We start from the raw sequence: 71,846 nt of genomic DNA, 5'->3' as shown, positions 1-71,846 counted from the left end.
GATGCCAGTGTAGACACAGCCATCTAGTTTAATCCTGAAACCAGATAGATCTTTTGCCCCTACTACTTCCCTTGAAAGGCTATTCCAGAACTTCACTCCTCTAATGGTTAGAAACCTTCATCTAATCTCAAGTCTAAACTTCCTACTAGCCCCTTATATCCATTTGTTCTTGTGTCCACATTGGTATTAAGCTTAAATAATTCCTCTCCCTCCCTGGTATTTATCCCTCTAATATATTTAAAGAGTGCAATCATGTTCCCCCTCAGCCTTCTTTTGGTTAAGGTAAACAAGCCAAGCTCCTTAAGTCTCCTTTCATAAGACAGGTTTTCCATTCCTCAGATCATCCTAGTGGCCCTTCTTTGTACCTGTTCCAGTTTGAATTCATCCTTCTTAAACATGGGAGACCAGAACTGCACACAGTATTCCAAATGGGGTCTCACCAATGCCTTGTATAATGGCATTAACACCTCCTTATCTCTACTGGAAATACCTCGCCTAGTACATCCCAAGACCGTATTAGCCTTTTTCACGGCCATGTCACAATGGCGGCTCATAGTCATTCTATAATCAACCAGGACTCCAAGGTCCTTCTCCTCCTCCATTACTTCCAACTGATGTGTCCCCAGCTTATAACTAAAATTCTTGTTATTAATCCCTAAATGCATAACCTTACACTTCTCACTATTACATTTCATCCTATTGCTATCACTCCAATTTACAAGATCATCCAGATCTTCCTGTATGATATCCCGCTCCCAACTTTGTGTCATCCGCAAATTTTATCAGGACACTTTCACTTTTGGTGCCAGGGTCAGCGATAAAAAGATTAAATAAAATTGGCCCCAAAACTGATCCCTAAGGAAGTCCGCTAGTAACCTTCCTCCAACCTGACAGTTCACCTTTCAATATAACCCGCTGTAGTCTCCCCTTTAACCAGTTGCTTATCCACCTCTCAACTTTCATATTAATCCCTATCTATTCCAATTTAACCAATAATTCCTCATGTGGTACTGTATCAAATGCCTTACTAAAGTCGAGGTAGATTAGATCCATTGCATTTCCTTTATCTAAAAAATCTGTTGCTTTCTCAAAAAAGGAGACCAGGTTGGTTTGGCACGATCTACCTTTTGTAAAACCATGTTGTAATTTGTCCCAATTGCCATTAGCCTCAATGTCTCTAACTACTTTCTCCTTCAAAATTTTTTCCAAGATCTTGTATACCAAGGTCTTGACTACAGATGTCAAACTAACAGGCCTATAGTTACCCGGGTCGCTTTTTTTCCCTTTCTTAAAAATAGGAACTATATTTGCAATTCTCCAGTCAAATGGTACAACCCCTGAGTTTAGAGATTTATTAAAAAATTTTGCTAATGGACTTGCAAGTTCATGTGCCAGTTCCTTTAACATTCTTGGATGAAGATTATCTGGGCCCCCCGATTTACTCCCATTAAGCTGTTCAAGTTTGGCTTTTATCTCAGATATGGTAATATCTACCTCCACATCCTTAGTCCCATTTGTTATGTTGCCATTATCCCTAAGCTCTTCATTAGCTTCATTAAAGACTGAAGCAAAGTATTTGTTTAGATATTGGGCCATTCCTAGATTATCCTTAACCTCCACTCCATCCTTAGTAATTAGTGGTCCTCCTACTTCTTTTTTTGTTTTTTTCCTATTTATATGACTATAAAACCTTTTACTATTGGTTTTAATTCCCTTTGCAAGGTCCAACTCTACCTGACTTTTAGCCTTTCTCACTTTGTTCCTACATGCTCTAACCTCAATAAGGTAGCTTTCTTTACTGATCCCTCCCATTTTCCATTCCTTATATGCTTTCTGCTTTTTCTTAATCACCTCTCTGAGATGCTTGCTCATCCAGCTTGGTCTAACACACCTGGCTATAAATTTTTTCCCTTTTCTTGGGATACAGGCTTCTGACAGCTTCTGCAATTTTAACTTAAAATAATTCCAGGCCTCCTCCACCTCAAGATCCATAATTTCTTTAGTCCAATCAACTTCCCTAACTAATTTCCTTAATTTATTAAAGTTAGCCCTTTTGAAATCAAAAACCCTAGTCTCAGATTTATTTTTGTTTATCCTATGCACTCTGTTAAACTGGTGCCCCTATACCCAATGGGATGATGATATTTTTAGAGATGTGATTTTATAATCTTCAGCCACACCCTAATGAAATATTTGTAAAACAAATTTTAAACTAAGCTCCTGGGGTGTGTCTAGACTACATGCCTCCTTCGACGGAGGCATGTAGATTAGCCAGATCGGAAGAGGGAAATGAAGCCGCGATTAAAATAATCGCGGCTTCATTTAAATTTAAATGGCTGCCCCGATCTGCCGATCAGCTGTTTGTCGGCAGATCGGGGGAGTCTGGACGCGATGCCCCGACAAAGAAGCCTTTCTTCATCGACACAGGTAAGCCTGGTTTCACGAGGCTTACCTGTGTCGATGAAGAAAGGCTTCTTTGTCGGGGCATCGCGTCCAGACTCCCCCGATCTGCCGACAAACAGCTGATCGGCAGATCGGGGCAGCCATTTAAATTTAAATGAAGCCGCGATTATTTTAATCGCGGCTTCATTTCCCTCTTCCGATCTGGCTAATCTACATGCCTCCGTCGAAGGAGGCATGTAGTCTAGACACACCCCTGTTGACTAACACAGTACATTCAGAAATGACAGTCTATATCGGGTTGGCAAATGCCTGTTAAATGGCTTCATTACCACTTGAATGGCTCTTTCACAAGTTGAATGTTCTGCTGCTAGGTCTGTCAGGCTTTTGCACTTTTAAGTTAACTAGATCCTCTCCAAAGGAAGCAGAGCCACAGAACAAAAGGTGGGTGGGTGGACAAGATGACCCAGTAGTGCCCCAAATTTTCTGGTGCCCTGCACAACTGCATATTCAAATCTAGCCTGTAGACTAGTGCCCCGGCCTTCGGAGATGGAGGACAACTTTTAACCTCTGGGCAAAGCCCACACTCTCTCACCAGCAACTCCAGTTACACCACAGATCGTTCTCAGAGCCAGGGCCTCTTGGGAGGAGGGGAGCAAGGGGACAGCTACAGTACCAACAATTACAGAAAAACAAAACTGGGTATTTGTTGCTTCATGTCTCTTTATCCAGTACAAAATTTCTCAACATGGAACCCACATACCCTTGGGCTATGTCTACATTGCAGGCTTTTTGCACATTCTTGTGCAAAAACTTGCGGAGTGTCTACACTGCACATGCATTCTTGCGCGAGTAAATTTACAGTAAAGCATCAGAAGAGAGGGCTTCTTGTGCAAGAGTTATTCCTCTTCCCACGAGGAATAAGCCTTTTTGCACAAGAGCTCTTTCGCAAGAAGGCAGTGTGGACGGGCAACAGGGGTTTCTTGGTCAAGTCTGGCTAAAATGGCCATCAGAGCTTTCTTGTGCAAGAGAGTGTCCACACTGCCATGGCCGCTCTTGCGCAAAAGCACATCTCTTGTGCAAAAGCACATGGCAGTGTAGACTTGTTCTTGCACAAAACCTTTTGTGCAAGAAATCTTGCGCAAAAGTTCTTGAGCAAAAAGCCTGCAGTGTAGATGTAGCCTTGGGGTATGCAGAGGTCTTCAAGGTGTATGCCAACTCATCTAGATTGGGGTGGCCAACCCGCAGCTTGTGAGCCACATGTGGCTCTTAAAGTGGCAGCCTTTTTTCTTTGTTCAATAACTTTCCAGCCGACAGAAGCCTGCTTGGGCCACACGCCGCTGTTAAAGGGGCAGCGTGTGGGGTTTTGGGGTTTTTTTTGCTCAACAACTTTTTTCCCTCAGTTCTTTGCCCTGTAACCACCACTATTTTGGCTTTTTCTGTAACAGGTTGGCCACCCCTGATCTAGATATTTGCCTAGTTTTCCAGTAGGCTACATGAAAAGCACTACAGAACAACACGTGTTGTCCTATTATTTTGATGAAGTTGAAACACTAATCACTTTGATCAGTATTAGTGCACAAGTCAATTGACCTGAGTACACACTAGCATGGACCTGGTCTGCCAGTGTCACGCCTGTAATTGAACTTCTTACTCCAACCCTTGAGTTCTGACTTCGCTCTCAGAGGCAGTACCTGGACTCCTGCAAAACATGACACGTTCCAATGTCTGTAGTGTAAACAAAGCTGGGGGGATCCTCAAGTTACCCAGAACAGGTTTGTGTCTGCTCTAATAATACTTACAGGCCTCATGATCTCTCCTGATTCTCAGGATAAGGTCATATAAATCCAGGGCCGCCCCAAGGAATGCAGGGCCCAGGACAAATCAGCCCTCACCTGTTTGCATTCTGCCACTCTCACTCTGCATTGGTGGTTAGGCTGACAGGACTGATCCAGCCTGGTGCAGAGCCGTCTGCTGCTGCTGGCATTTGCTGGCATCTACTGGGGGCTCTTGTTGGCCATAGAACCATGGCGACTCAGGGCTCCAGCTGAGGCAGGGAACTCGCTGCACCAAAATGCGTGCAGTCCCATGGGGAGCTACCTCTGTTAACTGCCAACAAGATGGCAGGCCCTGTAGAAGTAATAAGTTTGTCTTCCAGGACCAACCATGCTGGCCAATCGCACCAGATCACAGGGCCCTGCAATGCATGGGGCTCAGAGCAGTTGCCCTGATTGGCCCAAACCACGGGACAGCTCTGTATAAGACAGGACATTTTGCAATCAGTATTTCCAGAGCTGTAAAACATTTCAGGCAGTAATGTAATTCAGAGACAAAATTCCCATGAACAGTATTACAAACACAGTGCCCTGAGATTATGGTTAGCTGACAATATGGATACAAATCTACCCATTGATCAAAGTACCTCCCATATTTAGACGTTCCCAATAGTCATTTAAAGAGGGATTTCATTCATCTTTGCTTTCGGGTGCTATTATACGCGTAGGGCACGACAACAACAGGAATACCCAAAAGGTTAGTGCAGGTGGGTACAACACACATTCAAGGGCCTACTTGAGAAATGCTGAGTGTACATGCATCCAGCTCTTAGTGCTTTCAATGGAGCTTCTATCTGCTGAAAAGCAAGGCGGAGTTTGACCTCAAATGTACAATGATCACTACACTAAGTTTTAAAAAAAAATACCATGATACTTGGGCAATATTATCATACTAAGGATAAATGTGTTGTGTAAGATCCATAAGCAGAAAAGATAGCCATATTTCAGGAAGCAATAGAGATGTTGAGTGGCCTTGTTAATGCATAAGCTATAGACTAACTGAACTGATGAGAGCAAACGTTCTTCTCATGCTTGCAGAAGGGATAGGCATTATGTCACACTTCTTTCTACACTGGGCTCGCATAACATGTCTGATCACGCAGCAGGTTAGGAACTCAGCTGCAGATGCTTTTCATGGTGATTATTACCAACCAGCATTTCTCTTAAGATTGGCGTCTTTCACTTGTCTGGATTGCTAAGCCATCAGATTTTTCTCAGTGTGACTGGAATTAGACTTTATGGTGGGATTTTCAAAAACACCTAGCACTGGCCATGCTCTACAGCCATTGGGCCAGTTTTTCTTTTACTCCAGGGCCCTTCTTGGTATGTTCCCACTGCTGCTGGGAGTGAGCCTTGCAGCCCAGGTAGACAGACTAGTGCTAGTGGGGCTTAAACTAGCATGTTAAAAATAACAGCATGGATGTTATGTTTTGGGCTGCATCTCGGGTTTCAAGCCCACCTGGCCCCTAGGATCAAGGGCCTTTGTGTTCTGGCTCAAGACCTGCTCTTGTGAATCTGTCTACTCACGCTAGGAGTCTTGCTCCCAGCTGCAATGTAGATATACGTCTATGCACCTTTCCACTGCGAGGTCTGTCTAAGAGCATGTCTACACCACAAGAAAGGTGTGTTCCTAACTCAGGTTATCTTACCCACATTAACTGATCAAAGTAGCAGTGAAGATGCAGTAATGCAGCTTTTAACTCAGGTTAGTAGCTCAAGTTTGAACCTATCTGGCAGCCTGGGTTTGAAATCGAGCTGTCTTTGGAGTGAGATTCAAGTTAGAGGTAGTTACCTCATTTTCATTGCTAATGTGGGTTAGCTAACTGGGTTATGAACCCACGTGTTTTTTCAGGTATAGACATACCTTAAATGGACCTCAGTGTAAAACTCCTGTTGCTTTCAGTGGGAGCAGATTTAAGTCAATGCTGAGCAATTTTCAAAATATCACCCTATACTCCGGTCTTATTGTGAGCCAATTTTGTGACTGCTTCTCATCACATATCAGGACTTGCCACTGCAAACCTAGTAGTGTCAAGGTTCACAAAGGGTTAACTTAAATATTGAAAATCATCAGGAAGTACTAAAGGAGAACTTGGCAAACACCTCAAATATCCTAGTTCAAAGTAGCATGGAATAGTTTCACTTCTGCTCACGTAGCAGCCTGCCTGCATCAACAATCTTCTTTATGACCTTATGTCTGTAGAGAAAACACACTACATCACAATGCTCATTGTTCTACTAATTCACTTATGTAAGTCTCAAGATGACATCCCTTTGTTGCCGTTGTTCTTTGGGTTTTGGTTGTTTTTCCCTTTTTCTGATTCGTGAGTTGGCTTTAAAACTGGGGGGCTGTGATTAAAAATAGTGCTTCCTAATGCAACACGCAGACAAAGCCGATTTGAGGTTTTGGGGGGTTTTTTTGGTCTTTTCTCCCTCCGTGATTCTTTAAAGGGAGTGAGGTGAGGCAGCTTATCCCTAATGGAAACACTGAAGTGGAGATAAATCTGGTGTTATAGCATCATCAGACCACAGCAAGAGAGCCTATGTTCTTCTGACGAAGCAGCACAGAGGGGTATTCATTCCAATAATGAGTGGTGTATTCTCCACAGGACACAAGAGGACAAGGGTCATATGCTGGGGTGGGAAATTGGCAAGAGTATTTACACATTTCAGAAAGGTCAGGGAGAAGGAAATGTCTGAGTGGAAAACTAGACATTTCCTTGGCCATCCATGTAGCCCAGCCAGAGTGGGACAAATTCCACTGCTGCCACTGTCACTAAAGTTATAGCCCCTGTCATGAGTCAAGCAGGCGAAGCCAGGTACGGAGATTAAAAACGAGCCAGAGTGTGAATAGTGAATTCTCAGAGAAAGTACCCTGTAAATTTCTCCTGTCACGTCGCTTCAGCCTCATGATGCAGACTTATAGGAAATGAAAGTAGGAAAAATATCATGGCAATGTTCAAACTGCAGATCCACTGCCCTTCTCACCACCAGTGCTTACATTCAATGCTATGGAGACTGACCTTAGACATGCCTAAGATGGACGGACACAGAAGCACCTGAGGCAGAAGAATCTAGATAGCACAACAGCAAAAACTCCAGGTTGTTGGTTTTTTAAACCACTATTGCTATCTATAACTCCTCGAGAACCCTCAGCATATTTTTGTTAGTCTAAGGTATGTCTACATTACGGGACAAAGTTGAATTAAGATACGCAACTTCAGCTACACAATTAACGTCGTTGAAGTAGCTTAACTCGGCTTTTGGCGCTGTCTACACAGCAAGAAGAACATGCTTCCTTGACTTCCCTTGCTCCTTGTGAAAGGAGGGTTACTGGCATTGGCCAGAGTGCCCTCTCACTTCAAATTTGCTACTTTAGCTAGACCACTAATTCGAACCCTGGAAGATTGACAGCAGCAGCTTTGATCTTCCTCTGTAATGTAAACATACCCTAAGGCAGCGGTGGATATAGGGCAGGGTGAGCGGGGAGGCTGCCCCGGGCCCCGCACTGCAATAGGCCCCGCGCAAGCTGCTGCGCGGGGCCCAAACGGCCGCTTCAGCCACTTGCTTCTGCCTGGCTGGGGGGCGGGGCAGTGATGGACATGGCCAATGGGCAGGAGGCCAAGGGCATGACAGAGGCTCCAGGTCCTGCCCCCTGGCCATGTACATCACTGCCCCTCTCCCCTTTGCCTCCCGCTGTGGTGCTCGGTTGAATTCTGCGTCGCTCAGCAGGGACACCGTGTGGGGCCCAAACAGCTGTTTGAGCTGCACAAGTGAGAGGCAGGAGGGGGAGGACTAAGGAGAAGAGAGAGAGAGAGAGCAGGAGGAGAAGGAGGAGGAGGAGAGAAAGAGAGAGTGAGGCAGGAGGGGGAGGAGACTTAAATACAAATGAAAATTTTTAATTATTAATGCAGAATTTTGTTTAAGAATGACTTACAATATCATTAAAATAAAAATTATCCAACTAAATTAAGTTTCTATCAAATTTACCCAATTCACATTTAATATGAAAATAGCCTTCAATTTGCGCATTTGACACTTTTTTTCTATTTTTTCTCCAAAGGGGGGCCCCGCGAAATTGTGCTGCCCTGGGCCCCGCAAAACTCTCATCCGCTCCTTCCCTAAGGTGCCACTGGACTACTCAGTGTCCTGTAAGCAGATTCTCTGCTGTGCCTCGTTTCTGCTTGGTACAGCAGAGCTGCAGGGAGTGGGGGGCGGAGGTGGCAACCTGATTCTCAAAGCAGAGCTGCACTGTTCTGGGCCTGAGCATACGAGCCTCGAGGCTGCTCTAAATGATGCCAGCTATCAGTGTGGTTCCTCATGTACTGTCTGTTACCTGACATAGCCAAAGCACGGCACTCTCTAATCAAACACCTGTCCCAATGTGTCCCCAGGCCTGAGAGTGGGATGCAGATCTGGCATAGGAAGCCCCTGAGCTGAGAGCTCTTTCATGCTTCGGAAAGACTTTAGCTTGTGCTGGCCAGCTCTTTCCAGCACTAAGGGGCCAGAACACAGCTGAGAATCTGGCCCAGTGAGTTTAATTAATAACATCCCTGTGCTGTTAAACTAATCGGCTCACTGTGAGCAGTAACAACTCTGAGACAAGTACAGATTCAAACCCCTAGGCTCAAGAAACTAAGCATAGGAACAAACCATTTGCAGCTATATCTAAAATGAATCCATTTGTTGTAATGCTCAAAAGCATCTTTTACATCTCATGTCTTAGCCTGATGATTTACGGTGCAAGAATGGAAAGAGATCTCTGCATCTCAAGACAGCGTGCTTACCGGGGAAAGGGAGTGTGGGGGGAGAAAGAAGGGGGGGGGGGAATCACAGAAGCCCTCAGTTCAGTGTACAGCAAGAGTAAAAGAAATAATGAGAGGCAAGAGGAAAGAACACAAACCAAGAGGTAATGCTCACTTTATAGGACAATCTGGCAGTGCTCAGATTCCCATCTGAAACTGTGTACAGCAGAGCTCACTAATGCTAGGGAAGGTGAGGCAGGGGCCAAGGATCAAAATCAATGAAGAACTGACTGGGCAATTGGAGCTCACTCTCCTGGCCAAACAGATGCCTCTGGATGACTATGAACAGTAGTGATGGTAAAGCCACTCCTGAGATACTAATACACTTTGCCCTGCTTCTACAGAACCTATACCTGCCAGGCATGGGGCAAAGGACCTTCAGCTGAGACTCACCATAGGCAGCTACCAGAGGCTATGTTCTTTGTAACAGTCTCTTTTAAAACTTACAGCAGGAAGGGGGGGAGGGGAGATTTTGCCACAAACAAATCTATACAGAAAAAACAATCAATCAAATATCCACCTCTGAATGACATACCTGGTCTGTTTAAGGGGCGAGTCCACTCTCCCAATATTCAAGGGTTGCCCAGGTCTGTGAGGAGGACAGAGTGCAAAGTGTGGATTTCAAAGTCCAGCCTCCTCTAAAATACACGTCTGAAAAATAAAGCAGGGTGTTCGAAAGAATGACAGTCTCTTCAAAGTAATGATAGGAAAGGTTTGTCACGGGTAGTCCACGTTAGCACCTATGCAGAGTTATTCCATACATGACATTATATATATCTGCTGTGTAGATGTACCCTTAGGTGCTACAAGATTACTCATTGCTTTTTTAAAGTTACAGACTAACGTGGCTACCCCTCTGGGACTTCTAATTTGATCCTGTTACTCCTAGTTCTAAACTACTGATTACCACCTTATATACTTTGTCTTCTTTACAGGCATTCATATCCTTCAAAAATGTGCAGATGGCTATTGTATTCCCCAATGTCTGCACCCACACAGAGAGGTCAGCTAATGTTTAGCCAAGCAATATATATTCCTTATAGCGACTTTAATTATTCCTTGGGTCTTATACATCAGGAGTAGGAAATCTTTTTTGGGTCAAGGGCAGAGCCAGCCCAAGCTACGGGCTGACCGGGCTACTGCCCAGGGTGCCCCATTGTAGGGGGCGCCCCGCGGGGCTGCCGGACCAGACGGGGGCAGGGCCGCACATGCGCCGGGTGCCCAGGGGCAGGGCCGCGCATGTGCCACACTCCCAGGAGCAGTGCCACACTCCCGGCGCCCCGGACGCACAAATGGCTCTGGCCGGCCCTGTTCAAGGGCCAGTGACCTACAGAAAAATCAGTCAGGGGCCACACAGAAGAGAAAGCAAAAGCAAACAAACAAACAAACCTTCACTGACTTGGCCCCTGACTGAGAAGGGAAAGACACCCCCTGCATTCCGTCCGCATCCAGCCCCCAGGCCTGAGGTTCCCCACTCCTGTTATAAATCGATTGCTGTTGCTCCTCTTTCAGTGCCAACAGGTTTTTGCATGTGTGGCTTTCTAACAATATCAGTGGCCAGCTCTAATAGGTTTATAAAGGTTAGATTTTTTTACTCCATAAGATACTGAAGTTTTTCAATTTCCACTGCAACATATGGATGTTTTTTTTAAAGCTCTATGCAAATGTGTTTTCTTCTGCGCAAAATGAAACTATAAAAGTAGATTGTAGGCTCAGTTAAATGCAAAGGTGCTGCTAAAGCAAATTAGCAAAGAATGTACACGTACTCTCAGGTTTTGCATTAGGGATGTTAGCTATTGGTTATTTTACTAGTCGAGTAGTTGATGGAATTTCCATCGACACTTGACTAGTCAATAGGACTTCCGCATTCCTCCTTTGAAATGTGCTAGAGCCCCCAATGGGGCTCTGGTACATTTCAAAGAAGGAATGCAGAACTCGGGGCTGAATGCTGGTGTGCCAGCTTTGAAATGTACAAGAGTCCCCACCAGGGGCTCTTGTGCATTTCAAAGCGGAAGTGTAGTATGGAACCTGGAGTCAGCAGGGGACTGAGTCCCGCTGACCTGGGCTCCATGCTGCGCTGACGATTTGAAATGCCACACGGAGCCCGAGGTCAGCTGGGGACTCCCCAGCTGATCCTGGGTTTCACAGAAATGCCATGCAGAGACCAGGATCAGCTGAGGAGTCCCCAGCTGACCCCAGGGTCCATGCAGCACTGCCACCTTGAAGCGCTTCCTCGGCGTTTCAAAGGGGCAGAACCATACAGCTGAGCCCAGGATCAGCTGCGCAGTGCTGTCACTTTGAAGTACCCTCTCTTCCCCTCCCTCTATCTGATAGAGGCAGCAAGGGGGGGGGAAATCAACTAGTCCTTAATGTCGCTATTTTGCATAGCTCATCTCACACTTCTCAGTTGCTTCCATCCCTACACGTTCATGAGTTCTGCATCATTTGTCCTATATTTATTAACAGGACATGGCTGTCTGCAGACTTGCTGTAATCCACCAGAGGGAGAGTCTGCCAAGCAAGGCATGATGAGTTCTTCCTCCTGTTACATGATACTGGCAGAAATTAAAAGAGTATTCATTAGTAATCTCACATTTCTCTCCAAAAGGATACCAATTATGTCATCTCATGTATCGCAAGATTAGATAGCTCTGGAGGAGTCATACTACATCAGAATACTACACGATTAGATGACAATAAACTTCTTTAATGCTGGGTGTAATATACAGCAATCAACATGGGTTTCACACAAATGGGTGATAGTGGTCACAAACCTTTATTTACAAAGACATTACAACAGGAATATATATGCAAACACAGAAGGTTTTTTTTCCAGCCTGTTCTCCTGCCTGGTGTAAGACATACTCACATTTTTAAGCCCAGACCATGCCCTTCATTGACCTGTGCAGTATATGGTGCTGAAGAAGTGCTCAGTGGTCCTAAGATGACCATACTCTGGAGACCATTTTCAAATTTCTGAGGCCTTGCAAGAGCCATGGTGAGGAACTCAGTCAGATCAGAACTCAACATTGCTACAGGACAATCATTCAGTGCCAGCTTTATCTTAACTCCATCTTGGGTGCATATGTTAGGGTATGTCTACACTACCCCCCTAGTACGAACTAGGGGGGGTAATGTAGTCATACGGAGTTGCAAATGAAGCCCGGGATTTGAATTTCCCGGGCTTCATTTGCATAAAGCTGGCCAGCACCATTTTTAAATGCCGGCTAGGTTGGACCCCGTGCCGCGCGGCTACATGCGGCACAGACTAGCTAGTTCGGATTAGGCTCGTTCCACGAGGCATACAGTTAGTTCGGATAGGAAGCCTAATCCGAACTAGCTAGTCCGTGCCGCGTGTAGCCGCGCGGCATGGGGTCTGACCTAGCCGGCATTTAAAAATGGCGCCGGCCAGCTTTATGCAAATGAAGCCCGGGAAATTCAAATCCCGGGCTTCATTTGCAACTCCGTATGACTACATTACCCCCCCTAGTTCGAACTAGGGGGGTAGTGTAGACATACCCTTAGATGGACAAACTCTTCCTCTTCACTAGGTTTGGGAAGGGAGACAGTCCTATATTTAAGGTTGGATGCAACAAATGAGGAAAAAGGCTTCATCAGCTCCTTCTTCATGCTACAGCCTTGTCCTAGCCTGGGACATTTTGGATAAACCCTACACACAGGACCCGGATTTCACTGTACTGCTCCAGCAATGTAAAGCAGCCATAACTTGGTTTAGCCAGCCAGCAAAGCAGCCTGAAGCACACTACTCAGTATAAGCTATGCTTTAGCAGTGTGATCAAGTCAATAGCGCATTGGCTAGTGACTTAGAATAAATGGGCTCTGACATACTGCATGTCCTTTGGCAAGTTACTTCAACTCTCTGTCCCTCAGTTTTCCCATCTGTAAAATGGGTTATGATATTGCCCTCATTTGTAAAATGCTTTCAGATCTCCTGGGGAAAAGTGCTAGATAAGACTTAGGTGATATCTCTTACATTCAGAAAATGCATGAAATTAATTCTTATTTTCCTTGGATCAAATTCACTCCCCTGATTTCAAGGGAATTGCAGATGAAATTGGCCTCTTGTTCTTTGGACCTGGTCCTCAAGGAGACTGCATTTGTTTCCAAGCTAAACTGTGCTCTTAGCTACACCAGTGTAAATCCTAGAGCAACCCCACCTGAATGTAGTTAACCCAGATATGGAACTGTAGTTGGGAGAAGTCTTTGGCCCCTGCTGTTGACGGAAAAGGAGGGGTCCATATGTATCAGTCAGAGATGTTTGAACAATGTGCTCCATGTTCCTCCTTTGTTTCAGGAGAGTGTCCGGGAAAATTCATTGTTTCAGGCAGCACTCGAGCTCAACGCCATAAGGGTTTGCACTCTGCATGATGCTCCTCACCAGCATTACAGGTTTGGGATCTTTTCCAGCAAAGCATGAGAGCCAGGTACAGATCAGCATGGCTGCAGCTGCCCCACCTCCCATGCAGTAATATGCCCAGCCAAGCCTGCAGGTTCCTGCAGGGAGAGAAAGAAGAGAAATCAGGAACCCAGTACATGCTGTGTCAGTCATGCTACAGCCCTGTGTTATCTCGGCACCTCCCCAGCCTAGTGGGAGAAAGACAATGGTTACAGCCTGGTGCACAGGGTACATGCATAAACTTTTACTGAAATCATCTTTACATTCAAGGCCCTTCAATCCTACCCATCATCTCTCAGACACTGTGGTGATGCTCAGGGCCATCCTTACCCATAGGCAAAATAGCAGCTGCATAGGACACCTGAAAATTTGGGGCACCACTGGGTCTTAATGTCCACCCACCCACCTCTTAATATCCCTGTGCCATGGCTCTTTTCCCCATAAGGGATCTAGTTAACTTAAAAGTGAAAGAGCCTGCCAGAGCTATTAGCATGGGGATCTCATACACCTGGCCATGGACCATCCCCGGCTGAAGTGACTGAACAATGTGAAATGAGTGAATTCGCCCCGGGTGCCCCATTTCCACTGTGCATCCTGCTGCTGTGGGGAGTGTAACCACTGCCACCATGCAGCACCACACCTTCTGGTGATCCCCAAAGCGGTGTCTTCATGGATGGGCTGCTATGGGTGGAGAGGACGGGTCATCGGCAGGAAAAGGCAGGGATTGGGGGCTGGTAATGACAGTCCCCTCCCACCCACTGGGAGTCCCAGACTGGATTGTGCAACTCACGCGGATTTGAAACCCTGTCTTAGCATAACATTGAACCTGTAAAAGAGTCATTCAAGTGGCAATGAAGCTATTTAACAGGCAGTTGCCAACCCTAGGTATGTACTGTCAATTCCTGAATTTCCCATATTAGTCTAGAAGACATTCATTAAAATTTGCTTTAAAATATTTCACGAGTGTGTGGCTGAAGATTATAAAATCACATCTCAAAAAAATCATCCCTCCCAAACTGCCATTGGGCACAGGAACACCAGTTCAATAGTACTGCATCAGGCCCCATAAAGCCTAAAGACATTCCTGGCAATGCTGGTTCCTTCCATCCTTCACTTCCCACTCCTTAAATTTTCGAACAAGTCCCTTTGTGCTTTCTTCCTTGCTGCTTCTCTACACCCTGTAAACCAGCATTTTTGAAGGTGTTATGCAGAACCACTCAAACAAAATGAACTGGCCTCCCCGGTTTGTTTACTTACTGGTGCCGTGGCCACGGGGCCTCACAGCTCCCATTGGCTCTGTTTGGGTACATCTACACTACAGCGCTAGTTCGAACTAACTTAGTTCGAATTAGTTAATTCAAACTAAGCTAATTCGAACTAACGCGTCTAGAACTAAAAACTAGTTCGAATTAGCGTTTTGCTAATTCGAACTAGCAAGTCCACATTGAGTGGACTCTGAACAGGGCTTAAGGATGGCCGGAAGCAGTGCCGGCAGGGCATAAGAGGAGGACTTAGAGCGTGGAGATGCTGTCTCAGGCTAGCCTAGGGCTGCGCTTAAAGGGTCCCGACCCCCATCCCGGACACACAGTTCTCAGGGGTGCCCCGCTTGCAAAGAAGTTCTGGCTTGGAGTGCCCGGAGTACCCACACTGGGCACATCACACCACTCGGCCATCAGCCCGGCTGCACTTGCCGCAGGCTGCCATCTGGGGAGAGGGGGCAATTGGGGGGCTGCAGGAGAGCTTCCACCCCCAGAAGCCCGCAGAGCCAGCCCAGTCCTCCCCATCGGGGGCTCGTACCCCATTCCTCCCTCACCTCCTTCCACTTAGCCTTCCCTAGCCCCCCTTCTTATTGATGTACAAAATAAAGATAACGTTTCTTCCAACATTGACTCTGTCTTTATTGAACAAAACTGGGGGAGACTGGGAAAAGGAGGTGGGGAGAGGGGAAGAGAAAGGCTGGGAGAGGGGAGGGCAACTAACATGATCAGGGGTTGGGAACAGGTCCCAGATGAAGAGAGGCTACAGAGACTGGGACTGTTCAGCTTAGACAAGAGGAGACGGAGGGGGGACAGGATAGAGGTCTCTAAAAGCAGGGGTTGGGTGGAGAGGGTGCATTCAGAAAAGTTCTTCATTAGTTCCCATAAAGAAGGACTAGAGGACACCAAAGGAAAGGAATGGGTAGCAGGCTTCAAACTAGTAAGAGAAAGTTGTTCTTCACAAAGCAAAGAGTCAACCTGCGGAACTCCTTGCTGCAGGAGGCTGTGAAGGCTACAACTAGAACAGAGTTTAAAGGGAAGTGAGATCAAGTCATGGAGGTTGGGTCCATGGAGTAGTCTTAGCCAGGGGGTAGGAGTGGTATACCTGCCCAAAGTTTGTGGAAGGCTGGAGAGGGATGGCATGAGACAAATGGCTTGGTCACTGTCTTCGGTCCATCCCCTCCATGGTTCCTAGGGTTGGCCGCTGTCGGCAGACAGGCTACTGGGCTAGATGGACCTTTGGTCTGACCCAGGACGGCCATTGTAAGCTCAGGGCTCAGGGTCGGGGGTCTCAGTGGACCCCCTTGATTTTCATGCACACCTGGTCCTGGGTGGCCAGGCTGGCAGCTCTCCTGCCCTAGACGGCCACTTTCCTGTGCCTAGTGCGGAGATCATGGACGAGGTCCACGATGTCCGCACTAGCCCAGGCAGGTGCCCGCCTCTTGCGGTCCAGGGCAAGCTCCCGGGAGCTGCCAGCCTGGTCCCGGGAAGAGAGGGTGGGCTGGGGGACATCGGGTGGGTGGCTCGAGCCGTGCCAGGTGCAGGGTCTGCTGGCTGGGTGCTGGCAGGCTTGCACCTGGCACGGGCACCGTAGCCAGTCCGTGCCCCTTTAAGGGGTCCGGGGCCGGGAAGGGGGCATAGAGTTTCCCTGGTGTTGGCCAGAGTGGCCACCAGGGAAACCTGGGGAGGGCTAGCCTCCCACTAGTTCGAATTAAGGGGCTACACACCCCTTAATTCGAACTAGCTAGTTCGAACTAGGCTTAATCCTCGTAAAATGAGGTTTACCTAGTTCGAACTAAGCGCTCCGCTAGTTCGATTCAAATTCGAACTAGCAGAGCGCTAGTGTAGCGCCTATTAAAGTTAGTTCGAACTAACGTCCGTTAGTTCGAACTAACTTTGTAGTGTAGACATACCCTTTCACTCTTTGCACCAAGCGGAGCAGCAGGAAGCGGTGGCCCGGCCCACGCCGCTTCCCACAGCTCCCCTTGGCTGCAAAGGACAAAACGGAGCCAATAGGCTCCGTGGCCACGGCTCTGGTAAATAAACAAACTGGGGCAGCTGGTTAATTTGTTTCTCATAGTGATTCCATGGAACACTTTCAGAAACACTGCTGTAAACACCTGCAAATCCACTGCAGTGTACCCCTCCAAATCCATCCTTGAAATCCTCCTCAGAAAAACAAAACAAAACTCAGCAATGGTTTGCTCAGACTGCTACCTACCATGCTGGCCATGCTAGTCCAGTCTTATGCTTACTCCTCATATTATTAGTATTATTTATTTTTGTTGCAGAAGCAGCTAGAGCTCGCTAGGCTGGGCTCTGTGTGCACATACAACAACAAAAGAGACACTACTTCCAAAGGCTATGTCTAGACTGGCATGATTTTCTGGAAATGCTTTTAACGGAAAAGTTTTCTGTTAAAAGCATTTTCGGAAAAGAGCATTTAGATTGGCACGGATGCTTTTCTGCAAAAGAACATTTTGTGGAAAAGCATCCGTGGCCAATCTAGACACGCTTTTCCGTAAAAAAGCCCCGATCGCCATTTTTGCAATCGGGGCTTTTTTGCGGAAAACAAATCTCAGCTGTCTACACTGGCCCTTTTGCGCAAAAATTTTGCGTAAAAGGGACTTTTGCCCGAACAGGAGCAGCATAGTATTTCCGCAAAAAGCATTGATTTCTTACAGTAGGAAGCCAGTGCTTTTGCGGAAACTCAAGCGGCCAGTGTAGACAGCTGGCATGTTTTTCCGGAAAAGCGGCTGATTTTCCGGAAAAACTGGCCAGTCTAGACACAGCCAAAGAGTTTACAATCTAAGGTGAGACCAGTAGACTTACAAGAGAGTAAAGCTGAGGTCATACAGTGTTTAATCTTGTCCCTTTTTTTTATGCAACTTTTTGTTTTGTTAAAACTTTACTATTCTATACTTATCAAATCATTGACAGAGCCAGCACTACTTCTCCAATGGAAACCATGGCATCTGGTTGCCTTTCAGCTGGTGATACACTGAGGGCAAAAATCACACCATGGCATCTGGTCACTTTGAGCGGGTGAGACATGCTTCAGGCTAAAGTTACACAGCAGCCCGGAAGAAAATCCAGGTCATTAACATAGGCAGTGGAGGTCTAAGGGGAAGCTTCTCTTTGCAGATGCTCATGGCAGATTCCTATATCCTGCTTTGGTTTCTGCATGAGTGGATAGAGAGGAGTAGCCAAGTCAAGATCTGCTACGTAGGTCTGAGTTGAAAATTTTGCCCTGAAAGCAGAACAAATTCTAAGAGGAGAAAATAAATCATCCAGCAGCGATGCTCTACTTTGAAGTAGGAATAAGAGATCCTCCGGAAAAGGGCTTTATTCCGGAGGATCGCGCCAGTCTAGACGGTTTTTTCCGGCTTTTCCCCAAGCCGGAAAAAAAGCTACGGCCATGTTTATTTAAATCCCGTGGGGGATATTTAAATCCCCCGCGGATTTCCCTATTCTGAAGTTGGAAATTAACATGCCTCTTCCGGAGAAGGGGCCAATGTAGACGTAGCCATTTTGAAATAATAACTCCTAAAATAACTATTTCAAAATAGCCCTGTCCACCCTACAGGAAGCCTCGAAATTAGTTCAAGGCAGGCTCCCTTAATGTGGATGTGCTGTCTTGACTTAGAGCCCCAGGAAGCACTGGGGAGTAATTACTTTAAATGACTCTGCGGAGAAGTTATTTTGCAATAGCAACAGTGGAGCGTCCACACTGCTGCTATTTCAAAATAACTATTTTGAAATAAGTGTTATTCCTCATGGAAAGCATAATAACCAGCCTGTTTTCATATATAGTAGCCCATTGTCTGTGCGTGGTAACGCTGACGCACACGGCCATGCCCCCTGACTGTGTACGTCAGCGCCCCGCCCCCCTTCCCCTCCCTCCGTGGCGGTTCGGCGCAGCGCTGTGCTGGGCCCCGGCGGGGGAGCAAGCGGTGGCAAGTGGCCCTTTGGGGTCCACGCTGCCAACGCATGGGAAGCGTGGACCCCAAACGGCCGCTTGCCGCCATGGGCCCAGCTGAGTGGCAAAGGGCCGCTTGCCTCCACTTGCTCCCCCGCCGGGGCCAGGTGGGAGCACCGCTCAGCTGAGCAGTGCAGCACGCCATGGGGGGAGGGGAAGAGGGGTGAAGCGCCACTCAGGGAGGGGAAGGGGGCAGGGCTGGCCAGAAGGGGGGTGGGAAGCAGAGCTGGCAGGGGATCAGGAGCTGTGGGGATTGAGGGGAGGATGGGGGGGCCCAGAGGAAGGGGGGAGGGAAGCAGCGCTGGCGGGGGGTGTCCGGGGGGCCATGGGGCTGGCCGGTAGGAAGAGGGACTGGGAAGCAGCGCTGGCGGAGGGGAGGAGAGGGGTGTCCGGGGGGCCATGGGGCTGACCGGCAGGTAGAGGGGACGGGAAGCAGAGCTGGGGGGAGATCGGGGGCTGTGGGGCTGGATGGGAGGAGGGGGGCAGGAAGCCATGGAGGGTGCGGAAGGGGAAGGGGAAAGGGGGTGGGGAGAGACGGAGGGGAGAGAGAGGCAGGAGGAGGAGGAGAAGATAGTGAGAGGCAGGAGGGGGAGAAGAGAAAGAAAGAGACAGAGAGAGAGGCAGGAGGCGGAGGAGAGCTGAGAGAGAGACAGAGGGAGGCAGTAGGAGGAGAGAGAGACAGAGAGAGAGGCAGAGCGAGAGAGCTCAGGAGAGAAGACCTGAAAATCCCGTCTTATGACGGGCTAATTGGCTAGTTTAAAAATAATGGGCTTGGTAGTGTGGACATTCCACTTGTTATTATAAAATAAGGGGAGTTATTTCAAAAGAACTCCCCAGTGTAGACCAGGGCCTAGGGTCAGTGCTTTTGTACAACATGAGAGCTGCCCTGACTGCAAACTGCCAGCTGAAATTTCATGTCAGAAAATTAGAGCATCAGCAACTGTGAGCCAAAGCTAAGTTGCATGAAACGTTGGCCAGGGGAATAATTTTCCTATTGAGAGAGTTATGGCCTAGCCATTAAAAAGTCTTCACCATGCGCATGTATGTGGCCAGATTAGTCTTGATGCAGAGGGATGGGGTATAGGTGAGCCCTGGCAGCTTTTTCCCTTTTGATAGCTCCCTGTACACCAATTCACGCTACTGCAAAGGGACCTAGTTGTGGTGAAGATAATTTTTTTCATTCGGCCATCTCCAAAATTTAGCATATTAAGAAATATGGTCAGACACGTTCACTTATAACGTGCACCAAATTATTGCCATGGCCTGTAATACTATAAATGTCCAGGTTCATGCCTTAATTTCAAATTAGGTAGTAATAGTCATCTGGCCCTTCACTGACCAATCAATATCCATGAGTGCTGAGGTTAGACTGACAATCAGAAAGCTGGGAGCAAAGGAATGTTCTTTGGAACTGCTCCAAGAATGGAGAGAACAGATATCAGGATGGCATAGATCATTTTGTGCTTAACCCAGCAACACCTTCTTGTAATTTCAATAACTACTGGGGCAGTCCACTGGAAGCAATAGCAACTAACACCCAGCCCTGTTAACTCTCAGTAGCATTCCACTAGGTCTTTTTAATGCTGAGAGGAACTCATGTCTATACTGCAGACTGCAGTGCTGGCTCCAATGATCATATAAGTGTGTGGGACTGTAGTTCACGCTGAGGGAACATTTAGAGCAGGTGACAATTGTATTTTAGGAAAAAAGATTTTGCACATTATAGAGTCAAAGCATTGCACAAATAGGCCTTGGTTGGACACGCCAGCTGAAGCTAAATCCCATGAAATTATACAATGTTGTCCAATGGCAACCCTCACTTCAAGGGACCCCTTTTTCAGTCCTGTGCACTGCAAGTACACTAGAGTTTTCCTGTGTCATGAGGTCTTGTAGTCCTGAGGCCCAGTCACATGGAGGACTTGGGCGAGCCAAGGAGAAAGGAGGCTCAGTAGTCACACACACAATGCCCTCATTTAAGACACAGATCTGATCTGGATTATTCCCACCTGTCCAAAAGGCTGTTGCATTGCTTTGGGGGGGATTATTTTTCCCATCAGGCAGTGAGAAAGCTTTGAAGCAAGTAAAGCAGACTCTGCAGAGACCCCGGAATAGGGAGGAGTGAGCATTGGACAGATGAGCTGAAAATGAGATCCTCCACTGCACGATTTGCGTCCTGCACCACTTTTCAAATCCTTCAAAGTGCGGGGAAGTTCAGAGCTGAAGTTTGTGCCATTTTCTCATTTAAGGGCATCTGCCAGCTGTCCTTCTGCTCAGCAGGCATCCAGTCAGTAAAGATGGCAAATATAAGAGTAACATCTCTCCTAAACTGTTACCCTCTGCTTGTAAGCTTCTTGTTATTATTTGATTAATTCAGGCCCTCTGCCTTTAGATATCCTAGTAAAAAAAAATCCACTGCAAAATATTATAATGAAAACAAAGTGATAAAAAAGAGGCCTTCAAACACAGCCCTCGCAAATGTACATCCCTATGTTTCAAGGGACAGATGTGCAGATCTTTGTGGGATTCTATGGATAATTTGCATAGACAAAGGAAAGTGCTGGCTTCTCTGCTGGAAAACAGCAAGCATTCAATAGATGTCATCCTTTTAAGTTGGATTGTATTATTGGCAAAAGCAGATCTATAAATACCTCCTTGCACATATTTTAATGTCCTTGGAGCTGGCCTCTGAACAAGGCAAGTAATGTGCCAGTCAGCTTTGTTGATTTGATCGTTTAGCATAGGCAAACTGTGCTGCCATTTGACTATTCTTTGTTTAACTCAGGACTACATAAGGTTTGTTCAAAGCCTACAGGAAGGACTGCTACCCAGAATGATTGAAGCATCTGTGCTTGTATAAACTCACTACAGCAAGCACAAGATTGGTTACAGTTTCCCTTTCTCTTTTAGCATAAAGAAATGAACGGGGGGGGGGGGGGGGGGAAGAGAGGAGGAGGTGCACCAAAACAATGAGAATCCAGCCTAAGTTAAACTAAGCTTAGTTGTGGGAGTGGTCTGGGCTTATAAAAGGATGAGCAAAAGTCTACTTCTTGGCTGTATCTAGACTGGCCAGTTTTTCCAGAAAATCAGCCGCTTTTCCGGAAAAACTAGCCAACTGTCTACACTGGCCGCTTGAATTTCCGCAAAAGCACTGATTTCCCACAGTAAGAAATCAGTGCTTCTTGTGGAAATACTATTCTGCTCCCGTTCAGGCAAAAGTCCCTTTTGCGCAAAGCTTTTGCACAAGGGCCAGTGTAGACAGCTCAGCTTTGTTTTCCGCAAAAAAGCCCCAATCGTGAAAATGGTGATCGGGGCTTTTTTGTGGAAAAGCGCGTCTAGATTGGCACTGACGCTTTTCCGCAAAAGGTGCTTTTGCGGAAAAGCGTCTGTGCCAATCTAAACGCTCTGTTCCGAAAATGCTTTTAACAGAAAACTTTTCCGTTAAAAGCATTTCCGGAAAATCATGCCAATCTAGACGCAGCCCTTTTGTTCTAACTGCTGTCAGATGATGCAGACACGCTGAGCCAAGCAAGCACAGCCAGGGTGTGCAGCACAGATGAGAGATGCTGATGTAACTAGCCATGCAGGTTTCCCAGACGGGCGTACACAACAGGTGGTAAAATAAAGCACAGTGACACTCCCTTGATTAGCTCTGGACAAACATGACAAACAATGTCTGCAAATTTTGTTTTGCATTTTGAAATGAATTCCCCTTTGGCTGTGTCCTGTCTTGCCAGGAATATTCCAGGGTTAGGGAGTGGGAGCTGTTGGGGGGGAGGGGATTTTGGAGTGATGTTTATGGAGATGGTGAAATTTAAACGTTTCAAATTCATAATCACAAGTATTCACACTGGCAACCTGTTTCAAAAAAGTTACATTCCTCCATTATGGATCAAAATCACACCATGGGGCCTACCAGAGATGTACAATCAGAACAGCTTGCATGTGCCCTTGAGCACAGGGGAAAAACACAACTCATATGTGTGAGGAAGTGGGGAGTTTTGGGGAGGAGGAGGTCAAAGGGGCATTGCCCCAGGATGTTACTGGTTAAATGTGACAAGGGAGTTTGTTGTTTCAGAGAACAGCACAGAACTGGAGCCCCAGCAACTGATGCCTGGTGCCTGGGAGACCCCACTCAGAGGACACAACTGGTTCCAGTCAGACAAAAGACAATGGGCTGCAGAGGGGAGACCTCGGTGACAGACCCAGCTGGTTCCAGCAAGGAGAGAACATTGGACAGAGGAGAGGCAGAGAAGAGTGGGATCCAGGTGACCCTGAGTACCTGGAGAGAAGACCATGGACAGGGCTGGGGCTGTTGCTGGGAGATGTTGGAGGCTCTGCTGGAAGACCTTCTTCTGCTCTGGACAGAGAGCAGAGCAGGCGGGGCTCACCCAGCTGCAGGGAAGTCTGACATGCTGGGCGGGCGGGGGAGGCCTATAGGCCTGAGACATACTTTGCTGCGTTCAAAGCTCAATACACCTTCCTGTTTTGTGCTGGCTGAGAGTCTCTCTGGTCTGGAGAACAGGGTTGCACTGTTCCCTCTGGGAGTGGAGGCCCCAGGAGTCCAGAGGGAGTGGACCACCCCAGGTGCTCACAGCAGAGGCAGGCATGCTGAAGGTTCTGAGAGGCACTGTTCCAGAGGGGTGGATCCCCAGGTGAGAGGGCGCCCCAAGAGATGGTTGCTGCACTGGAGTGGACTCCGTGAGAAAGGGCTGTCTCGCTGCCACTCTACTGGAGTGGGCTCCCCAAGAAAGGGCTGCCGCCCTGGAGAGAGGGATCCCACCCGGGGACAGAGGGGCCAAGTGACCTAGGAGCCATGACAATATCCCGTAATTTATGTGACAGGAGTTATTTGTCCACCTCCAGTGAAGCTCTTATCACTAGCAGAGGCAACAAAAACCGCATGTCCCAATCTCAGACAGTCCTGATGTCACATGGACATTGACATGGAGGTGGCATTCACAGTTGTAGATCCTTCCCCCTCCCCCACCCAAAGAAGATACACTTTAAGGAGCTACAGAGTATGCATAGACTGCCCAAGTCTTTACCTCACGGATGTGTGCCTGTTCCACCGATGTGTGTCAGTGTGTGCCTGGTGATAGAACGACTTACTAACCACGCTCACAGCTACACTGTCCTGAGCTGTCACTCAAGACAGACAAGTTCAACCTTCATCAACCCAGAGATTAGCCCCAGTGTTGTGAATAGTGTGGGATGTGACTGTATAAAACCTACAGGAAGTAGCTTTAAACTGGGCACCTGTGTTTACCTCCTGAGATGACAGGAGGGATAAAAGATTTTCCCCCTCTTTCTAACAGACCACCACTGTGTGTGACTCCCCCCATATAAACTGTTCTCAGACTGTACACCCACTCACAGCTCATGCCAGGAACACAGGGATCCGTGTACCCAGTTGTAATGGGGTTCACTCACCAGTAGGGTTGCCAGATGGTTGAAACAAAAATGCCAAACCCCCTCCCCCCCAAAAAAAAAACCAGGAAAAAATTCTGTTGAAGGAGGAAAAAAAAGGACTCCAAGGACTTAAGCCAAAAACAAATTAAAATAAAACAGCATTAAAACAGCATGTCCCCTTTAAGTGCAGGGATAGGAACAGGGGAGCAGTTGAACACTAAGACTTATGCTTACCTGGGTCCCGTAGGTCTTTTGGCCAGCAGCCATTTTGTGCCAGCAGCCTTGGGGAACCAGGTAAGCATGGGGACTGGGGTTGTTAGGGGCCAGAGGAGGCTTCGGGGAGGGGGGAGAGAGGAGGCCAGGCACTGAGTGTTTGTAGGGTTGCCAGGTGCCAGGCATTTTCGCCTCCTGGCTGGGGAAAAAATCAGAAAATACCAGACATTGTAGGTGTCCGGTATTCTCTGAATTTTTTACCGGACAGGAGCTGAAAATACTGGACTGTCTGGGTGAATACCGGACACCTGGCAACCCTATTCACCAGCACAGCACCTTCTGCTGGTCTCTCCAGGAATTAGCTCTTCTTCAGCTCTGGAGTGCCCCCTGTTGACCAGTATCTCACTCTGTTACCTGTTGTCTACACTACTTCAGGCCCCGTGTCTCTTCCAGCCCATAGTGCCCTTTCATTACAGTACTGCCCTGTGGCAGTGTCCCCATACTCTGGTGTCCTTCACTCCCTGGGAACCCCAATTCTCTATCTTCACCTTGCCTTGGTGACCCACTGCCAGTCCTCATCTAGTCACTGCCTCAGGAGCAAACTCTGAAATGGCTACTCATCATGGGCAAGGGGGTGTGGCCCTGCTGCCTTCTCCTGCCCTGGCTGCCTCCCTGAAGCCCCAGTATCCCTCAGGCCCCTGTATCAAGCCTGCAGCCTGAGAGTTGGGTCAGGCTAGAGCTCCCCAGCACTGCTCTGTCTCAGGTAACCTCTGCAGCTTCCCAGACAGCCAGGTCCTTCTTGTTCTACAGCTGCAGCAAGAGGGTGAGTACCTCTAAGCCCTTACAGCCTTTTATAGGCCCATTCTGGCCCTGGTTGGCTGACTGCTTCACGCTCTAATTGGCCACGATTGCACAAGCCTTCTCTATCTTGTCTGTAACCCTTTCTCTGCTGGAGTGGGCTATAGCATGCACCACTACACCAGCATACTTCACCTTCTGTTTACTCTAGGCCCTGTTTCCCTGATGCACATTGCAATGATCAATTAGTCCCTGAAATATTTTAAGCTACAGGAGAGGAGGAGAGGAGTTGTAAGAGGAAAGGTTCCCACAATAAGTAAGCTTTTAAGCTAAGTGAGGAAGGGGTAAAAAGCTCACCTTGTTCCTCTTTGGTATGTATCATTGCTAATAGGCTCTCCCTGAGTCACGCCATTCGTGTGTTGAGATTTGCTGTGACAGGTTCACTCATAAAAGTTATTAAATCATCACTCAGAGATGGACCTGACATTTCAACCAGAGTCTTTGCTTTTATTCCAAGTTGCAAATCTCATTGGTTTGGAACGCAGCTAGACTTCCTTAGCTTCAGAAGTTCATTAGATTACATTGTTAACATTAAGCGAACCAAGCCACTTACTGGCATTTTAATCTCTCTCTCGTCTCTGGTTTTTATAAAAGCCCTATCAGCCTGGTATCTAAGCACCATTCAGAATCAAGGAGTGAAAGCGCAAATCACAGAAGTGTTTTCTTCTATCCTTTCCACTCTGAACTGTCCAGTGCTTAATATATTGCTGTTCCCAACAGGATTTAAATGGGATTAAAAGAAAGCCATGATCACCATCAAACTTAGCCTTTAGACCAGGGCTACTCAACTTTGGAAGGCCCAGGGGCCACAATGATACTCACAGCCAGGGGCGGCCTGTGGATGTAGACAACCTCAGCAGTTGCCTAGGGCACCACGTTTAACGAGGCACCCAATGATGACGTCACGGCATTGAGGGCTACAGAGGCGGGGGCGCCGATAGCGCATTCCACCTAGGGCGCCAGTTGCCGGCAGCTCTCCTCGAGCCGCTCCTGCTCACAGCAGATGCCAAGGGCCACAACTTAAGTGTGGTTGCATATACATGCAAATATATATTCAAATAGCTTCTTTCACACTGATGGCATGAATACAAAGATTAAGGCAAGACTACACAGCACACAGGCCCCCATCTACGGAAATGCATATCACCAGAAGATCATTATATTTACTACTTTTTTTATTTGACTCCCACCCAGGGGCCACATGTTGAGTCTCATGTAAATCCAAACCGCACCGGGGGCCACAAACAAACGTGTGTTGAGTAGCCCTGCTTTAGACCAAGCCTCAACCACCTCACACGTTCAAATGAGATGCCACTTCCAGTAGGTTGCGCAGATCTTTATAATATGACCCCATCCTTCCTCTTTCTTGCATGCTTGTTCAGCAGAAATAATTAACAATGTCAATTTAAATCATTGTCATTTGGCATTGTTGCCAACCCTCCATTGAGATGGGCTGGGGCAAAGCTGTTGGTTCAGAGTGTCTCCAGATCCAAACACTTTTCACAGCTTTGCAGTCAGACCCCACTGCAAATTTTCTTTGTAGCCATAAGGGCTAGAAAGAATTATTTTTAATTAATTATTAGAGTCTGGAGAGCAAGGCAGGAGGCGTCAAAGCATCAGTTCACAGAGCCATGACAAATCAGCCCTGTTCGTGGCCTACATAGTCTATGTGTGGTTTTTCTGATAGCGGTAGTTGTTAAATATCACTCTCACGAACAGCTTTACTAATAAGGCCTGTGTTTAAGCAGAGGCGATGCATGGAGGGGACACAATGGGTCAAGGGGGGCAAGAAGCGAGCCAGCCGTTGGGAGAGGGACTAGTGGGGGGTTGGCACGCACACAGGGTCCATACCCACTCTGCACTCACCAGCAGGAAGCAGAGCAATGCAGTCGGGAGAGCAGAGCAAGCTGGGGCCACATTGCTCTGCTTCCCTTGCCACTGCCAGTGAGTGCAGGGGAGTAGACCCTTACTGCCAGAACTGCCCCCACAGACCCACTATTCCCCCCAGACTGCCTCAGTTAGGGGAAGAGGTGGGGCAGGGTTGGAGCAAGGGTGGGGAAGAGGCAGGGAGAGGGTAGCGCAGGGGTGGGGAGGAGCAGAGTAAGGAAAGGGAAAGGCATGGCCTGGGGCAGGGGGGAGTGGTCCTGGCCCTCCCCTGGGCAAGGGAGTTCACATTGCCAGTGTCCCCTCCCCCCTCCCGAGGTCTCCCGTCACCAGTCACCCCTCTCTTTAACTTGGATCTGCTCAACCCTAAGGTGACAGCATTGTGCCACGGGTTGAATGGGAGGAGTCTTAGGACCACATGGGAATAGTGGGTAGGAAACTGCAGTGCCACATGGGTATAGGAGATGGGGGAGCAGGGACATACAGGAACAGGAGCAAATGTGCCCGAATGAATGGGAGATGCTAGGGGGTCGGTCAGGGTAGCATGGGGGAGGCTCCCCAACTCCTTAACAATCCCTCCCTCACCCCAAAAAACTGCTTCCTACTCCTCCCACCCACATCAAACAAGCCTCCAGGTTTACTCCCAGAGCCCTTTCCTCTCCTTCAGCACCTCCAGCACCCCTGACTCCCCCGAGCCTTTGCCCTGAGGGATACAAGAAATCAGGGTTATCCCAAGGCAGGCTGCCGGCAGCTGGTGCCCCAGGCGGAATGCGCGATCGGCGCCCCAGGCGAAATGCGTAATCAGTGCTCCCTCCTCCACAGCCCTCAATGGCGTGACACCATCATTGGGTGCCCCGTTTAACGCGGTGCCCTAGGCGACGGCCGGGTCGGCCTATACGCACAGGCCACCCCTGCAGGAAATACATTTCTGTATTGTAGTGTAAATGAATTTCTCAAAGTTCTGTATTAATTTGCCTAATCAGGCATTTATTTTTCAAAAACATTTCCTGTATCTTTTTTTTTTTTTTGTCTGTATTATTAGGGCAGGGGCCGGAAGGGCCAGGAGGGCTGGGGCAGGGGCTGGGGGGCCGGAGCTCTGGGCTCACGCATCTAGACCCGGCCGGCGGCAGAGACGCGCTGAGCCCGCCCGCGAGCAGGAGGCTGACTCGAGTATAAGCCGAGGGGGGCATTTTTCAGCACAAAAACTGTGCTGAAAAACTCGGCTTATACTCGAGTATATACGGTACTCACTGACAGACATTTTGAAATAAATTACCAAAAGAAATGAAATTGGTGTACTTACATTGTGTTATGCTGACAAATAAAGAATGCAGAATTTTAAAATATTTTTTGCAGAATTTTTAAGTTTTTGGTGCAGAATTTCCCCAAAGTAATTGGGCAGATTCACCCACTATAGCGCACATCAATTTGGTAGTTTCAGGGGGTAGCCAAGTTAGTCTGTACAGAATAAACTTAAAAAATAACAAATAGTCTGGTAGCACTTTAAAGACTAACAAAACATGTAGATGGCATCACCAGCTTTCGTGGGCACAGACCACTTCTTCAGATGACCAGATGATCAATTTGGTAGTATCCCTTCAAGTTTAAATAGTTTGGGTGCCATCTAGTGGGCCTCCCTGTTTTCTATAGCAGAAGCCACCAGAGCCAAATGGAGCAATGATTTACTGGTGACGCAAGGCAATTTCTGAGTGCTATGTTGGGCCAAATTAAGCTATGTCCTTTGATGATGTTATACCCGAAGAGAAGCCCTGTTTGTTAGAACTGCACATTCTCTCCCTCTGCTGAGAAAAGCTTCCTTCCTACCAGACCTACGTCAGTGTGAGCCTGTTCCCAAGCCAGACCTGATTCTAAAGCATTTCCATCATACTGTGCAGCTGCGGTCTGGCATGCAGGTGATTCAGCTTGTCTCAAGGCAGCTCCCTTCGGCGCTGGGAGTTCTGATTTCATGACATGACACACAAATGCATTTTGCATTAGCAGTAGCAGCGGGGCTCAAAGGAGGCTGAAGGTCCCATCTGTTCAGAAAAGTGACTGCTGAATAAGTGCCTCAGCATGTGCTACAGTTAAAACATATTTTTCTACGCAGCCGAGTTCAATGATGGTAGGGCTAAGGAAGCTCTCTCCCGACACCACTCAAGAACTAGCAATTCTAAAATGAAAAGCCTATGGCCTTGGGAGGAGCGACTGCCAGAAAACACAGCAGACTGGCAATCAATGGATGAGGGCAAGGGAACAGGCGTATTTTGCTGGGAGCCTGGATAATACAGTGATCGGCACATTCCAAGCACTTGGCCAAACAGCAAAGCTTCCTTCCCTCCTCTCCCCAGAGACTAGAGGGCACTTCAGAGGGAGAGTGGGTTAAAAAGACAAAAGAAGAATTTGTAGAGAGGTTTGAAGTTTTCAAAGGGAACCAACTTGTTGGGAGCTTAGTTCAAGGTTCACCTCCCCCTCCCCTTTTATTTTTTTCATTTTCATTTTGCTGCTGGAAAAAAAGGAGAGAGTCAGAGAACGGATTTTTAAAACAAACATTGTTGGTTTTGAACAAAAGGCCATTTTTTCAAGTAAAATAGGGTTTTTTTCTTCTTTGAAAAAATGGTGAGCAGCTCCCTTCAGGAGCATTTATAGGAGTTTGAACTCACTGAGGAGAGTCTAAAAGCTCTCAAAGGGACTTTGCATTTGATGCCGGTCTTTGGTGCATGCAGATTGAAATCCTGTCTTCAGCAATCGTAATATATAATGCTTCAGTGAAAGATACACCCAACCAATGGCTTATGAGCGTATAGGGAAGATGGGCAGATGGTATGTCTTTGGGATTCAATCTACACTCAGTCATCTGACAGGCTAACGCATGAAACGTGATCCCTTTATTATCATCATATCTTGTAATTCTACAAATGCTATTAAAGGATATTAATTCTCCATCTCATTACTGAAATCTACAGCATTCCCTTAATAGAAATTATCCTACCTGTCTCACTTTCACTCCAGTGGGGATTGTTTTGTTGAATGGGCAAAATCATTCCACTAATTAAATGCTCTGTAATTATATAATGTGCTTTGAGGCTCATGGAAAGTGCAATATAACCAGTAAGAACAACACGCTGCTATAAAACACAGGCAGAACAGCGAGAATTACATTAGCCTAACCAGGAAGACTGCTTGAAAAATGCCCGTGTCTTTGACAGAAAATGGGTGGTACTTTTAATGTGAAGTGTTGGCTTTCCATAGAAAATTTCAACTTGTCATTGAAAAAATGAATATCCAAAATCTGAAAATGTTGATTGGAAATGTTGCTGCCTTATGGGTTACCCATCTGGACTTCACCACCCGGGATACACCAGGATGGCTCAGAAAGAGCATGGTACACGATGCATTGTGTTGGATATAGCCTGGCCAAGGAGGACAGCCTATAGCAGAGGTGGGCAAAGGGCCTGCCAAACCAGTGGATCTGGCCCACAGTAACCCTGCCACTCCCCCACCCTCAGGCAGCAGCTAGAGAGACACGCTGGCAGTTTTAAAACAGCCATGTTTATCTCTAGCTGCCACACACCTTTGCTGGTGGTGGGGGGGGGGACTTTGCGCACTCCCTGACCCTGGGCCAATTGAGGCCTGGGGGCAGAGAACATGCAGTCTCTCATGTCCTGTCCCCTCCCTGCCAGGGGCATGCAGCGGCTAGAGAGACATGCCAGCTGTTTTAAAACTGTCTCTCTGGCTGCCGCGTGTTCCTCCACCCCCAGGCCTTCATTGGCTTGGGGGTGGGGGAATGGCAGGGCAGCCATGGGCCGGATCCACCGGCTTGGCAGCTGGATCCAGCCCACAGAGGGCCCTTTGCCCAACCTGGGCTAGAGAGACACGCCGACTGTTTTAAAAGCGCCGGCCAGTCTCTCTAGCCGCCGCATGCTCTTGCAGGGGCAAGGAGACTTCATGTGCTCCCTCACTCCCAGGATTGGCCTGGGAGCAGGGAAAGCGCACAAGGTCTCCTTCTGTTAGGCGCCTAGAGGGAACCACCAACTGTTTTAAAACAGCGGGGTTTCTCACTAGGATGTGGGGCCGGGAGGAGGGGAGACTTCTCATACTCCCCCACTCCAGGCCAATCAGGGTGGGGGGAAGCAAAGAAGTCTCCTGGCCCCATCCCTTCCCCCCGAGGTCCTGCCCCGCCACACCCATGTTCCACCCTGAGGCCTCTCCTGCGTGCCGCTACTTGGCCCCAACCCGGGCAGGCTGCTTCTCTTCTGGTAAGCTGGCTGGGGCTGGGATGAGGGCAACTAGGACTTGGCGTGGCTACAGTCCTCTAGCATTGGGGGAGCACCCACTGCTCGTCTGTGCCACTCAGTGCTCGAGGGTTCTTGGGAGGGGCACTTACCACCCATACAGTGCTCCAGGACTGGGGGCAGGACTGCATGCTGCCCAGTGCTCTGGGGTAGGGGACATGCACCACTTCCCCACCCAGTACTCCGGGGCTGGGAGAGCACTTTGGGACTGGAGGTGTTTAGGCAGCCTGGAGCTGGGGATGGGGGAAAGGACTGGCAGCCATGGAGGGGAGTGTCTCTGGATTTCTATATAGAAGGTTGTGGGAGGGATAGGGCCTCAGGCAGAAGGGGTGGGCCAGAGGCTAGCTTCCCTGAGCCTGTGGTTCACCCACTGCCCACACTGTCTTCACCCAATGACAGTTAGGAGCCAAAGAGGCTGAGATTTGCAGGCAGGAGCAGCACTGGAGTCTGCATGGCTTTCCTGTTAAGCCAGGGGTGCTGTTTTCATCCCCCCCTCCTCTGTCCAGGGTGTGTGTATGTGCTGTTTTCATCACCACCGCCACCATCCTCCACAGGGAGAGGGACTCACTATTTTCACCCCCATCCTGCTAGCCAGGACAGGGACTAGCTGGCTCTGCCTGAGAAGAAGCTGCCTGCAAGGAAGCCACTCAGCTGCCTCTGGAACCTGGCTCGGAATTCGAACTGCTGGAGTTGGAGCTGGAGCTGGAGCTGGAGCTAGAGCTGTGCTTTATTCAGAGTTATGAACATTTCAGAGTTTTGGACAACCACCATTCCCAAGGTGTCCGTAACTCTGCAGCGCTACTGTAGGTGTCTGTACTCAGCAAGGCCCATGGGTGGAAGAATTGATCCAACAAGCAGAAGAAAAGCCTGATGGTTCTGGCTTCCCCTAAACTCCATTTCTTAGAGACAGCAAAATAAGTGTCTCAAGTCTTTGCTCCTATGGAAAAGGCTTTAGAGAGCCCTTTGGATAGCCACAGCCTTGTTGGATAGATAAGAACTGAAGAGCAGTAACACTCAGAACCAGATTAGGTCCAGGTGGAACCCAGAATTCCCCTGGAAAAACATGGATACCTTCTGACTAGCTCACCATTCAAAATATGACACTGATCAAGACAGCTCCTTTCCCATCCCCCACTGCTTGCAGAGTAAAGTAAGGTCTCACTAGTGCTTTCCTAGTCGGGCAGGCCAAGTTGTCAAGTTGTCCAGTTCCTTACACAAGCAAAGTGATTCATGCTCACTACACTGGGACTGATGGCAGCTCAAGTCACAGTGGAAGGTCTCATACAGCCAGATGGTGGATCATTGGAGCCCAGTGCCTCATGCTGCCAAATCTAAAGGCCACTGACCCTGTTGCTCCAAGGATCTGCCGCCGGAGTCAGATGAAAGGAACTGACTTTTAGGAGTAAGTCCTCTAGCTGTTTTCAACACATCTTTGTTTGAAATTACACATGCTGCACTCAGAAGGGTAGCTGTGTTAGTCAGAATTTACAAAAACGAAGAGGAGTCCTGTGACACCTTAGGGTATGTCTACACTACCCCGCTAGTTCGAACTAGCGGGGGTAATGTAGTCATCCGCAATTGCAAATGAAGCCCGGGATTTGAATTTCCCGGGCTTCATTTGCATGAAGCCAGCCGGCGCCATTTTTAAATGCTGGCTAGTTCGAACCCCGTGCCGCACGGCTACACGCGGCACGGGGTTCAAACTAGCCGGCATTTAAAAATGGCGCCAGCCGGCTTCATGCAAATGAAGCCCAGGAAATTCAAATCCCGGGCTTCATTTGCAATTGCAGATGACTACATTACCCCCGCTAGTTCGAACTAGCGGGGTAGTGTAGACATACCCTTAGAGTAATTTTTACCCTAATAAATCTGCTAGTCTCTAAGGTGCCACAGAACTCCACGTTGTACATGCTGCACTGTACCACACTTCAGTTTTACTTACCCTTCTAGCCAGTGCTTTTTTGTGACGGTACTGCCTGGTACGCAATACCGGCACCTCCAGACGCAGTACCGGCACCTCCAGTCAGAGCTCAACAACTTTTCCCCTGGAGTACCAGCACCTTTTTTTTTTTTTTTAACAGAAAAGCACTACGTCTAGCCAAGCAAACAGCTCTCAAAGTTCTAATAAAATACACATGAACCACCCCTAGATCAATGGGGAAACAGCTTGTGTGCACATGGGACATTCAATATTCCATCGGGGAACAACTGATCTCAACCAAGAGGCAAACACACCTGTTCCCTTTGAAAGAACTCTGAAGATACCAAGAGAACCCCGTCTCCCTCCCCAATCTATTTAGTCTCCTCATGCGCTAATGCCAGCAGAAGGTAGATGGTGTAAATTGTAAAATGGCAGCCACTGGACCTACCAAACTACAACCACAGTGAAACAGACCCAAGATCTAGGAGCACATGCATGAAGAAAGCATTTTTTTCAGGATTTTACTAAGTTTTCAAGCTTGATATTGGCTGAGAAAAGCAGCCTGGTAGCCCTTTAAAGAGCAAGGGTGCTAGAGAAAAGCAATGGGAACCTGGAACTCTGATCAGAAATGTGTCTGCACCAAGAAAATTCATACTTACTTTTCTCTCTGGGTGGCAGCAATGGCAGACAGTAGTAGAATAGAATATGTAGTTTTACCACCCTTCCTCTAACCATTAGCAGAGCTGGGTTTCACACAGCTATCTTCTTTCATCTATATTCCCTCCAGAGCCATTTGGCCTTCCTTTAACAATAAAAATCCAAAGTAGAACACAGCAAGGAAAGAGTGAAAAAAGCAGGAGTATAAGAACGTTGGAAGATTAAGAGAAAGGAAGGTTTGGAGGAGCTGATTAAATTATCTGGCTTTACTGACATCTAGAGTTTCTTTAGGGTACAGTCAGTAGGGGTACGTCTACACTAGCCCCCTAGATCGATCTAAGGAGGCTAATGAGGGTGACTGGAATTGCAAATCAAGCCCGGGATTTAAATATCCCGCGCTTGATTTGCATGTTCCCGGCCGGTCGCCATTTTTAGAAATTGACTAGCCCGAAGTAACTGCCCGTGTCTACACGCAGCAATGAAACGGGATTCCGAAATAAAGCCCCAAAATCAAATTAGGTGGTAAACCTCATTCCACAAGGAATACCACCTATTTCGATTTAGGGCTTTATTCCAGAATCCCATTTCACTGCCATGTGTAGACGCGGGCAGTTGCTTCGGGCTAGTCAATTTCTAAAATGGCGATCGGCCAGGAACATGCAAATCAAGCGTGGGATATTTAAATCCTGGGCTTGATTTGCAATTCCAGTTGCCCTCGTTAGCCTCCCTAGATCGATATAGGGCGCTAGTGTAGACGTATCCTAGTAGAGTAACATGCTTCCTGGTCCTTCGGAGGTGTAGGAAGTGTTAGTATAGCACTGAGAAGCCACAGATCATCATGGATGATCTAGATGGTGCTTGGTCCTGCCATGAGGGAAGGGGACTGGACTTGACCTCTCGAGGTCCCTTCTAGTTCTAGTGTTCTGTGTCCCATACACCACAGTCATTCCAATGTGAAGTGTACAGCTTGGCCCTCACCTGGGGCTACAGCACTAGCCAGGATTTCTTTATGAATGTACTTTTTGTTAACTTTTGTAAAGGAGCCTGGAGACATACTTGAATATTGGCCTGCTCCAAGAGGCACAGCAAACATATGAGCAATGCAAGCTTTCCACATTGCCTACGTGGATAGGAGGCCAATGGATTTAGATACGTTAGGGCCAGATTTTTCAGTGAAATGTCACAACAGGGGTTATGGGTGTTAGGCTTTTGAAAATTTGTTCTTTATTTAGGTACCTAATGGAAGTGGAATACTCTTGAAAATCTGACCCAGTTGTAGGTCCCAAGCCCTTGGAAATCTGGCCCGGATCTCTTGCAAAACTGTGGTTCTCAGAGTGCTTTGCATTTTGCAGACAGGTGTGAAGAGCTAATCCTTTAATGACCCGATCCTGCAAACACTGACGTGCCAGGGTAACTTTATGCTGTGAGTAGCGCTGTGTGGAAAACTACTCACATGTGTAAGTGTTTGCAGGGTGAGGATGGAAAGATGGAAAAGTGGGTCTTTTTTAAAGCTTTTCCATGTTGGAGGATTGTTTTTCTAGTCTATCTTTATTCACCCGTGGTGGTGGTTAGTTTTCAGCTTGCACCTATTCGTTGTTGGTTTTTCACCTTTATTTTTTCAGATTTCAGGTTGGGTTTTCAAGCATATTCAGGCCACAGTCTCATTATTCAGAGATGCAATGAGGGTGACACATGGTGGTGATTCGCAGAAGCCTGACCAGCCCCCTAATAATGCATCGAGACTACAGTTGCTTTTGATGACTGAACCCTACCTCTGTACCCCCAAAAAATCATTCTCGGTCAAACAATCAAAAAACATTTGACTTTTTCTGCAACATGATAATGTTTTTAAAAGTCATTTTGGACCAAACAAAATGTTTCATTTGAAACAAACCCTTTTGGTGTTCCCTCTAAGCTGGGGGGCAGCACCGCTTGACAGGTAATTAATCAGCCCCACCCAGGCAGAGGCTCAGGGCTCTTTGCAGGGAGCTGACTGGCTGGTCAGGGCTGATTAATCACCTGTGAAGCTGTGCCACCCCCACCCCACCCTAGCTCAGAGGGAACACTGAGCCCTTTCTTTCTGTTTCAGGAATTTTGCCCAACACTAATTGTAACCCACCAAATTCCTTTCACTTGAGGCACAGTTCGGGTATGTCTACACTATCACCCTAGTTCGAACTAGGGTGGTTCATGTAGTCATACGAACTTGCAAATGAAGCCCGGGATTTGAATTTCCCGGGCTTCATTTGCATGTTGCCGGGCACTGCCATTTTTAAATGTCCTCTAGTTCAGACTCCATGCCCGTGGCTACACGTGGCACAAACTAGGTAGTTCGGACCAGGCTTCCTATTCCGAACTATCTGTACACCTCGTTCCACGAGACATACAGGTAGTTCGGAATAGGAAGCCTAGTCCGAACTACCTAGTTCATGCCGCGTGTAGCCGCTGGCACGGAGTACATTTAAAAATGGCGGCGCCCGGCAACATGCAAATGAAGCCCAGGAAATTCAAATCCCGGGCTTCATTTGCAAGTTCGTATGACTACATGAACCACCCTAGTTTGAACTAGGGTGGTAGTGTAGACATACCCTTACTGATTAGTGCTGATCTCAGTTTGAATCAGTGGTCTAGCAATAAAAGACACTTTATCCCATTAACAAACCCCCTGAAAATTGGAATCACCAACAAATAGAATTAGGCCCATAAGAATGATCATTCTGGTCCGCTAGCCCAGTATCCTGCCTTCTGACAGTGGCCAGTGCCAGATGCTTCTGAAAGAACAAGGCAGAACAGAGGAATTATTATGTGATCCATCCCCGGTTGTTAGGGAGGGCCCAACAGACTTGCCAGTCCCCTGGGCAAGGTGCAGGGAGACAGCTCCGTGCTTTCAGAAGGGGCGGGGCTTTGGGCGGAAGAGGCGGGTCTCAGTACTGCTGCCCCACCCTCTCCCAGCCAGCCCTCAGAGCCTCCCAGAGCACACAGTTTGGTGATCTGGTGGCAATTGAAAGGGCTCAGGGCTCTGGTGCCACAGCTTCTGCAGTAGCATCTGGGATCTCCAGGCCCTTTTGAATCACTGGGCCCCAGGACAACTGCCCTCTTTACATTCCCCTTTCAGGAGGTCTGCCTGTTGTGCAATCTCAGTTCCTGGCAGTCAGAGGTAATGGGGCATCCAGACTATGGAGCTACATCCCTGACCATCTTGCCTAATAGTCATTGATGTACCTTTCCTCCATGAACTAATCTAACACAACAACAGTACAAAGAGTCTCAGGAGCATCATTTAATGCTTGATCAGGCAGAGACTTGGCTTGATATGCTGCAGCTGTAGCATAATCAAGATACAGTTAGTTAGCCAAGACACCTGCGCTATTACAGGCTCAAGTGGAGCAAAGTTATGTGTCTGCTACATGAACAGCTCCAGTGGTTTTCAAGATCCCATTCCATCGTAAGAGAATAAACGTGTTCTAGAGCAGTGTTTCTGAAAGTGTTCCATGGACTCGCTCTCAGAAACAAATTAACTGGCTGCCCCGGTTTGTTTATTTACCGGCGCCGCGGCCATGGGGCCTCGTGGCTCCCATTGGCTCCGTTTCATCCTTTGTAGCCAAGGGGAGCTGTGGGAAGCGGCATAGGCTGGGCTACCACTTCCCACAGCTCCTCTTGACTGCAAAGGACGAAACAGAACCAATGGGAGCCACGAGGCTCCGTGGCCGTGGCGCCGGTAAATAAACAAACCGGGGTGGCCAGTTGATGTGTTTCTGGGTATGTCTACACTACCCACCTAGTTCGAACTAGGGGGGTAGTGTAGACATACCCTCTGAGAGTGATTCTGCAGAACACTTTCAGAAACACTGTTCTAGTGAATGTTTCTTTGGCTTATCTAGCACTTCCTCCTGCAGTAGTGCAAGACCCTCCTTGGTTCTAAACTTCTGTGCCTCATGTGGAGTTCCCCTTGACACAGTTTGTTGCTAAGATCTGTTCACTCCTTTTATTTTGAAATAATACAAAGCCTCTGAAAGGAGATTCTGAATGAATATCACTGGTGTGTCTGAGGTTACAGACAAGGAAACAATTCCTGGGGCTACCTTACTCCCATGGCTAGAGCTAGCAGTTTCATCCCAACTCTGATGCAGGCACAGAGTGGAAGCTGATGGCACCTTCACTACTCAGGTGCTGTAGGGACCAGGGTAGCCCAGTGCAGACCAGGGTAGCCCTCCAGCCTGCCAGAACCTGTAACCCTCACACTGACCAGCATGGACCATTGCAGGGGTACAGAATCAACAATGTGCAGCTCTACCCAGGTCACAATTCTCACTTCTATTTGCATTTGTCCCATAGTCCTTCTCTACTCCATCCCCTCCCCTCTGTCACCCCAGCATAGAATGTCCCTGAGTGATTCTGCATGATTGAATATGAACATTTATATCATTGGGATTACCACAGTTATACAATTGCAAGAAATGTTGTACAAAGTATATCATATATGGTGTCAATGGAAAATGATGATTTGCTAAGTATCATAATCCTGTTTATATGCCTGTATCATCTCTTCTTGCAATTATGAATACCGGCTCTGTATTTTTTTCACAAATGTTTTTATGCCTGAGTGACATCTTGCAGAGAAATTTGCATCAGGCTAGACATCTCTGTGTTGATGGCCCCATTAAAGTCACCGAGCTCTAACAATTGGCCTTTGAAGAACCCTGCTGTCCAGACAACTTTTCCTGAAGCTGTCTTAGACAGCCAGGGGTCAATGGCCACCCCGTAAGTCAGCAAAGCATGTAAGGACCTGTGATAAGGCCATGTGGTGTGAGATTCTCTCAGTAACTTTCCATGCTCATGTAGACTACACCTTAGGACAGTACCTATCCATGTACATGGCCAGTGGGCTTTGTTTGGGACAGTAAATTTTCATGAACACAACAGAATATAAAAAGGCACCTGAGACATCTCCATTGTGCCTTCATTTCTCTGGCTTGGATTTCTAACCAGAAAGCTTTGAACAAGGACCGATGAATCCTCAATAAGTTTGGGTGATTCCAGAGAGCCTTTTGCAAACAAGCAGTTTATTCCATCATTACTACAAACCTGATATAAGGACTTTGTAATCACTGGTGTACATATGATCTATTAGCCATTTATAATTCCCTTTGTTTCTTAATATACTAAGGATTAGTGGGCAGTGTGATACTTGGGTAAGACTGAAGATTCAAACTGACATGCAGCTAGATGCCAGATCCCTTTAGGGGTTAGAAAGAACTTCACATATGATGAAATGGGTTTTCAATATCCCTTCAATATGTTAGACTTGGTTGTCTGCATAGGAGCCAAGGGGTGGGTTGCCTAAAGGGGTCTGTGTTTGGCTTCTGGTTAACCAATGTAGTACTGCAGAAGCTCTTTTGTTACTGGTCTGGCTTTTAAGGGTTGCCTTCCCTATTCCTGGCAGTTTGCCTTGAGTGTGAACAACGAGAAGTCCTGTGGCAGGACTTACAGACTATCAGATTTATTGGAGCACAAGCTTTCACAGGCAAAGACCCATTTCGTCAGATGCATTTAAAACCAGCATTAGAAATAAATACACTCCTATGACCAGCTGCACAGTCTGGATAACTGCCTGAACACAAGACAGGATGTAACTGGGTTACCATTTGCAGACTTGAAAAGCCTTGTAACAGTCTGCATGAGATGGGAAGAGAGGTAGATTGTGAAAAGTCAAGGAAGGCACAGAGTGTGCCAGACCCCAGATGCAATTCAGAGTACAACAGCTACATGAATCTATGGTCAGAAGCCCAACAAGAGGAGGAATGGTTTGACAAATTCAGCATGTTTGGGCCTCTGAGAATTCTCTTGCCCTGGATATATGTGTCCAACTAGGCAGAGATTTAAAAGGAAAAACAATCAACCAAATCCCTCCTTTTCCTGCTTGCCATGGGTCTACTTGTGCAACACCACAAGAGAACAGTGCGCAGACAACCTTCATTTTACAAATTTCCTGAGTTAATGGGAGTTGGATGCCTTTCCATTGGAATCAGGTGCTTACCTCCCTGTTTGAAAGTCCCAGAGTTCAATCATTTAAACAACTTTCTACTGCAGTGAGCAACTGGGAAAAATCCTTGGTTTTTATTTTCACACTGAGCAGATTTCCCCTGGAACTGTGAATCAGTTTGAAACCACAAAATCCATATTTTTTTTCTTTTGTACAATCACTTTTCCTGGTGTCACTTCACTTCAAGGTGAGCATTTCTCCAGGGAGGAGCTCAGATAGACACCAAGGTGAGGTACAAGGGCCTAACCAGAACAGAGCATGTATCTGACATTAACGAGAAACCAGCAGCACCTTTGCAAGCAGCAGACAGCATGTTAAATGCTGTTTTATGGCTTAATTTGATTAAGAAAAAATAAAGCTGTGGGCTAGAATATAGAGGAGAGATGCTTTGATCGTCTTTAATTGGACTCAGCCCATTCATCATAAGCCTCATGCCCCCATGATCCAAGTATGCTGCAGCCCTGATCGGTTGCTGACTTAGAGGAGTCAGGAGTAAAGAGAGCTCTGCTATGAAGAAACTCTCCTCCTCCTTCCCCAATCCTCCCCATGTTTGATGTAGACAGCGCATTGTACTCAAGGGAGCCGAGACAGTTTACAGAATCACCCCGCTGTCAGGAACAGTTTTCCTTCATGCTGTTCCTCCTGAGAGGGGGTTTTGCATGTTATCCCTTCAGGCTGCAGTTTCTGTCCCCTTCAAAGCCACAGCAGGGCATGATAAAAAGGCTTTTGTATAGCACAGCGAGATCAAATCACTCCACAAGGCCAAGTACCAAATTATTTACGCATGTGCATAAGTCCCATTAAAATCAATGGTATTTAATGTGCTTAAACTTAAATGTGTCAGATACGTGGTATAATCACAGGTAGAAACAATGCTCTTCTGCATTAGAAAGATATAAGATGTCTCTAGGGTACTGGATGACTCAGAAGGATAACAATGCAGTATAGTCTTTCATCCCAGGGCTGCCAACTCAAATCAATAATTGTTAGAGTTGAGCCAACACCAAAACCATAAATCCAAGCCCATCAAACTTTTGGGGAGGATGGGTTGAGTTTTGAGTCCTTAGATCTAAAGCACCTCTCTATGATTTTGACTCCTGATCAGATGCCAAAGCTGGGACCCTTTTTGGAGTCTAGTTTCAGTTGCAGTTCAGAAGTGAGGAAGCATCTCAAGATCAGCAACCCAAAAACCTCATGAGATCAGCAGGTCTCACAAAATTCTACTGCTGGGGAGATGAAAACTCATGAGAACTATTCAAAAGGCTTAAACACCTTATACCCAAACCCAGTTCAGCACCAAACCCAAACATCAGTCCTAACCCCAAACCTAAAACAGATTCAAATACAGACACTTCTAAAAATGAGCAAATGCTAATACCATTGGGGAGCTGCTTATTGCTTGTGGTTTGAGTCCAGTATCTAGTAAACAAATGTCCATATTACAGAAAGGGCCTCCTTTGCGGTTTATGCACACCCCATCACTTAGTACCCAGGTACCCATGAGTGTGGACGGCACCTAGTGGAAGGGTCGTCGGCAAGCACTGTTAGGCTATGTCTAGAGTGCAGAGTTTTCCTGGGATACTGGAATGGTTTCCAAAAAGCAGGAGCATTCTTTCGGCATCCCTGTATTCCTCTCAGTGAGAGGAATAAGGGATGTTCCAAAAGAGGAGGTTTTTCCAAACTTTGGCCCCGTGTAGGGAAATTTTGTTTTCCTGGCTTGGTGTCCGACATACACCTGACGGAGGTGGGGGGAGTGGACAGGCACTTTTTTTTTTTTTTGCTCAACAAAAATTTCCCCGGCTTTGGGAGTCATGACTGAGAAAAGATTGAGCACCACTGGTCTAGACATAGCCTTAGTCTGTGAAAAACAAAACCTTGGTCTAGGGCAGTACAGTCTAATGGCTACAGTTAATAGGGTAGCCCTTAGGTCAGGATGACACAGTCCAATGGGCAGAGTCAGTAAGGTAACCCTTATCTCAGGGCAGTATAGCCTAAAGGCCAGAGTCGATAGGATTAGCCCAGTGGTCTCCAACCTTTTTACACTCAAAATCTCTTTTTAAATCTCAGAACAAGCGAAGATCTACTGCCCCACCCCTCCTCCTAAGATCCCACCCCTTCCTTGATGCCCCGCCCTCTCTGTTCTCCTCCTCTCCATCACTTGTTATCCCCAGCCCTTAATCACTTTACACTGCCACTTTTTTTTCTGATTCTTCTGTGGGAAGAAATTTTTCCAACATTTGGCCTGTCTAGACTGGACCAAATGTCAGGAAAAACCCCTTCTTTTGGTAGCCCCTTTATTCCTCGTGGAATGAGGAATATAAGAGTTACCGAAAGAGCATGTTTGCTCTTCCACTAAAAAAAAAAAAAAGGAAGAACAAACACATCCCTGGATGCAGAAGAGTTTTTCCAGGATCTCTCTGGAATCCTGGAAAAACTCCTGCAGTCTAGCCGTACCCTCACTGGGTTGAGACAGGATGTGTGGGCTCTATGGTGGGAATGAGGGATTTGGGTGTGGGAAGGGGTAAGAGGCGCAAACTCTGGGAGGAAATTTGGATGCAGGAGGAGGTAGACAAGGGGACGCTGGCTTGGGGAGGGGGCTCCAGGCTGGGGAGTGTTGAGGTCAGATTGAGGGTTGGGCTTCTGCTGAACACCACGGCCAGCTGACCAGGCAGCTTCCCCTCTGCTCCAGCCCACGTGGAACGTGGTGCCCCTGGGCTGGACACCATGGCCAGCTGACCGGGCAGCCGCTCCTCTTTGCTCCAGCCCAGCTATCCTGTGCTCAGTCCGGGGAGGCTGCGCCACTCTCCTGCTGGCTGGAAAGCCTTTCGTCTTTGCTCCAGCCCAGCTGGAGGGAGGCGCAGACTCTCCAGGCTGAGCACGGTGCAGCTGGGCTGGAGCAAAGAGGAGCAGCTGCCCGGTCAGCTGGCCATGGTGTCTAGCCCAGGGGCACCACGTTCCACGTGGGCTGGAGCAGAGGGAAAGTGGTCTGATCAGCTGGAGCACAGCGCAGCCAGCTGGTCAGGTATTTCAGCCCTCCCGACCCAACAGATCCCACCACAGCTATTCACTTGTGTTGCTGCTCCATGAGTAGCTGCTCTGCAAACAGTGCCAATTCAAAATTAGTTGTGTGCAGGCGCACAGTCCAGTAGGAGCTAACGATCAACTTATAGAGCCCCTGTGATCAACCGGTAGATTGCGATCTACCGGTTGGTGACCGTGGGATTAGCCCTTATCTCAGGGCAGCAGGAGCGGCCCTAGCCGAGCTGCCAGCAACTGGTGCCCTTGGCGAAACACGCAATCGATGCCCCCGCCTCCAAAGCCCTCAATGGCCGTTTATCTTGGTGCCCTAGGCAACCACCTAGGTCACCTGTATTGACGGGCCACCACTGCAGGGCAGTATAGCCTAAAGACCAGAGTTGATCGGGTTAGCCCTTATCTCAGGGAAGTACAGCCTAATGACCAGAGTCAATCAAGGTGTAGCCCTTATTTCACGGTAGTACAGCTTAATGGCCAGAATCAATAGGTTTGGGGCAACAGCACCAGTAGGGGGACCTAGGCCCACACTACTCCACCAGGTCCCAATCCAAGGCTCTGTGGGTATGTCTACACTACCACCCTAGTTCGAACTAGGGTGGTAATGTAGTCAACCAGAGTTGCAAATGAAGCCCGGGATTTGAATTTCCTGGGCTTCATTTGCATGTTGCCGGGCGCCGCCATTTTAAAATGTCCGCTAGTTCGGACTACGTGCCCGCAGCTACACGCGGCACGAACTAGGTAGTTCGGATTAGGAATGAGGCGTACAGATAGTTCGGAATAGGAAACCTATTCCGAACTACCTAGTTCGTGCCGCGTGTAGCCGCGGGCACGGAGTCCGAACTAGCGGACATTTAAAAATGGCGGCGCCCAGCAACATGCAAATGAAGCCCGGGAAATTCAAATCCCGGGCTTCATTTGCAACTTCGATTGACTACATTACCACCCTAGTTCGAACTAGGGTGGTAGTGTAGACATACCCTGTGAGTGGCAGAGCATTCTACAACTCGCTCAGTGGGGATGCTGAGCAAAACACGCTGAGCTCACCCGGGTGGGAGAGACCACTCCGACACCCTCCCTGGGTCACTTCCTACCAGCATTGGTGGGGCAACACTCCGTGTGATCTGGGTCCTCTGGTCCCCCTGCAGCTGCCTCTCCCTGGGTCTCCTCCAGGCCAGGTAGCTCACAGCAGTCTCCTGGATCTCTGGCTCCTGCAGTCTGGGTCTGTGGCTGGCACGGCTCAGGAGCTCCTGCTGGAGGTCCTTCTTCTCTGATGGCCAGCCTAGAATGAGCTGAGCTACTCCCTTTTATACTGCCCCATCATTTGGCACATGCTCTGTCTGGATGAGGGGCAGGACAGGTTTTAACCCCACTTGGTTCAATGTGGGCTATGCACACCCCATTACAGCCTCCACAGTTGATGCTAATTGCTCTCCTTGTCAACAATCCCCATGAACAGGCTCCATAGCGAATGGCCCATGGAAACTGACCTCTGTCCCCAGGAGAGGTGTCCCTCCAGGGCAGTCTAAGCTTCTCTGCTCTAGGAACAATGGCAAAGAAATTTGCATAATTGCTGCCTATGCTGTACCTGTCCTGCAGATAAACAGAGGGCTTCATTCACTGCCAGATCACAAGCAAGTTACTATAAAAATACTAAAAGAAGAAATAAGGGCAGAATAAGTATTATGGGGCTCACTACTTAATGTTTGTATATTGTGCACTTTGAAGATACAGAGATACATATCTACCGGTACATCACAGAAGTACCTGTTACACTGTGGCCGGGGGGGAGAGAGGAGGTGCAGAGGTGGCAGGAATCACGTCTGATTATCTGTCTATACAGCACGTAGGCCAGTGGTGGGCCACCTGCAGCCCGTAGGTCACATGTATCCTATAAGAGTTCTATGTGTGGCCCACGAGACATTTTGTTTATTGTTGCCCAAGCTCAGGGTTGCCAGATCTTGCTGCTTTCCATTTGTGTATTTTTTGTCCTACTGCTATTACTAAAGTGACACACATATAATGCGAGTGCACGTGACGTGAGGTGCATGCCGATTCCACACAACATTGACTGTGAGCGCCATGTGCTCCCTCTGCATCCAGTCAAAGAACTGCTGTTGTCCAGTCAGCGCACTGTAGTACAGATACACAATGAGCAAAACTACCCAATTCTGGGAGACTGTCTTGGTTACGACAATCTTGTGGCCCACTGGGATGAAGGAGGGCCACTCATGCGGCCCATTCACAGTCTAGGCTGCCCATCGCTGACTTAGCCCAATAGGACACCAGCCCTGATAACAAGTGCCCCAGATAAACTTTTCGTCCACATTTTACTTGACAGTCACAATCAGATACACCAGTCATCAAAAAAGCTCATTAGCGATAGAGCCAGGTGGCAGCTCTCAAATCAACTTTTAAGCAAAAGAATATGTAAATCTCACAAACTGCAGAATGCAGAAGTATGACATGACCCATGATGCTGACAGTAGTCACAATAGCTGACCCTACCAAGCCAGCATAGGTGCTGAGGTGAGCAACACTGGTATCATTGATTCAGGACTCACGTAAGGTGCTTAACTAGAGAGAATGTGTGTAAAAACCACTAGGTGTTCTCCTTTCCAGGCCTGCCTTACCTAGCTGAAATTGATTGGAGGCATTCCCACATGTCTGCTGTATTTCTGGACTGTTCCATCCTAAGGGATACAAAGCACAGCCTGAGCTTATCAACAGCCCTGTAAAGAGAGAGAGAGAGAGAGAGAGAGAGAGAGAGAGAGAGAGAGAGAGAGAGAGAGAGAGAGAGAGAATGTAATGACACATCCCACAGAAGTTTTGAAAAACCAAACAAACCTCCACCGCTCAAAGGTCATTGCACCAGGATCCCTAGAAACACAGACTCTTAGGCTGCACATTTTGTTTCATTCATCATAAAATAGATATTTCTGAAAACCTCACAGAAGATTAACAAGGGAGCGGGAATTGACACAATTTAATAAAAAGCCTCAGTAGAAACAAACGCGGTTTGACCGCAAAACTCGTGTACTGAGATAGCAAGATCTTGACTAAACGAGAGGACCCTAAGCCTGTGTCTACACTGCAATTAAAGATTGTTAACTGGCCCCTGCTGGCTGACTCAGACTTGCAGGGCTTGGCCTGCAGGCTGTAAAATTGTGGTATAGACATTTGGGCTCCGACTGGAGCCTGGCAGAGTCCGAGAGCTCAGACTCCGATCAGAGCCCAAACATCTCCACTGCAATTTACAGCCTCGAGCCTCATCAGTTGGCGCAAGCTGGATGTGGAGATCTAATTGCAGTGTGGCCATACCCATAGAACTCAGCCAAACTGGCCCACATTGCAATGTGACTGAAAGGCAATGCAGCTAGTCTGTCTTCTCTGCACTGCACTGTTGAGCGTTGAAGGGTCTATCATGCTGGATGGGGCAGCCTCTATATATTGTCTCATTTCACACATGCAGTGTTAAAGAGGGAACCACTGAGTTCTCGCTCTGCTGATCACTTTGGGCCACTCAGTTATTCCAGGTTTGCTTGAAAGCAGAATGTGTCTCGGGACCGTTCTTTGTTTTCTGCTTTCAAGTTCTGTCATCTAACCCAAAAGTCACATCATGTGCTATAACAGGCATGACAGGCCCTAAAGGAATGTGCACAGAGTTGAAATGAACTCAGTTAAAAACTCAACCAAATATGCACCAAAATGTGTTAGCAGTATGTGCTCAGCATTGGCCAAGGGCCAGAAGACAGGGAGTACATGTGTGTAGGGTTTACAGCGGTCTGAAGAACGTGGGGATGGGAAGCGTCTTTCATAATGTGGGAGCGGCAACTTTGGTAAAAGGGTGTTTAAACTGCATCCCTCAGTAAGACAAGAATGTATGTGTGATGTGTAATGAGTCATCAGGAGCATGGCAGAAAATTGTGCCTGCACTCAAAAAAGCTTGCAGCTATTCACTCTGTGATGCCACAGATGTGTTTGAACAGAAAACCTGTCCAGCTGAGCACTTCTCCGATTTGGAGTTCCAATTCCTGGGCTTTAGGTTATGGTGTTTGTGTTTGGTGATGTAGCAATGCAGAAAAGTTCAGTTCTGGTACAGCAATTGGCCCCGCCTTGTGTAATCTGTGCTCTGTCTTCCCTTGTCCAACTCGGCAGTCAATGGCTTGCCCAAGGTATGTGTTTCCAGCAGATAATGCTAGAATGTAAAATCAAGTGGAGAATGATAAATACACTGTGCTCCAAACGTTTCTGAGACTTCAAGTGGGTGTTGGATCTCATGCTGGGTCCATCATCAGTCTCAGAAGTTTAATGATGCAAAGTTGCTTTGAATTCTCTCTCTCTTCTGGGACAAATGCTTTGAAGAGCTGCCTACCGCCTGTTAGTAAAGGATGCTATGAGTAACACATGCAAACACACACATTCCCACCCCCATCCATCTTAGACTCACAGCTACAGTTTTCCAACGGAGTTTACAAACACTGAACTCCATCCAGTCAAGGTGCTGAACTCCCTCAACTCCCTTCAATCAATGGGGGTTAAGAGGCCCAGTACAAGGGAGGTGAATAATTTGGATGTACGTAGTTTATGCAATAAATGTCTCTTTGTTCAGATTATCCAAAAAAGGAATCTGAATTTCAAAACATTTCATGATCATTCAACCAATGGTTTTTGAATTTTTGAAGCAAACAGCTTCTGAGAGCACTTAGTAATTGACTTTTGAAATACACACAGTTTTGATTGGACACATAGGTCATCTGGTAGGCTTCTGGATCCTGATTGAATGAATGATATTCTTAGGACCGGTTCCTCAGCTGGCTTAACTCAATGTAACTCTACAACACCAGTTGTGTTCTGCCGATGTCACCAGTGTAAAGTTAATGTTAAAGTTAAATTCACTTCCTGTCTTCCAATAATTGCTTTAAAAATATCACTGATGACATTCATGCCAGGAAACTCATTCACCAGAATAGTCACAGATCCCAAATGCAAAAGGGGCAGCTGCCCAGTTGAATCATATTTATTTAAAATTTAAATTAGTGCAACATTTTTTTCTTATCTGATACTATCAAAGCATAAAAAGTTGAACCTTAAAATACTCACCCCAGGTGAAGTGTGTCTGGATATCAGTCATACCGGCAGACTAACGGTGTGAACACAGCTTGGCAATAATGTTGTCTGGGCTGAGAAGCTAATGCATACTATAGTGGCAGTCAGCCATATCCCCCGAGAGCTTCTCCAAACAATATAATGTTATGTGCAGCCACACCCCTATGCACAATCCTGTTAGAGAAGTAAAAGGCACCAGGCCAAAAATGCATTTTGTGAACTGGTAACTGACAGCTAATTCCATTATATTTGATCAAAGGGCTAATGAAAGCCCTTAAGGGCATATTCTTAAAAATGAAGTTATAAGTAAATGATCCTGCAGTACATTTGCACTTTTTAGCATTTCCTCTATTACGTTTTATTAGAAGGAGGGATTGATGTGGTTTCCCTGGTAATGTTGCTTTCTGATATTACTGTTTGAGAACTTGAGAGTGATACTTGACAGACAAAACACAGGGCAGGGATGATGTCAAATCCATGTGGTGAGCGCTGGCTGCATGTGCAGTAATTAGCCACGCGATCTGCCCAATGCTGACTGTGAATCGGAATAGTAAGGCAAACATTATTGCCTTTCCTGTAAACGCTTCTGTGAAATAGTGGATCAGCCTTTCGGTGCTGACTACAAAACCCTCGGAAGGGGAATTTGAGTTAGCCCAAGGGGTGCTGGAACCAAAGCTTAGGTGTCAAGAGGTGGCAGGCCAACAGGCTTCTCTTGCACTGGGAATGGAAGGAAGGCTAGGCCTCCAAGTGGAGTGGAGATGGGGCCTTACATTAGCAAAAGTGACAGGCTTGTATGAGCATGATGCTAGGATTATGCATGCAATATGCATGTTCAACCTAAGCTAGTTCTGATATTTGTATTAACTGACCCATGCCATGCCTTGCACCATCCAGGTATGATGTTTGCACTGTTGACGGGGTGGGAGGAGTGAAGGCCATGGGATGGATCCCCAGAACCCTGCTGAACCTGCACCCTGGGCATGCTTCAGAACACAGCACTGAGCACTTAACTTTGAGATCACTGGCATTGTCCAGCGCCTCACCATAGAAATGCTTTGGGGGGGGGGGGGAGGGCACAAGAGTTATAGTTCCTGCTACTGTACAAATATTACACATATAAATTGCCAGCATTAACGTGGGAAACAAATGCAAATGGGAAATGTTATCACACTTCTGACCTATTTTATGTGGTCCCATTTATAACGCTGGAAGCCTAAAAAATACCAGCGTGCAAAGGGTTAAACGGCAACGCTCACTCTGTGCCCTTTTCAGAATGTTACAGGTTAGTGCAGGGCTGGCCAACCCGCGGCTCGTGAGCCACATGCGGCTCTTCCCCCTTAAATTGCAGCTCGTAAAGCCTCCCCTGTGGCTCATGAAGCCGCCCCTGCACACATAAAAATGGCCCCCTGGTCTCCGGTTTCCTGTGCTCACCATCCGGTGTGGCGAAGTAAAATGAGGGGAGTGGGAAAGTCGGATACCGGGAAGAAATGCAGAGAGGAACGAGCAAGAAAGGAGGACCCCTGATTTGAATGGAGAAGATAGGGCGATCAACTGGTTACCTGAGGTGTTTATACGCTAATGCGAGAAGCCTGGGCAACAAACAGGAAGAATTGGAGGCCCTGGCCCAGTCCAAGAACTATGATTTAATTGGGATAACAGAGACTTGGTGGGATGGCTCGCATGACTGGAGCGCTGTCATGGAAGGGTATAGACTGTTCAGGAAGAACAGGCAGGGGAGAAAAGGAGGAAGAGTTGCACTATATGTAAGAGAGCACTATGATTGCTCTGAACTCCAGTATAAAGAGGGAGAAAAACCTGTTGAGAGTCTATGGGTTAAGTTTAAAGGAGCAAACAACAGCAGTGATGTTGTGGTTGGTGTCTGCTACAGGCCACCGAATCAGATAGATGAGGCTTTCTTCGGACAACTGAGAGAAGCTTCCAGATCGCAGGCCCTGGTTCTCATGGGGGACTTTAATCACCCTGGGTATGTCTACACTACCCCGCTAGTTCGAACTAGCTGGGTAATGTATGCATACCGCACTTGCTAATGAAGCCCGGGATTTGAATTTCCCGGGCTTCATTAGCATAAGCGGGGCGCCGCCATTTTTAAATCCCCGCTGCTTCGAACCCCATGCAGCAAGGCTACACGGGGCTCGAACTAGGTAGTTCGGACTAGGGTGCCTATTCCGAACTACCGGTACACCTCGTTTTAAAAATGGCGGCTCCCCGCTTATGCTAATGAAGCCCGGGAAATTCAAATCCCGGGCTTCATTAGCAAGTGCGGTATGCATACATTACCCCGCTAGTTCGAACTAGCGGGGTAGTGTAGACATACCCCCTGATATCTGTTGGGAAACCAATACGGCAGTAAACAGGCAATCCAGGAAGTTTTTGGAGAATGTTGGGGATAACTTCTTGACACAAGTGCTGAAGGATCCGACCAGGGGCCGTGCACAGTTTGACCTTCTGCTCACAAACAAGGAGGAACTAATAGGGGAAGTAGAGGTGGGTGACAACCTGGGAAGCAGTGATCATGAGATGGTAGATTTCAGGATCCTGACCAAAGGAAGAAAAGAGAGTAGCAAAATACACACCTTGGACTTCAAAAAAGCAGATTTTGACTCCCTCAGAGACGTGATGGGCAGAATCCCCTGGGATGCTAACATGAAGGGGAAAGGAGTCCAGGACAGCTGGCAGTATTTTAAAGAAGCCTTATTGAAGGCACAGAAATAAACCATCCCGACGCATAGCAAGAGAGGCAAACATGGCAGGAGACCGGATTGCCTTACAGGGGAAATCCTTGGTGAACTTAAGCACAAAAAGGAAGCTTACAAAAAGTGGAAACTTGGACAAATGACCAGGGAGGGGTTTAAATTTATAGCTAGAGAATGCCGGGGGGTTATCAGGAAGGCGAAAGCGCAAATGGAATTGCGACTGGCTAAGGATGTGAAGGATAACAAGAAAGGTTTCTACAGGCATGTTAACAAAAAGAAGGTGATCAGCGAGGGCGTGCGGCCCCTACTGGATGAAGGAGGTAACCTAGTGCCAGATGATGTGGGGAAAGCTGAAGTACTCATTGCTTTCTTTGCCTCTGTATTCACGGACAAGGTCGGTTCCCGGACTAATGCGCTAAGTGACGCAAGATGGGATGAAGATAGACAGCCCTTGCTGGGTAAAGAACAGGTTAGGAACTATTTAGAAAAGCTAAACGTACACAAATCCATGGATCCAGACTTAATGTATCCGAGGGTACTGAGGGAGTTGGTAAATGTCATTGAGGAGCCTTTGGCCATTATCTTTGAAAAGTCGTGGAGATCGGGAGAAATCCCGGATGATTGGAAAAAGGCAAATGTAGTGCCGATCTTCAAAAAAGGGAAAAAGGATGATCCAGGGAACTATAGGCTGGTCAGTCTTACTTTGGTTCCTGGAAAAATCATGGAAGGGATCCTTAAGGAATCTATTTTGAGGCACTTGGAAGAGAGGAAAGTGATTAGGAATAGTCAGCATGGATTCACAAAGGGAAAGTCATGCCTGACCAATCTGATTAGCTTCTATGATGAGGTAACTGGCTTTGTGGACGTGGGAAAGTCAGTGGATGTGATATACCTTGACTTTAGCAAGGCTTTTGATACGGTCTCCCACAATATTCTTGCCAGCAAGTTAAGGAAATAGTGATTGAATAAATGGTCAGTAAGATGGATAGAAAGATGGCTAGAAGGCTGGGCCCAGCGGGTAGTGATCAACAGCTCGATGTCAGGATGGTGGTCGGTTTCTAGCGGAGTGCCCCAAGGTTTGGTTCTAGGACTGGTTTTGTTGAATATATCTTTATTAATGACCGGGATGAGGGGATGGATTGCACCCTTAGCAAGTTTGCGGATGACACGAAGCTAGGGGGAGAGGTAGATATGCTTGAGGGCAGAGATAGGGTCCAGAGTGACTTAGACAAATTGGAGGATTGGGCCACAAGAAATCTGATGAGGTTCAACAAGGACAAGTGCAGAGTCCTGCACTTGGGACAGAAGAATCCCAAGCATAGTTACAAGCTGGGGACCAACCAGTTAAGTAGTAGTTCTGCAGAAAAGGACCTGGGGGTTACAGTGAATGAGAAGCTGGATATCAGTCAACAGTGTGCCCTTGTAGCCAAGAAGGCTAATGGCATATTAGGTTGCATTAAGAGGAGCATTGCCGGCAGATCCAGAGATGTCATTATTCCCCTTTATTCGGCTTTGGTGAGGCCACATCTGGAGTATTGTGTCCATTCTGGGCCCCCCACTATAAAAAGGATGTGAACGCACTGGAGAGGGTCCAGCGGAGGGCAATCAAAATGATTAGGGAGCTGGAGCATATGACTTATGAGGAGAGGCTAAGGGAGTTGGGTCTGTTTAGTCTGCAGAAGCAAAGAGTAAGGGGGGATTTAATAGCAGCCTTCAATTTCCTGAAGGGAAGTTCCAAAGAGGATGGAGAGAGGCTGTTCTCAGTAGTGACAGATGGCAGAACAAGGAGCAGTGGTCTCAAGTTGGGGTGGGAGAGGTCCAGGTTGGATATTAGGAAAAACTGTTTCACTAGGAGGGTGGTGAAGCACTGGAATGGGTTACCTAGGGAAGTAGTGGAGTCTCCATCCCTAGAGGTGTTTAAGTCTCGGCTTGACAAAGCCCTGGCTGGGTTGATTTAGTTGGGATTGGTCCTGCCTAGAGCAGGGGGCTGGACTTGATGACTTTCTGAGGTCTCTTCCAGCTCTATGGTTCTATGATTCTATGAATGGCGCTGACAAGATGGCACCAGCCGATGGGAGCCTGAATTGGCCAAAAAGCCACCCTGAGTTTTGTTTAAAGGGGCAGTGTCCTAATTTTTTTTCTTGACAACTTTTTTTCTCTTGGCCCTTTGCGCTATATCCCCAACTATTGTGGCTCTTTGCCTTTAACAGGTTGGCCACCCCTGGGTTAATGAATAGAGGGAAGAAGAGAGAGAGGGGTGTTTTGATCAGCAGCAGAAGGGGCAGCGAACTAAAGTTACAGCCGGACCTCATGGCAGCAGATTAACCTCAGCAAACAGCTGTTTACTCTGCTAGTACATATGTGCAGGGACCAGGCTCTCTGCGTCTGAGGTCAGTAAACAAAGTGGTGAGTGAAGCTGGGCTGGAAGCACATGGAAAATGGATCTGAGGTCTGGGTCTTAATGGACGCATTTTCTCTGTGCTTTTTACCATGGTGAAATTGCTCTGACCGGAAACTAATTGCACTTCTCCCTGAGCCATACTTCAGTTAATGCACCTACGGCTGAGAACTGCCTGTGCCTGTCATAAAATCCATCCAGTTCTGCAGGAACTTGTGAATCAACACTGTGAGAAGTAGAGAAAATCAGTGCACATCAGGCAGCACCTGGGAGCACGTTACTGGTTTTTATGCTGTGTTTGTGCAATTCCCAGCACAATGGGGCTCAGTCCCTAAGTGGGGCCATTAAGGGTGTGTCTAGACTACAGGGTTTTTTTAAAAAAAGTGGCCTTTTTTTAAAAAAACTTCGTCTGTATCTAGACTGCCGCGTTCTTTCAAAAGTAAATCAAAAAAACTAGGCAGTTTTTTCGATCGCGGAAACCTCATTTTACGAGGAATAACGCCTTTTTTTGAAAGAGCTCTTTCGAAAAATGCACTATGTAATGCAAACTGTACTTTTTCAAAAGAGAGCAACCAGACTGCCTGGGTGCTCTCTTTCAAAATAGTGGCTTGCTTTTTCAAAAGTAGTCTAGACACTCTTTTTAGAAAGAGGCTTGTAGTCTAGACGTGCCCTAAGTGCTGTCATAATTTAAATAATATCATTTAAATTACAAATCTTATCTCTCCTCCAGCCTTCTGAGAAAACCTGGAAAAACTACTAGGTGGAAAAATGTGTTCTTTTAAAACAACCTTACTCGCTGCTTTATCTGCAATGTGCATTAGCACTGTAATGCTGCTGGAACGGGCAGTACATAGAGCGGCCCTATTGGTTTATCTGTACTGCTGCACGGAATTATTTAAACCTGAGCCTACACTTGTGTATTGCCCCTGCTCTGTGACACGGATCTAAGCTGGGCAGTCACTGGCCTTGATGGATAGCTAAGCAATACTAATTCTTCCCAAGGAAGGAACGGGACAAGCTGATTCATTCAATTGCAGTGTCCCATAACTTGCTACCTGCACAGCAGGATTGCCAGGAGACAAAGTCATGTGGGTTCACCATTGTTCAGAAACATGACTGCTCTTGGGTTTGTTTTTATTTACTTTTGATTGATTTTTAATTATTTATTATTAAAAGAATTCACTCATCCTTTTATCTAGTTGGTGCTTAATAGTCCAAGACTGGTACTCAGTAAGGATCTACTACATAGCATTTGACTGAAGGAAAAATATATATTCAAGCAATAACCATATGAAAGATGACATACAGGGCTTAAATTCAGCTGGAGCTCTCCGGAGAAGAGCTCTGGTAAATATTTTCAAACCTTGACTCCAGCCTGATACTGTTATGGTTCTCAGTTGGGGGTCTACAGCTCTCTGAGTTGGAGTATAAGCCAGTTTCAGGGGGTCCATAGGCCACGCAGCCAAAGTTAGAGCCCCAAGTCCCATGCACCCAAGGAAAATATGAGGTGGGGGATGGAAGGGGATCCAGGAAATACTCTGAGAATTTGAGCCATGATCACACATGATGAAAACATTGTGAGGTGGTGACCTTTCAAAATAAACTTTGACCTGTAGTTTTCATATAGTTGTCCAATTTGAAACTGAAGATTGACACCTAAAATACTGAGCATCAAATATTTCTTGAGGATTACTTCTGTGGGATAAGTAGAAATGGAAATTCAGGTAAACAACTGTTCAGCATTCTTAATAAGACAAGATCCAAACAAGAGCACCACCTACAAAATTATTCTGAAGACGTTCTTATCCAGACTTGAACTTCTGGTTCTGGCCAATCTTAGATCTAAATGTGAAACAGTCTTCAAGCTCTCACAGGGCTGGGTAGTAATGTGAACTACCTTGAGAGCTAGCTAGATGGCTGTAGAACATATTAAAATGTTGCTAGATTGATTAGTATGAATGCAATAAATCCTTGTTGTGGTTAGAAGTTTCTGTTGCTTTTCCGGAAGACAACACATAACAAGCTTGCCAGCAAAAATTAAGTAGAACCATGCAAAATAATCTGAGAATTAGTTCTTCAGCGGGAATATTCACTCAGGGAGTGATTTCTGCAACATAAAGAAAGCTGCAAGCACATATAATACCTTACATCATGCTTGTTTCTGTGTTGTATGGAACATGAGACCATATGGAATCAACATCAACACAGGTGAGAATCCTTTTAATTGCTCTGACTGTGGGAAAATGGGCATAAATTGCAGCAAGAGAGGTTTAGGTTGGACATTAGGAAAAACTTCCTAATTGTCAGGGATGTTAAACACTGGAATAAATTTCCCCAGGGGTTATGGAAGCTTCATCATTGGCGATTTTTAAGAGCAGATTAGACAAAAATCTGTCAGGGATGATCTAGATGGTGCTTGGTCCTGCTGTGAGGGCAGGGGACTGGACTTGATAACCTCTCGAAATCTCTTCCAGTTCTAGTGTTCTATGGTGGAAAGTAGTGCATTTAAATTGAATAAGTAGGCAAACATAACTGTGGTGGGGAATTGCAGCAAAGTCCCCCATTCTATCCATGGAGGTCATTCTCCAGGAGTGGATCTACCCTGGTCTGCATGGAAGGTGGAACCGTTCAGCCACAGTATGGAAGGGGCCAGGGTTTGGGGTGCGGGGAAGTGCTGTGGAGGTGGTTGAACTGCTCCATAGGGGTTCGGGCTCTGAGATTTAACTGAGGAGTGGTTTGGTGTGGAGCAGATCAAGCAGCTGGTCAAGAGATGCACATGATCCCCAATCAGTCAAACAGGGGATCCATGGAAAGGTCAAAGCTGAGTCAGACCTGCTGGGATTCCTAGCCCTGATTGCAGGGAGTCTTGGTATTTCAAACCCAGTTCTTAGCCCTCTTTGCCACCTGCTTCCACTGTTCTGCTACACCTGTGAAGCCTGCAGCTCTCCCGTCATCAAAGAAGAACGTGCCTGATTTGCTGGTCTGGCCATAGTATACTTGATGCAGGACCTGAGAGGGACTCTCCTGATCCTGGGGCCACGACAACCCTCCAAAACAAAAGACTTACACTCCCCAGAGCCAGTCTAGCAGCCAGGAACCACCAGAGTACATGCTCTGTACCACCTGTAAATTCGCCTTTTATGGAGATAAATCTTCTGAGTTCAAAGCAACCCCAGCAAAGCCAAGAATCGGGACTATTTATTTTACTTCAGTGAAAATTATCACATCCATCCCAAGAGGAGGTAGCATCCATTTTTTTCAGGACTTTGTGGTGCTTCTTAATGAATCTACCTGCTTATCTGGCCTCCTTTGCTGTAGCATTCAAGCACTTCACTAACATTAGTGTGTTTTCCCCCACAATACCTTAAGGAATGATTATTGTCCCTGTTTTATAGAGGGGGAACCAAAGTGCAGGGAGATTAATCGTCTTCCCCAATGCCACACAAAGACTCTGTAGCAGTCAAGAACTGAATCAACACCCTTCTGTTACAGTCTGATACCTGAGGACAAGTTGCCCAATTCCGCAAAGATCTGTTGGAAGCAATTTGTAGCCTGTGGCTGAGGATGACTTGCCTGGATGGGAGAAGATCCTAGAGAGAAATGCATCTATTACAGAACTCTGAAGGGTGGAGGGACTTGCACAGCAGTCAATTAAAATGTTTGGATTCTGGCCTCATCCTTGTAATATCTCCCTTCCACTTCTTGCCAATAAGGCCGGATGTGCTTCCTTAAACAATGCCTCTTTGTTGTGTTCAGTTGGAAGCGCTCTCAAACAAACAAAACCAGCTGCCTAGACAAGCCCATTGCATGCCAAGCTAAAGCATAAACGGAGGAAATTACAAACGTTCCGATATTTATCACGTTTTTAAAAACAACCCACAGTGAACACTGCTTCCCAGAAATCATTTTTCATCCTTCGCAGTGCTAATTTCAGGGGCTTGTGCTGCTGAAAACTCATGGCAGTAAGTTATTTACATTGGGCACAGCACGCCCATATGACAAGACCTTAATACAAAGGGATGGCAGTGAACTGATTTTGAGAGGGGCTGAGCAGCTATAGACCCCACTGACTTCAGCTAAAGTTGTAGGTCCTCAGCATTTTTTAAAACCAGTCTCCAGTTCCCTACAATCTGACAACCAGATTCTGCTATCAGTGGTGTTCTTTGGAATTGATACTGACATAACGAAGATCAGAATCTGGGGGGATGGATGATAGCCTAGTGTAATCCTAGATTTCATATTGCAAGATCGCACCCAAAAAATTGGATTTATTTTCATCTCCTCAAGTGCTCCTTTTTTAAATTTCTCCCTAATCCCAGCTGAGCTGTGTGGTTGGGACTCCTGTTTGCATTGCTTAGATGGCTGCTTCCAATCCATCACACCAGGGTTTTATACGTATAACTCTCTGTGCTCACGGCTCTCCTTTGTGAGCCGGAAGCAGTGGCAGGCAGGTTTGCTGTGTGCTCTGTGGTTTTTCAGGCTCGTGTGTAAACAGACTAGTAGCATCACAAGGGGGAGGAAAAATAAAGATGTTCCAGTTTATTACGGAAGTACAAACAACACACTAAGGCTTTGGCTACAGTGGAGATTTTGAGCCCTGGCACAGTGGTACGACCCCCTAGTGTAGACATGCAAAGCCATGTTTTGTGCCAATAAAGCTCAGAATGCTAGAAACTGAATTCCCCTGGTGCAAAGCTACATTTCAGGGTGGATTAGCTGCACATGGGAAAATCACAGCAGGTAATGTGTACACTAAGGGACCTCCTGCCTGGAGCAAGGCTACTGATTCTGGTGGAAGCTTTGCCTTTTATTTTCCATCATTCATCTCGTGTAATTTACAACCACGTCTCCACAGGCACGCCGAGGGCATGGAACGCTCCCAAAGAGGAAGAAAAGAGAAGGCATGACAGGCAGCCTTAGAGAGGGAATTAAGGCAGAGGTGAGCAGAAGGCCTAGATCTGAGAATGGAAAGCTGACAGGAAGGGAGCAAATAGCTGTTCAACTTGGACTGAACATAGGATGGGGAAGACAGGGCAGACATAGAGGCAGGATTCATTTGGTAGTAGGGAAGTGGATGGTTAACTGGTTAATGCCTACGGGTTATGGATAACCAGCAGCCTGGCCAGGTCTGTTGCACTGCGCTACAGGCGGGGCTGCTCCAGCTCAGCCGGGCCCAATGTGCCATGGGTGGAGAGCACTCCAGCCCAGCCAGAGCAGGCCCTACCCTCAGCAGAGGGCCGCTGCAGCCTAGCCAGCCTGCTGTGCCACACCATAGGTGGGGAGCCGGCTGGAGCAGCCCCCTGGCTACCCCCATGTAAGCAGTTAACTATTTAAACAAAACATTTCACTGGTTAACTGATTAAATGGGAGTTTACATCCCTATTTGGTAGCACACAGTTATGGAGACAATGTGCCTGATTCACCAAGGTGACCTGAGTTCTGTTGCCAGCTGCGACACTGGCTGATTGCCTGCCGCTGGGCAAGTCCCTTCCCCTCTCTGTGCCTCAGTTTCCCTTTTCTTGTCTTCTCTCTTTGGATTAGAAGCACTGCAGGGCAGGTTTGTCTCTGGGGTATGTCTAGACTACATGGCTCCGTCAACAGAGCCATGTAAACTAGTTTACCCGACATAGTCAATGAAGCAGGGATTTAAATAATCTTGCTTCATTAAACTAAAAATGGCCGCCACGCTGTGCCAACAATCAGCTGATCCAACACAGCGTGGCAGTCTAGACACGGATCGGTCAACAAGGGAAGCCTTTGTCGACCACTCCTGTAAACCTCGTTTCACGAGGCATAAGGGAGCGGTCGACAAAGGCTTCCCTTGTCGACCGATCCGCGACTAGACTACCGCGCTGTGCCGAATCAGCTGATTGTCGGCACAGTGTGGCAGCCATTTTTAGTTTAATGAACCAGGGATTATTTAAATCCCCTCTTCATTGACTATGTCGGGTAAACTAGCTTACATGGCTCCGTCGACGGAGCCATGTAATCTAGACATACCCTAGCTGTGTGTGCATGGTGCCCAGGTTGACAGGGTCCCAGTCTTGACACATTCCAGATTACAGCAATACTGATGATAACGGAACTGTGGAGGCAGATGTGGGCAGGACTGATAAAATGCAATGGGGGTTATGCTGGGCTGAAAGCCACATTAGGGGAACTTCTCTACAGTTACACTATAACTGCAAAAAGGGGTACATTTATTCACAGAGATAGCTAGCCTCAGAGAACTGTCACAATATAATACCCTTGTGGAGTCAAATCACAGGTCACTCTCACTTTGGTGTAGCTCGTCAAAGTCAACACTAGCCAGTTAGCTACACTGAGGGGAAAACTCCAGCATCCCACATCCGCCTGCTTTCACAGGCCACTAGCATCCCAAAGGTAAAATTATCCTTTCTTTCAAAAAACACTCCTGCAAATATTATGCTTTCCGTATTGCAAATTGCTGGGATCCCTTCCAACCTCCCTCCCTCACCCAACAAGACAGCCCCTCTTGTTTGCAGTGAAGACATAGCCATGGGATTGTCACAAAGCAAGTCTCTTCTACAGTGAGAGGGAGCCGGCCTTTCTGAACTCTGAGCCTTATCTATATTACTGCAGCCGTCGAACTAAGTTATGCAATTTCAACTACGTGAATAATGTAGCTGAAGTCAACGTCCTGAGGTCTTCACAGCGGTAAATCGACAGCTGACACTCTCCTGTCAATGCTACTTACTCTCCTCATTTTGGTGGAGAACCAGAAATGATGGGAGAGTGTTTGGCGGTTGATTGATCGCATCTAGTACAGACATGATAACTTGACCCCCGCTGGATCGATCACTGCCTTTCGAGCCAGCCCATAGCGAAGACATTCCCCTAGGGCTAGTCAACACAGCAAGTTGCCTGATATGCATCCACAATTCCTGAGCCTGCACAGTAATGTCCCTTGCAGACACTAGCAGAAGAGCCAACATATGGCTTGGTGCACTTCCGCTGAAAGCCGTATTCCAAGCTGCACTCCCTGACTTTCACTGCTCAGTAGCAGAGTCCAGACTAGGGATGCAAAAGTTTATAGGTTAATGCTATAGACTGCACACATTTCCCTCCTGCCCCTTGCCAATGAATTTTTTTAGCAGTCTGGTCAGCAGCCCGGCTCAGTCCCGGCTTGCACTGGGTCTGGGAACTACCCCGCTGCAGCTCTGCATTTAAAGCATATTAGGAGCCAGGCAGACATGCAGCCCAGCTCAGTTCCGGCTCATGCCAGGTTGGGGAGCTCAGACCCCCCTACCCTGGACAGAGGCTGCTACCACCCCACACTGCTGCCTCTGTATCAGAGGCAGCAGCGCAGGGTGGCAGGCAGCCAGTCCGCAAGGGGAGCCAGTTTTTAAACAGGGGGATCCCCGGGATCATGGCTGGAATGCACTAGCTGCCAGCCTCACCGCCAGGGACTATAGAATAGTCAACTAACCAATAAGAATTTGTGAGGTTAATCGACTATTCAATTAACCGGTATTTAACCTCTCTAGTCCAGACAGGATGCTGCTGTGCTGGTGTGGGATCACATCCTGGCTTGCCATGCTGCAACTTGCCATTCAGAAAGCCCACATGCCCCTCATTCTGGAAGAGACAGCAGGGTTGAAAGCCTCACAGGCCCCTGGGCAAGAGGAGGGGGCCCTGCTCCACACCCCCAGAAGGAGCAGAGCCTCTGGCAGAAGGGGAGGCTGGGACTAGGCACCCAGAGAATGCCGTGCCTCCCCCTGGCAGCCCTCAGTGCTGCCTGGAGCAAGAGACACAGTGCTCAGGCAGAAATTTTGAATCACGAGGCCCCAGGGCAGTTGCCTCCTTTAACATCCCCGATTACGCCCATCGTGTCTCCTCCCTGGCTTGCTAACAGGGGAGGTAAAGACAATCGTGGAAGGAAGTGCTGCAGTGACTGTCATCAGGGGGCATGTATGAAGCATAAAGAACAAGCAGCTGAAGCAGACAAAGTTTTCCCACAGACATTTCTGGCTTTGGGAGAATGTTACAGCTCTGGGCCTAGTGACACTGCAGAACATTTAATGTACAGAGAATGTCTCAGACATGACATTTATGAAGCGCCTATGGGAAATTAAAGACTATACATTACACAGAATCAAGTATTAGAATAAATATTGTATTCATGCTACCGAGATTTGCTTCTCATCTTTACCACAGATGTTTCCAGATCAATGGAGCTTTGCTTTCCTGAGCAGTGCTCTGAAGATCACCGTACGGTTTTAGCATCTGCTAATCAGCAACCTGAAGCCACTCTGGTATACAGCATAATGCATACAATTCCCATTACCTCCTACAAACTGGGCTGTCCCCATGAAGCGTCCCATCATCCGAGAGATGAGCTCTTCCACACAGCAACCCAGGACAGCTGCTAGCGCCACCAGGAGCAGCAAGGCACAGCCAATGCCCATCACTACCGTGCAGATTTGCCAGGATAAGCTGGGGATGGCCCCGAAACTGGCATACCTCCCACACTCTTCAACCATCACCAGGTGCCTCTCCTCTGTCCGAGCTGGGTATGTGCACCGGCGGAAAGTGCCGAATGAAACCGGCTTCCCCAGCTGAGAACCAAGGAGCCAATAGGGCATAAAGTAGCTGGCTGAGCTAGCAACCGCTGTGAGAAAGGATAGGAAAGCCCAAAGGGCCCCAGCCAGTGTTAAACTGCCGCTCATCCTTTTAGACCTCATGTGAGGGCAGCTGTCCTAGGATATGCGAAGCGCTTCGTGGCCAGTGGTCTTCACAACCCTCAGAGAGGGACAAAAGAGGAGGCAACAGAAGAGTCTCAGCCCAGAGAGAAAACTGGAACAGTGTGTCGGGGTTTGCCTCCCCCTGCTTCCACAGGCCACCAGCTTCCTCCAAATATTCTTATCCTCTCTATATTGCAAACAACGATGGGTCGCTGCCAACTTCCTCCCTCCCCCAGCAACTCAGCAGCATCCCTCTTTTTTCACTGCTCTGTGTTCTTAGTCCTTATCCTGAGTGCTGGGCCAGATCAGACCTGCTGTCTGATCCATCTGAGCCCAGAGACAGTCTCATGTTGTTGGCAACATTTGTTTGGTATCTGCTTTGGCTGCTGAATGTTCAGATTCTGCTGCGCTGTTGTCAGACGATCTCACCACTGGCTCTGACCGTGCTAGCAGGTTGCTCTCGTGCGGTTGCTGTGTTCAGCTGCAAGCTCTAAAATAGAAAAGCCACTCAGTAAGATTACTGCCTGAAAGATTTCATACTTTTCATTGCAGGGTTCAAATATTCTTCAGGCCAGAAAAGTAATTAGGAATAAATGTTACTTAGGCTTGTACTTCCATACTTGTATTTCCACTCAGTCTTGTACTGCCATAGTTAAAGGTTAAACGCATGACAAATTCAATTAAATAATTTTAAAATTATGAGCAAATTGCAAGTTATTACAAAGGAAAAAAATTAGCAACCAATAATCATTTGCTTTTTATTTCAGTTTGTTACCTCACTTGGCTTCTCTCAGACACAAGAATATTCCTCATATGAGTCAGTTTCACAATATTGACCCTGTTTGTTTGACTACACTAAGGCTTTATATAGCAACGTGTATTCCTCCACTGAGCACTCCTAGGTGAATGGAGGCACCGAGCACTCCCAACACACAGATGGGATTGCCCTGGATCTATATAGACACTTGAGTGCCTTCTCGGCGATAACTGCTTTCTCTACTTGATGGCCTCAAAGCAATCTCAAGAAGAATTATACTTAGCTGTTTTAGGTGGTGGCCATTACCATAGTATCTGAGCACTGCACAAACTTAATAGATGAATCATCACAGCATGCCTGAAAGCTAGGGCAGTGCTATTATCCCCATTTTAAACATAGGAAACTAATCAGACCTGGTCGAGCAGCTTGGGCTTGCGGGATTGCGCTAGCACTCTAAAAATAGCTCCAAAAACACTCTTTGAAAATACCCAGCTTACTCTGGAGCTCAGGCTCTGAAGCCTAAGGACACAATCGAGATCTCTTGGGCCCGGCTGGGAGGCTCGCTGCCATGGGCCGTATAAACATTCCCTAAATTACTTGCCCAAGATCATCCAGGAAATCCATGAGAGAGCAGACAATCGCAGCTGAGTCTCTCAAGTCCCCACCTAGCCTGGGATCTATTCTTCCCGTCTCACCAATGGATAACAATCCTAGTTCCACACCAGCACCGACACACCTCACTCCCTCTCAAACTCCTTTCCCTTGAACTTTCTTACTGGCATGGGTGTGGATATTTCTTTAATTAAGGAGAAAGAGAGCCCGTTGAGGACATTCCTGAAATGACAGCCACGCGGGAACTCTGTGCTTTAATAAAAGTATTTCAAAACATTTCAAACAGATGTTAAAGGCATTTGATTTATGAAACTTTTAGAGTTTTTTAATTAAAATACAATATAACAAGAACAGCAGGAGCTGTCATTTCCACTCCTGCCCTCCCCTGCCAATACACGCTGGGTGTAAATGTTTCGTCAGTTACATCTGGGGCAGGAAGGGAGACAGTCAATGTTCCGGTCTTGTCTATTGTGCTTTTTTATTATTATTTTTATTTTACTAAAAAGCTTCAAATTGAGACCTAAAATAAATGAATTTTTAAAAAGCAAACCAGGAGCCATGTCCTTTCTCCTGCTACGACAGGTCATTAAAATCCATCTTTTGTCCTTGCATATTATAATACACCCAATATAACGCTGGAATGGTCTCTCTCTTGCTTCTTCAGTAACATACAATTAAAAAACAGAAAAAGCAAAACAGCTGAGGCAGCTGCAGTAATAAGTCTGGTGAAAACATTTTAACAACTGAGTGGGATTGTCTGACTCTTTTGGGCTCTGGCTGATACATCTGTTGGCACTTTTCCCTTCCCCCTCCCCCCTGTAATAGAGAATTTCCTCTTCCCCAGTGAAAAGAAAACTAAATTTGTAATATATGTGCATGAGCCCTTAGCAACTTCACACTAAAATCTGTTGGTCTGTGCTCCATTTTGGAACCAAGTTTACCTCCCTACTGCACACTCTTGGTGCTATTACCAATCTTATGGCAGTGGAGCGTGAAGAGCTCAGGCCAGCTATGCAGTCTGTGGATGAATTACTGGCCCTACTAAAGTCAATAGCAAAACTTCAGTAGAAAGTGTGGACTGGAACTTGTCACCAGCTAATGGCTGTTCCATCTCCATTAGTTCCTGGTGTGCAGATGTCTACATCACAGGACAGCCATCACGATTACCCTAGCTGGCCATCTGAGTAAGGAGGCCAAGGAGTGAAAGGGCCTTTAGAGGTGGCCTTTGCAGTTCAGGGTAAAACACTGAGGGACAGGCTTGCTGTGCTGCTTCTACTCAAGCTATGTCTAGCCTGCTGACAGAGGCCTTCGGGCTCTATGGCACTATATTTACACAAAACCATTTTTTAAAAGGAAATTAAATAGCCTCATAGTGATTTTTGCTGTAAAACCTGTTCGATATGCTAGCAATGGACCTGAACTGGTACCTCAGATGCAAATGCCAGCAGAGGTGGGAGACACTGAGATTCAAATCAGACCCTGACTGGTCAAACCAGTATGGCCCAAACCCCCACTTCAGTTTGGGACATAGTTGGACACTGGAAAAATTCCACTTTGGATGCAAACTCTGTGATTTAGATCCATCGCAACATACATTGTTCTCTTCCTGTGCTCAAAGTTTGTGAGCTATAATGTTGTATGCTGGCAAACAGCTGCTGGGCTCCAATCCAGAGATAACTGCATTTCTGGGTGAGATATGGTGGATGAAGAGCTTTTTGTGTTTATACAGAGTCTGGACAGCACTTTGGAAGGACACATCCTCCATTGCAGGGAAATCACTATTGTTGCTCGCCAGCTCTGTTTGCACAACAGTTACTGAGGTCTGAAACCAAAGCAATGGGAAATTTGCTAGATATAAAAATGATGAATCCCACTCACCCCTTCAAGCTGCTTTCTTTGCTCATGTGATGATTGTTTTGCATTAGATGGGGGGGTTATCTCCCATTGTGTCTCTCATTGCCACACAGAGATTTAAGAGCCTCTGGAACTTCACATGTACTCATACACACGCCCTGTGTCGCCCATGCAATGTTCAGTTCCATCCCCTGCTTTCAGAAACTGTACTGCAGCATCCCATTTTCCCGCCTCATTCTCACCACTGCACTCTGACTTGCTGCCTGTGCAACTGACTTCAGGCATGCCCCCTGGTGACAAGAGCAAGGAACAGCAAAATTGCTCATCTAGCTTCAGCCATGAACATAAAAAACAGCCTGACTCAGCAGCAATAGATTTTGTGTCTGTTTTCTCCTCTGACTTTTCTGCTATGCATTTGAAAATAGGGAGATTTTGAAAAAGGACTATACAATCAATCCATTGCCCTTGAGACACCACTACCACTTTCGCACTATTCCCTTCCAACTCTGACTTCAGGCACCATACCATACCCAGACTCTACATTCTCAAATGCACACGAACAAAAAGCAGCAAGAGAAGAAAAACTCCCAACAGACCACAGATTCCAAGTCATGGTGCCTTTTAAAGTAGACTTTAATGCTGATTCATTCCACACATCCTTCGTCAGTTTCAGCTAATCTTCTGCTGTGCCCTGTGCTTAGCAAGTCATACTGACTCCAAAACCCAACTGGACTTTGGGGGAAGGGAGGTTCTTCAGGACACAGCTGGGAGCCTAGTGAGCTCCATCTCTCTGAGGTGGCATAAAACCAGGACTTATCAATATTACATCTGCAAATGAATCCCTATGTCCCTTGTACAGAAGTGATCTCATTGCTACCTTGTTAAGTGACTCTGAAGAATGTGTTGTCCTCATTGGTTTGGCACCAGGATTTGAATGACCTTTTTTGCTAGTTCAAGTTGAGCTTGTTTGTTTGCTCCTGCTACCTAATTTCAAAAGTACTTTATCGTTCCATAATAAGTTCTGCACAGCAGGCACCAAAATGGTCCTATTTTTGAGCACCAAAGAGCTAACGTTTTACAAGCAACATTTTTCATTAAATTGGAGCATCTTCACGACACTCAAAGAAAATGCAAACAAATGCAACCTTTCCTGTGTGGTCTCACCCAGCCGACTGTCAGGCACATGTATGTTTTTCACATACTGACATGTACACAGTGTAGCTGTAGCCCTAGTTCCAGGATATTAACGAGATAAGATGGGTGAGGGACTAGCTTTTATTGGACCAACTTCTGTTGATGAGCGAGGCAAGCTTTCAAGCTACACAGAGCTCTTCTTCACATCTGGGAAAGGTACTTTTAGAGTCACAGCAAAATACAAGATGGAATAGGTTGTTTGTCATAAGAAGTTAGACCATATTCTAAGAGATCATTCAAAGCAGAGTGGCCCAGAAATAATTCTGCTGCCATAGGACAAAAAGGATGGTTCGGTGGGTAACAGATTATGTATAAGCCATCCACTGTCCCTGTTCAGTCCATATTTTTTAGTATCTAGCAGAGTTATGAATTTAAGATCCCAGGCTTGACTGTTGAAAGCGTTGGGCAGGTTTCCTTTGAGGATGAGGACAGAAGAGGTCAGATGTAGAGGAATCACTTTAAGAAAAGTGTTCACCCACAGGTGATACAGTGTTTTTGTCTTCTGTTGTTTTCCTATGTGAGTTCATGTGAGAGTGTAGGGATTGTCCGGTTTCAGCTGGTTTTTTTTTTCATATTTGAAAGGAAAACGAGGGGAAGAATGAAACAACTAGAAGGTGGTGTTAGATAGCTCTGGGTTGAATTAAACTGGGAGGGTCAGGAAAAAAAGAAAGTCTATTGGTTACTGAACATAGGGATATTATGAGCTAGATCCCAAACAGTTCTGGGTGGAGGTAGACGTGGAGCTTCCTGGGGAGTTTACATAATGCTAAATCCTTTCTTTGTTTCCCAGTAGTCAACTGCAGTAGAAGAAGGCACAAAAATATTCAGTCTTATCCTACTGTCCCTGTATCGTGTCAATATTGCATGCTTGCTTAACCCCAGTTTTGAGGATGAAAGGGTCCATCTCCAGGCCATTACTGAGAATGTTGGCAGTCATCTGATCATGGAGAAGCCTTAAGACCTTAATAAATTTTGTAGGGCAACCAAATCTGGTCAGCACCTTTCACAGGGCTTTGTGATTGACAGAGTCAAAGGCTGGTGGGAAGAGAAAGGTCACGATCCTGTCACGGGAGAGAGCTGCACAATGCTCATGGTGACAGAAGTGTGGACGTTTCCTGTTGTATCCCAAATCTGGGTTAGCAATGGGAGGATGGATGAGAATGATCCTCCATGAGACATGTCCCTTTGAACATACCTGCCCAAAAGTTAGGGCCAGATTTTTCAAAGTGCCTAAAGGAATTGACGGGATTTTCTGAAGCCCTCAGCATTCCCCAAGATGCTGAAAATCTGCCCCCTTCTTCTTGGTGCCTAAATGGGAGCTGAGCACTTTCAAAAATCTGGTCCATCCAGTGCAAAATAAGGCCCAGAATAATATTGTTCTGCCATCACCTTCCCTCAGATATACAGAGCTGTCCGGCAGTCTGCCAAGAGAACCTCGTACAGGAACATGAATAAAGAAAATACAAATGACTAATCTAAAACCCACATCTCTTCCCTTCATGCTTTATGCTGCTGCTGCCTCCAAGCAGGACAGAGCAGAACTCTAGAGCAAAAGAGCCCCAAAGTGGAGTACAGGTCTTTGGGATGTAAAAGTTTCTGCCATCAATAACCACTCCATGTTCTGCTGTGTGGATGGCAAGGCCAGAATTCAAGGCCTTCTATTCTAATAAAGAAAATCACAAACTCCTCCCATGAGATCTAAGAGAGACTCTTGAACAGCTGTTCTGTCATTAAACCTTTCATTCTCTGAAAGCATTCACTCTGGTCAGAGCAGAAACATGGATGAGAGTGGCAGGCAGAAATTTACCTACCCTGGCCATTATATCACAACTGCCCCATAACTGTGATGTAACGTGACACATAAATCATCGAATTACAGAGCCAGGGTGCCTCTTGTTATTGTTCTCTTTTGAAATAAAGGGGCTGGAAAGCCACAGCCTCCTCCCAGCTGTTGATTCCCACTGCATGGGGGAGTTCTCAGCAGGTACAAAGCCTGTGTAGCTGTGCTACTTGTCCTATCCTCACCAATGAAGAGGGCATGTCAAGGGCAGGAAAGCATGGACAGAACCATGGACAGAGTACTACTACCCACCAGCAGTCCACAGGGGGTCCTTATTAGTTTGTCTGCTGTAGAGCAGCTCCTACAGTATGCTACAGTCTGGATCAGTGTAGGACAGGATAATACCACCTAGCTCATAGATAACGTATTTCATCTGTACATCTCACAGTGCTTTTACAGAAGAGTAATCCGAGGCACCAGCAGGGAAGTGACTTGCTCAAGGTCATTCATCAGTAAAGCTGAGACTAGACTGCTTATTCCCAAACTAGTGCTCTACCATACTACCTCTCTGGTTAGCTCCCCCACTTCTATTTCAACCAAGCAGTGTTTTAAGCCCTAGTCAAGGAAAACTGCAGAGAGACACCCTTAAGTCCAATAGGGACATCACTATTGATTTTACATGAAAGATGCTCAGGTACTAAGGTGATTGGCAGCCATCTAAAACCAGACAGACCAACCAGTCAATCTGTGGATTCAACTCTCCCTGTCTCGACGTCTATCAAATACAGCATAGAGTCTAGCCCATGATCTAGAGATGAAAAATTATTAGATTATATAGTGCTACTACCGGGCTTCTCCACTCTGAACATTTCATGGTGTTTTGTCCAACCTTGGAGTCATTTTAAATGCAGAAAGAAAAGTTGCAAGTAAACCATGCTTTAGAGACATCCCTCTGCAAACTTCTAGAATCCAGAGCAAGGAAAACTATTGGAAGACATTTAAAATGTAATTATTTTATAACTGTTAACTTAGTATTTTTAATCTCTGCTCTTTGATTTGACATATTATGTTGCCATCATCTGTCATTTCCTTTACACACAATAAGAAAAGAAAAGAAATCACACAAACCAATAAAGAACTTCTGGTTTTCAAGCAAAACCAGGCAATTTTAAAGCAATAAATGTGAAATCTGTGTAACCTTCATTTCACGGAAATGAAACTTCAAATTTTCAATAAACATTATACATGATTAAGCTGATTATCTGACCTAACCTCCAGTGGATACGTTTGTTTCAATACTGTAGTGTTATTGCATTTGAAAGTTCTCTGATATTCAATCTGCTGACATTTAGGTCTTTGATGTGTGTTAATGGGAAAGTGAAATCGTGTCTAATCCCAGGAAACTATTCTACAAACAATAGCAAAACAGATGAAAATAGGGGGAGAAACGAACATCCTATGACATTGATCTTGTTAATAAAATTAAATTAAATTAAAAAAAGAAAATGTAACAACATGGAACAAATGAACAGATTGGGTTTAAGATGCTGCAAAATCCCTGAGCTTGTAAGAAACTTCCTTAAAGGCAATTTTAAATGCATTTAGCTCAGCCTGCAAATTAATCTCCTTACCACAAAGTCAGTCTCTCTCCTGTCAGGTTGTGAGCTGAGAAACTTCTCTTGGTCTCCAATATTCTGCCAGCCACAGTGGCATTGTAATGAAAAGATACCTTTTGGAAGGAGGGGAGGAGTTCTCAAGCCTGGCCACGGAGTAGGAATTAACTCTAAGCCTGCTGAATGCTTCCAACCAGGGCTGCTTGATGACGTGGGTAAAACAGGATACAGTTCTCCAGAAAGCAATATCAGGTGCTATCTGAGATCACCATGAGCAGTCACTCAGTAAAAGAGTAATGCCGGACATAATAGGACACAGGGAGGGATCACGAGGGGAAAAATTGGAGTCCATAATAAAAATAGTGACTCCATTTGTTTACATCCAGCATAGGTTTTGATTGTATGTAGCACCTTCCGTACTCAAGGTGCTTTACACTGATGAGTTAGAGAACCACTGTCCAGAGATTATAAACCAACACAGCAGCCATAGTTGATCTTATAAATTAAGGTACAGATTCAACCCCGGCATAACACAGCCACATTGTTTTCACCAGGGCTTGATTTTACAGCAGAAATTTGTCTTCCTTTCTAGCCACATCCTGGGTTTCTTCCCTTTTGGTCTCTCTCTCACACACACCCACACACAGAGTGGCTGTGTCTACATTGGGCCACTTATTCTGGAAAATCAGCCACTTTTCCGGAATAAACTGCGAGCTGTCTACACTGGCCCTTGAATTTCCGGAAAAGCAATGATGCTCTACTGTACAAAATCAGCTGCTATTCCAGAAAAACTATTCTGCTCCCGCTCGGGCATAAGTCCTTATTCCGGAACACTGTTCCGGAAAAGGGCCAGTGTAGACAGCCCAGTAGTCTTTTCCTGAAAAAAGCCCCAATCGCAAAAATGGCGATCGGGACTCTTTTCCGGAAAAGCGCGTCTACATTGGCCACAGACACTTTTCCGGAAAAAGGGCTTTTCCGGAAAAGCAGCCTGCCAATGTAGACGCTCCTTTTCTGGAAAAACTGAAAACAGAATAGTATTCCGTTTTAAGCATTTCCGGAAATTCATGCCAGTGTAGACACAGCCAGGGTGTGTCTAGACTACAGGGTTTTGTCGACAAAAGTGGACTTTTGGCCACAAAACTATACCTGCGTTTACACTGCCGCTGAGTTCCGTCGACATAACGTCGACAGAACTCAGCAGTTTTGTTGACGGCTGTAAACCTCATTCTACAAGGAATAATGCCTTTTGTTGACAGAGTTCTGTTGACAGAAGGTGTTATTGCATCTACACTGTCCTTTGCGTCTGCACTGTCATGTCGACAAAGCGGCTTGCTTTGTCAACAGAACTGGATGTAGTCTAGACGCTCTTTGTCGACAGTAGCTTTGTCAACAGTATCTGTCGACAAAACTTCTGTCGACAGAAGCCTGTAGTCTAGATGTACCCACACTCTTTTTTCTTTAAAGGAAAGGCAGGAGGAAATGACAGTTTAACTGCTCTGGAGAGTGCAAGCTTCTTTCTATCCCCAACACTGGCCCAGCCCAGGCAGCTGCAAGATGAACTTCCTCCACACTGCCCTGCCACTGGGCCTCAGGCCTAACCTTGGAGGGTCACTTCCAGGGTGGCTTTCTTTTTTTCCTCCCCTCTTTGCTGAGATTGCCAGTGAAGGTGCCTGCTATGGAAGGAAGCTGGCAGTGTGGGAGCTTAGAGATAAACTCACAGGGTATGTCTACACTAGCTCATTAATTCGAGTTAGGTAAGCAAAGGAGGCAACCGGAGTTGCAAATGAAGCCCGGGATTTAAATATCCCGGGCTTTATTTGCATGTTCCCGTCCAGTCGCCATTTTGAAATTTTACTAGCCCGAACTCACTGCCACGCGGCTACATGCGGCAGTGAAACGTTAATTTGAACTAAGTCCTTAGTTCGAATTAACTGTTACTCCTCACTCCACGATATTTAAATCCCGGGCTTCATTTGCAACTCCGGTCGCCTCATTTGCCTACCTAGCTCAAATTAACGAGCTAGTGTAGACATACCCACAGCGTGGAGAGTACCTGAGGAGTCTAAGGCAAAATGTGGCCCTTGCCCTCTACCAAGTGATCTGATATC

At 46.9% G+C, this 71,846-nt stretch overlaps 1 protein-coding gene across 1 annotated transcript; it reads right to left on the bottom strand.

Annotated features, from left to right (window-relative positions):
• Positions 1–12,508: 12,508 nt before the first annotated feature.
• Positions 12,509–69,996, bottom strand: LHFPL1 (LHFPL tetraspan subfamily member 1). The gene is made up of 4 exons (XM_006136200.4): positions 69,757–69,996; positions 61,532–62,418; positions 45,636–45,734; positions 12,509–13,555 (listed from the first exon to the last, which is right to left on the bottom strand). Exons 2-4 carry the CDS (start codon positions 61,926–61,928, stop codon positions 13,374–13,376), a joined length of 678 nt encoding a protein of 225 aa, XP_006136262.3. The 5' UTR covers positions 61,929–62,418; positions 69,757–69,996; the 3' UTR covers positions 12,509–13,373.
• Positions 69,997–71,846: the final 1,850 nt, after the last annotated feature.

The sequence above is a fragment of the Pelodiscus sinensis genome, chromosome 13, assembly GCF_049634645.1.
Source record: "Pelodiscus sinensis isolate JC-2024 chromosome 13, ASM4963464v1, whole genome shotgun sequence".
In the NCBI taxonomy this organism is placed as follows: domain Eukaryota; kingdom Metazoa; phylum Chordata; order Testudines; family Trionychidae; genus Pelodiscus; species Pelodiscus sinensis.
Note: the sequence above shows the minus strand (reverse complement) of the source record. Positions and strands in the feature narration are given on the sequence as shown.

Excerpts from the sequence above, each read along its gene's own strand:
- LHFPL1 (XM_006136200.4), bottom strand. The coding sequence starts at position 61,928 with ATGAGGTCTAAAAGGATGAGCGGCAGTTTAACACTGGCTGGGGCCCTT. Across the intron at positions 45,735-61,531 it reads GACAGCCCAGTTTGTAGGAG|GGCTGTTGATAAGCTCAGGC; the intron begins GTAATGGGAATT and ends CTCTCTTTACAG. Across the intron at positions 13,556-45,635 it reads CTCCAATCAATTTCAGCTAG|GAACCTGCAGGCTTGGCTGG; the intron begins GTAAGGCAGGCC and ends CTCTCCCTGCAG.